This window comes from Papaver somniferum, chromosome 2 (assembly GCF_003573695.1).
Source record: "Papaver somniferum cultivar HN1 chromosome 2, ASM357369v1, whole genome shotgun sequence".
NCBI lineage: Eukaryota > Viridiplantae > Streptophyta > Magnoliopsida > Ranunculales > Papaveraceae > Papaver > Papaver somniferum.
In genome coordinates, this window is record NC_039359.1 from 51,464,897 (window position 1) to 51,531,747 (window position 66,851).

At 37.2% G+C, this 66,851-nt stretch overlaps 2 protein-coding genes and 1 pseudogene across 2 annotated transcripts; 1 reads left to right on the top strand and 2 right to left on the bottom strand.

Annotated features, from left to right (window-relative positions):
* Positions 1-13,205: 13,205 nt before the first annotated feature.
* Positions 13,206-19,017, bottom strand: LOC113350994 (annotated as a pseudogene).
* Positions 19,018-35,290: 16,273 nt separating this feature from the next.
* Positions 35,291-36,171, top strand: LOC113353254 (short-chain dehydrogenase reductase 3b-like). The gene is made up of 2 exons (XM_026596917.1): positions 35,291-35,333; positions 35,486-36,171. Exons 1-2 carry the CDS (start codon positions 35,320-35,322, stop codon positions 36,147-36,149), a joined length of 678 nt encoding a protein of 225 aa, XP_026452702.1. The 5' UTR covers positions 35,291-35,319; the 3' UTR covers positions 36,150-36,171.
* A 26,176-nt stretch (positions 36,172-62,347) lies between these two features.
* LOC113347632 (cheilanthifoline synthase-like) lies at positions 62,348-64,159 on the bottom strand. The gene has a single exon (XM_026591308.1). The coding sequence runs from the start codon at positions 64,025-64,027 to the stop codon at positions 62,543-62,545; it is 1,485 nt and encodes a 494-aa protein (XP_026447093.1). The 5' UTR covers positions 64,028-64,159; the 3' UTR covers positions 62,348-62,542.
* Positions 64,160-66,851: the final 2,692 nt, after the last annotated feature.

Below are 66,851 nucleotides of genomic sequence, written 5' to 3' on the forward strand. Positions count from 1 at the left end.
AACAATTGTTCATCAGGAAAGCTATCCCTTATAGGAAGGGAATCATCAGGGGAACTAACAACTAGCCTAGACAAGTGGTCTGCTACAATATTTTCGGCACCCTTTTTGTCTCTAATGTCTGGAGAAAACTCAACAAAAGGATCCACCTAATTAATCTAGGTTTTTTATCCTTTTTAGACAAAAGATATTTCAAAGCAGCATGATCAGTATATATGATGAACTTAGAACCTAAGAGATAGGGTCTAAACTTGTCTAAGGCAAAAACAATGGCTAACAGTTCCTTCTCGGTAGTGGTATAGTTCAACTGGGCATCATTCAGAGTTTTGCTAGCATAGTAAATCACATGAAGTAATTTGTTTTCTCGCTGACCTAGCACAACACCAATAGCATAATCTGAAGCATCACACATGATCTCAAAGGGTAGGTTCCAGTTGGGTGCCTGGACTATGGGGGTGGTAGTGAGTAAATTCTTAAGCTTCTCAAAAGCCTCTAAACAAGCATCATCAAAGACAAACTTAACATCTTTTGCAAGCAAATTGCAAAGAGGTCTAGAAATTAGGCTAAAATCCTTAATGAATCGACGATAAAAACCTGCATGCCCTAAGAATGACCTAATATCTCTTACGGTTTTTGGGACCTGTAAAGTCTTAATAAGGTCAACTTTGGCTTTATCTACCTCTATACCCTTAGAAGATACGATATGCCCTAAAACAATTCCTGAACGAACCATGAAGTGACATTTCTCCCAATTAAGCACTAAATTTTTTCCTTACACCTAGTCAACACTAGTGACAAATGATGCAAGCACTCATCGAAAGACGAACCAAACACTGAAAAATCATCCATAAAGACCTCTAAGAACCGTTCTACCATGTCAGAAAATATGCTCATCATGCAACGCTGAAAAGTCGCAGGGGCATTACAAAGCCCGAAAGGCATGCGTCTATACGCAAAGGTACCAAAGGGACAGGTAAAAGTGGTTTTTCTGGTCTTCTGGGGCAATAACGATCTGATTATATCCAGAGTAGCCATCTAAAAAGCAGTAGTGACTATGTCCAGCTAATCTCTCTAGCATCTGGTCGATGAAGGGAAGGGGAAAGTGGTCCTTCCTAGTGACCTTGTTCAATTTCCTATAGTCAATACAAACACGCCAACCCGTGGTCACTCGGGTCGGGATTAACTCATTGTTATCATTCTGGACTACAGTAATACCGGATTTCTTGGGAACAACCTGAACGGGGCTGACCCACTTACTGTCTGAAATGGGGTAGATAATGCCTGCATCTAACAACTTAAGGACCTCGTTTCGAACTACCTCTTTCATATTAGGGTTTAGTCGACGTTGCATCTCCCTAGAAGGTTTGGTATCACTCTCTAAATAGATCTGATGCATACAAACAGTGGGACTTATACCCTTAATGTCAGCTATGGTCCACCCTAAAGCTTCCTTGTTGTTTTGAAGGACGGTTACTAGCCTACTTTCCTGGTCACTATCCAAGACGGAAGAAATAATCACAGGTAAAGTCTCAGACGGGCCTAAAAACCTATATTTCAGGGAATCTGGCAATGGTTTTAGGTCCAACTTAGGAGGCTCTAGAAAACTAGGTAGTGTTCGACTTTAGGTTTCCATCCATTACTAGTATCTAACAAAGGGGTTGAATCTAACAAAGCATTCACCTCATTAATCACATTATCATCATCAAAATCAATCCCAAAGTGAGCTAGGCATTTCTCTAATGGATCTTCTAACAAAGTGTTTGGTAATGACTCCTCGACTAATGTTCCTATCATGTTCACCTCTTCTATGTTCGAGTCATCTAGTTCAGAGGGTAGCTTACTAATATTAAAAATGTTCAGCTCAATAGTCATATTACCAAAAGACAATTTCATAATACCATTTCGACAGTTAATGATCGCATTGGATGTAGCTAAAAACGGGCGACCTAAAATTACCGGTATCTGGTTCTCTGGGTCAGGGACAGGTTGGGTATCTAGGATAACAAAATCCACTGGATAAATAAACTTGTCAACCTCTATGAGAACATCCTCGATCACACCACGAGGAATTTTAACGGACCTATCAGCTAACTGAAGTGTCATCTGGGTAGGTTTCATCTCACCAAGTCCTAGCTTAAGGTACACATGATATGGTAGTAAGTTCACACTAGCTCCTAAGTCAAGCAACGCTTTCTCAACACGGTATTTACCTATTGTGCAAGAAATGGTAGGGGACCCTGGGTCTTTATACTTAGGAGTAGTGGTATTCTGAATAATAGAACTCACCTGACTAGCTAGAAAGGCTTTCTTCTGGACATTAAGCTTTCGCTTTCGCGTACACATATCCTTGAGAAACTTGGCATAAGAGGGAATCTGCTTAATTGCATCTAGTAGTGGAAGGTTGATAGTTACCTGCTTAAAAACCTCCAATATATCATTAAAATTGGACTCCCTCTTAGTTGGAACTAGCAGCTGTGGGAATGGGGCTCTAGGGACAAAGCCTCTCAATATGACCCTCATTGGTCTCTTTAGAGACTCTATCAGTCTCCTCAGTTTCTGGTTCAGAAGGGTGAACTACAACATGTTCACTATCAGGCATGGAAACCTTGTTGTCTATCACTCTACCACTCCTAAGGGTTTTAATAGCATTCACATGATCAGATGGTCTTTCACCTATTTCATTAATTCCTCTAGGGTTGGGTTGAGTCTGACTAGGAAACTTACCTCTTTCTCTTAAAGACTCATTTATCTGACTAACCTGGGTTTTCAACTCGGAAATAGCCTGAGAGTTAGCCTGACCTATTCTCTTATTTTCTTCTAAACCTTGAGCAACAGATTGCTGAAACTGCACAGTGTTACGAGTTAACAAAGCAAGAGACTCTTCTAAACTCATAATCTTCTTATCCGAAGGGTTCTGAAACTGTGCCGGAGCTGAAGGATTCTTAGTAGCCAAAACCTGGGGGAACCTGAGCATTACTAGACTGACCTTGATTCTGGCCCTTGGACCAAGAAAGGTTTGGATGGTTTCTCCAGCCAGGGTTATAGGTTTCTGAATATGGGTCAAACTTCTGTCGGTTATCAAACCTAGTGTTGTTATAAAGAGCATTGGCTTGCTCTTCAACACATGGCCTTCCCAAAAAGGCTCATTTCTTCCACTACTACCACTAGAATGACCTAATTCTAAGGCTTCTAACCTTTTGGCTATAGCTGCTATTTTGGCATCTGACTCATAATCCTTCTACCCTATTAACATTTCCTCTACTTAGAAGAATTGTTTTCTGGGGTTCCCTACTATTTTCCCATTGTTGGGTCTTATCGGCGATTTCATTCAAAAATGTCATCGCTTCATCAACAGTTTTATTCTCAAACCCACCTGTGCATAAGGACTCAACCATGGTTGTTGTTGAATAATCTAAACCCTCGTAGAGGATCTGAACTAACCTAACCTTCTCCAAACCATGATGAGGACATTGAGATATCAAGTCATTGAACCTTTCTAAGTACCTATATAAAGATTCTCCCTCTTGTTGGGCAAAAGTACATATTTGTGTCCTAATAGACGATGTTTTATGCCTTGGGAAAAACTTATGTATAAAGGCAGAAGTAAGTTGGTCATAGGTTTCAATTGACTCAGAGTCCAAACTATACAACCAAGATTTGGCTTTATCTTTTAAGGAAAAGGGGAATAACCTAAGTTTCAACGCATCATCACTTAGGTTTTTAATTTTCAGAGTACTACAAACTTCCTCAAATTCCCTAACATGAAAATAGGGGTTCTCATTCTCCTTCCCTAAAAACATTGGGAGCATCTGTAAAGTCCCAGGTTTCAGTTCATAATTTGCCTCGGTTTCAGCTAACTTGATACAAGACGGACGAGAGGTCCTAGTTGGGTTTAGCAAAGCTTTCAAAGTTGCATTTCTGGCACTACCAAAGGACTAGGAGTACTAGGGGTACTTTCCTCACGAAGAGACAGATTCTCAAAACTGAAGTTTCCAAAAACGGGGTCTCAAAAGAAGTCTTCGAGCTCCCCGCCTTCACAAGAAGACTACTACTAGGTTTGTCACTAATCAAACGACCTAGAGTGTTTCTTTTCCAAGCCCGTTTAAAAACTTCGGGCATACACTAGAAAAACAAAATCAAAAAGAAAAGTCCTAAAAAGGAAGGGATGTTCTATGCAAACACAAACAAGGCTGACTCCACCACAGCAAACCTACTGATTTCTAGCAAACAAAAAGCATGATGGCTCCACTTAGATTGTTTCTAGACCAGCTTCTAATCCTTCGAACGGGAATTCGTTACAATTTAAGCAAACCCCTCTGGAATCAATCCGAGTTAAAGTAAGTTGAATAGAGGCGAGGGAAGCTCGGTGGAGCTTTGATACCCAAGGCCTCACCGGTATTACAAGGCGGCGCAGTCACGCATTCAACTTACAGAAACCGTCAAGAACTTCGAAGTATGCTTAAAAGAGTAACCAATATTTTTCGAATGACTTTCCTGTTAAGCTCGTTACCCTATCGGTCTCGTTCTAGTCAAAATTTTAGGCTTAGGTTCGCGTTTGGTGTCGTTTTCCTAAGGCGGGCAAGAAGAGAACGGTGATGAAATCCGAACCCTTATCTTGTATGGCCAGTCCTTGCCCTTTACTAGGAAATTAAAGCAGCCGTTTTCAAGTCCTCAACATATATGCATACGAAGGAAGACAGTAACTCGCTGACAGGGGATTCGCGAGTGTTTCGACAAACTTACCTCCCGTACCAGACGGGGGATGAACCTTTGTAGTCGACTCGGGCCACGACTCCTATGTCATGTACGAACCCGAGGGGCCGAGGTGATATCGTAATCACCGTCCTTCTCTGCAAACAGTTTATATTTAAACTACCCTTCCGTAGGGTTTAAAAAATAATGTCCCAAAATTTAAAGTCCAAAGTCCAAAAATATAAAGTGCAAAAGAAAAAGAAAGTCTAAAAAAAAAAATCTACAAAAATAAAAATGTCTCTTTTTTTTTTTTTTTTTATAAAAAAAATCTTCTTCTTTCTCTCCTTTCGCTTTGCCTTTTACTCCAGTCTTTAAGTATTCATCAAAAGCTTTGGCAAAAATTTTCTTTCACTCCAAATTTTGAAATCTGAAAGGAAAAGACAAAAACCCAAAAACGTAAAGAAGAACAAATTAAATAGACACCTAAAAAAAAATCTAAAAACTCTAGCCTAAGGACAAGTCCGCGTCGGCGGCGCCAAAAATTGATGGTTATTTTCAATGTTGTTGTAGTAATAAGATTCGTTCAAGACTTGTGAAAGCATATTTTAGACTTAATTTTAAATAAAAAATATATGAAACTTAAATAAAAGCGATATGAAAAATATGGAGAAGACTGGGGCTATGGATTCCACTAATTACCAATATCAAAGTGATTTATATTCTCTAATTATAATTATGCAAATCCTTCATTCAAATTGATTCTTAATATTGCAAAAGTTGATTTTTTAGAAATAACAATTGTAAATCGAAAGTATGGGACATCAAAACCCTAGGCTAGCATGCTCCATCAATTGAAATAAAAATTGTTTAACAAAAACCATTTTATCTATTTATTTATCAAGGCAAATAAACATATAATAATTGCATAAATTAAATAAAATAGAGATTACCACATTTCATTGGCGAAATAGCTTCCTCCGTCGCCCCAGAGGATGGGTTTAGCTCATCATTGTGTAAACTTTCTCAAAATATTGATTCATGCTCAAAATATATTTACAAAGATGAAATGGAGAGAAAATAATGAAAATCGGGTGTTTGCAACGTTTATAATTGTTGCAAAACACTGTTACAAAGAACGATAAAATTGAACTGTTGCTGTTGCTGTATCTCTGCGACCCTCGTGTGACTGTTGTTGTCACTGTAGCATGAACGCCTGCCTCTGGTGGTATTTTGTTCTTCGTGTTTTTCAGCAGCAGCAGAAATGGTGTTTCTCTGGTGCGATTTTTTTTCTTCTGTTGTTGCTCTCCGCCTCTCCCAAACTCTCCGTGCTCTCTCTACTGACCCTCAACGACTTATATAGCCTCACTGCACCCAGATCTCGCATCATAACTGCATATAATTCTCTCTTCAATACTCTGCTATCACGAGATTACTTTTTTTCTTTTAAAACCCGTTCACGCGTCTGCAAGTGATTCTCCGTATCTTCTGTTGGTTATACACACTAAAACACGCCACTGAATGTCATTGTTTGGTTCAAACACTCTCAAGACACATGCATAGCAAAAAATTTCACGGGAAATGGTGAGATATTCTCGTGCACACTGTCCATAATTAACCTGATAAATATATCCCAACTTAATCCAAGCAAAAGCCCATACCACGCCTGTTAATGTCTGTCACGTCTTCCTTTGAAGATCCAGCCATTGAGTCTCGCTAAAACTCCTCCAAATGATGAACTATAAATCTGCCAGGGAAGAACCAAACTACCCCGCCATTTTTCTGTTTGAAGGAAGAAGAAAGGTCAGCCCTTATCCAACGTCTTGAGTGCCAAATAACCAGTGGGTGCTATAGACAAAATGGGCTACACATAGGCGTGGGTGCTCCTTAGAAAAATTGGGGGTCCGTATAACAAATGTCCTCCAGGGGTACTCCGAGCAACCTTTTGAGCCAAATTTTCCAACAATATTTATTTCCAAAAAAATACCTACAAACACACAAAACACCATAATAAGTGCGAAATCGAGTACTAAAAATATGGAACATTGAAGAAAAATTAGACACAAAAACGTGTCCATCAACCACCTAGTGGCAGAGCCAAGGGTTGACTAACCTGGCTCTAACCCCTTAAATTTTTAATAACTACATAAATTTTTTAGTTTATTTTATAGATAGTACTTTGTCCATATATATTTATGGTTTAGTCCACCAAAGTTTACATGTTTCTTTAAAAAAAAAAGTAGGCCTCCTCAATGTCAATTTTTGACTCCACCATTACCGACATCACTGCCGCCCACCCGATGTTTTTTATTGGACGCAATTCTAATTTTCAATCACAAATGCCATGTATGAGGTTTAGATTGAACAAAATTTCCTCAATTGATTAGTTTCATTTTTTTCCCGTGTGATTGCAATCAATTTTATTTTGACATTAAAAAATCAATGATTTATACGATATAGTACGAAAGATAACAAGGGTACCATTTGGTTGATCCAACTACGATCATGAAAATATTATCTTGTATGATATCATCCCTGAAATATATGGTACCTTCCTTTATAAAAAATGTAAAAAATAACCAACCACATCTTCCACACTACGATGTTATCGATGTTGTAACGACAACATAAAATTAATATTGTCCATCACTGCTCACCAGCACTCACTTTCACTACTTCTTCCACCACAAACCAGGGGCGTAGCCAGGATTTTTAGGAAAGAGGGAGAAAAAACTCTTGGCAAGTTGGATACATGTGAAAAATGGGCTTTGTATCCCATTTTATGATAAAAGAACAAAAATAAATATAATTATGCTTGGCGCTGCCCTTAACCACCACTAATCTTTCGGCCTCCACCTCTTCTACTAATCATTGTTGCCAAAAATGTCTATTGATATTATTTATCAAAATTACTTATTAATAGAAATAAATATTATAATTAATTAAGAAAACATTTATAATTAAAAAATAATTAGTCATTTATTATGAGCAATTAGTGAAACACTAATTAATAAAACACTTTATAATGAATAGATTATTTATTATGTGCAATTAGTGAAACACTAATTAATAAAGCAATTATGATATTTAAGTTGAACAAACCACCACCATTGATTTATCTTTTCTATTAATTCCAACCAAGGTGGAAAACTGGTTAGAGGCCACTCTTATGACACAATAGGTAATTATTTCGAACCTCCCCGTTATAATTTTTAAAAATTCATATCTTGACTTGAATATTCATTTTTTAGTCATCATATTGGAATTAATTCCACGTGTGCGAGTTGTACGGGGTGGTCAGGAGAACCACATCTCTTGACTTATCTTTGTCTGGACAAATCCTGACCACCACTAACATAGGCTAACTTAGCCTAGCTTTGACCCTTGATTTATCTTTGTCTGGACAAATCCTGACCACCACTAACACAGGATAACTTAGCCTAGATTTGACCACCACCATTGATTTATCTATTCTATTAATTCCAACCAAGGTGGAACACTGGTTAGAGGCCACTCTTATGACACAATAGGTCATGAGTTCGAACCTCCCCGTCATAATTTTTGAAAATCCATATTTTGACTTGAGTATTCATTTTTCATTCATAATATTGGAATTAATGCCATGCGTGCGAGTTGTAGGGGGTGGTCAGGAGAACCACAGCCCTTGATTTATCTTTGTCTGGACAAATCCTGACCACCACTAACACAGGCTAACTTAGCCTAGCTTTGTTTTGTACTAATGATAAACATAGAAGTGCTATGGACAACACTCCAAGCAAACATCTTAAAAATTCCAAAACTATTTATATATTTTCTAAAAACTATATAAATGCCTTAATCTCACGGATATGGATGTCCAACGGATTTTCAAGGTTGTATCCGGGTCCAATCCGTAATCCGTTGGATTCCAAAAATCTCATCTGCGTCCAATCCATTAGCGAACGGTCCGGTCATCCATCCACAAAAATACGGTTGGTCCCGGTTAAATCCACGGATTACGGATAAAATGCTCACCCCTAGATAAAGGTGCAAAATGGACTTTGAAGCCCATTTTATGATAAAATGACCAAAAATAATTACAATGGGGCTTGGCTCTTTCCGTGACCACAAATAATGTTTCCGCCTCCACCATTTTATAAAATTCGCGGCCGCTTCCACCGGCCACTACCGCAACACATGTTTATTGATACTATTTTGATTTTTTCTAAATTATTTTTTATTCTTTTTTTAATAAAAAATTGATAATCATTTATTATGAGAAATTAGTGAAACACTAATTAATATAACACTTTATAATGAGAAAATTAGTAAATCATTTGTTATGAGGAATTAGTAAAACACTAATTAATAATGCACTTATAATATTAAAGTTGAACAAACCATTACCATAGATTTATCTCCCTCCTAGACAAATCTCGTCTACTCTTTATCTAGCCTAACTTAGCCAAACTTTGTTTTGTATTTTAGATGTTACACGTTTTGTGGAGTTACCGAATTAACATGGTACATTATTTCTCACCAATATCCGCCACCAGCACACATGGGTTGAGCCAAGGATTGACTAACCTGGCTATCCCCTTAAAATTCTACTAACTACATAAAAATCTTTAAATTTATCCGATAAATAGTACTCTGCCCATCTATATTTAGGGTTTAGGCCACCAAAGTTTATATGTTTTTTCTTTTTTAAAAGCAACCCCTCAATGTAAATTTCTGACTCCGCCACTGCCACCACCACTTCCGCCAACACCTTGTAGGTTGTTGGATGAAATTCTGATTTTCAATCACAAACATCATGCAGTATGAGGTTTAGATTGAAGAAAAGGTCGTCAATTAATTTGTTTCATTATATACTTTCCGTGTAATAATTCCTTTTATTTTGCAATCAATTTTAATTAACATTAAAAATGATGATTTATGTGATATGGTGCAAGATAGATATCCCTGATTTGGGTGATCGAACAACAATTATGAAAATTTTGTCCCATATGATTTGATATGTTCTCTGAAATATATGATACATTCATTAACCAATCGTGTGAAAAAACAACCAACAACATCTTTTACAATACGATGTTATCCGCGTCGTAGCGACACAAACTAATATTGTCCACCACTACTCACCAGTATTCACCGTATGGGGCAGAGCCAGGATTTTGGGAAAGGGGGAGCAAAAATCCTTGGAAAGTTGTATACAGATGCAAAATAGACTTTGTACCCCATTTTATGATTAATAGACCAAGAATAAATATATTTGGGCTTGGCTCTGCCCCGGACCACCACTAATGTTTCCTCCTTCACTACTTTATATGAACCGTCACTACTTTATATGAACCTCCACCGGTTCCAAAACCAACTACCGCCACACATACCTATTGATATTATTTTTGTTTCTATCGAAATATTTATTAAATTACCATTATTATCATCTATAATAAAAAATGGCGCTAGCAAGGCTTTTATAAAGAAAAAGGAAAACTTTTACACCGAGTTGGAATATTTATAATTATTTATTATGAGAAATTAGTGAAACACTAATCAATAAAATATTTTATAATTAGGAAAAAAGAGTTATTGTTATTCAAAAGGAATTCGGTGTCCATCTTGTCGCTCGGCTACCTATTACTACTGCTTCGTAAATATAATTCTCTATATAATAGTAATAATAATAATAATTATTAGAAAAATTAATAGATAATTTATTATGAATAATTAGTGAACACTAATCAATAAAGCACTTATAAGTTCAAAAAACCACTGCCGTAGATTTATCTCCCTCCTAGATAAATCTCGGCCGCTCTTTATCTAGCCTAACTTAACCAATCTTTGTTTTGTATTCTTGACTAGAAGACAAAGATTAACTCAAATTATACCTACATAAGTTATCATATAATGCATAAAATAATCGTGTTATTCAAGGGTGCCCATAAGCATATTCAATGAAGCCAAATCTAATTCTCACCTTCACCTTATTATATGATATTCCCTATAGAAACTTTCACTTCCCAGAAAAGAGGATTGTTGATAATGGTTTAAACCGGTTTAAGTTTATTTTAAAAGGTTGTGGCAGTGGTAACCAAAACGAACAAAATTACCATGTAATTGGTGTTGTTTAGCACAGACGCACTTGGGCTTGCATCAGACACATCACATACATATGTTTATTGATTTACCGTTTTTCTGTTTGGTAACAACATTTGTTAGTATTATTCAGAATTTACATTCATAATTATACTAGTAGGGAACATTATTGATCTAGTAACCAGACTGTGTCCGCATCCTGTTGTGTTCGTGCCGATACTTCCCGGTTAGTGTCTTGGTGGTGGCTAAACAGATTTACGTCTAGTTCAATTTATATAATGTTTTTTAAAGAAATTTTTAAGTCGCACACTAGTTTCATAACTTAGCGCGGCCTTGCTCATTTACGTCTAGCTAGTTTAATTTAAATAATGTTTCCTAACACTTTTTTTAGGTTATGCACTGCTGATGGGATGTCAGCATGGCGTTGCTAATATTGTAAGGTAAAACTGTCCAAAGTCTTTCCAGGTCAAATTTTTATTTTAAATCGCAGGAGATTGATGCGACGGCCACACAGCGTTGGATAAAATACTTCAAAGACTTGTCAGAACCTGGATAAGAACGACTTTCAGGCTCATCTGGCCCGTCTCAGTGATTCATATTTTTCTTCATTAAAACTGCCTTTTCAGTTTTGTTTCATTTTATACAAGTTTAGGAAACGGAATATAAAATAGTTGTTTAAAATCTACAAGCAAAGATTGGATCTTTCAAATGATTCTGGGGTCTGGACTAAAGAGAAGAGAATTCGTCAGGATAAATTATTCGTCAGCTAATTGATTGAGAGATTCATAGTTTAATGATATATGCATGGGTCAAGACTCAAAGATCCATCTCGTTTGGTTTGTTCATTTTGTATATTTTACAATCTATAGCGACGTACAAAAATGGATTTCATAACCTTTTGAACGGCCCGTCATCATAGCGATAGCATTGTCGAGAAAGTTATTAACAATCAAGAAAAGCCAATGACGACCGTCGTTGGTTAAAATAGTAGAATTAACGGCTGCAGCTTCAATATTTACTATCCGGGAATTCTTCCTCTATCTGATACTCATCTAGTTCGTCATGTTCGTTTGTAATTAAACATCTTATTCCATTATTGAAGTTTTTCAACACACGAAACTGGACTTAAAAAAGGCTATGCACGTTCGTAATTACAGTTCACTTCACACAATGAAAGATCACGAAAAAAATGACGGACAAACCGTCCAACAGATAAATGATTATATTTACCAGGTAATAATGCTTGAGAATATACACATCTAAGCTACCAGGTAATGAACACGTTTTTCTGAGTTCAAGTTCAATTGGTCCTTGTCACTTGATCTTGAGAATGCAGATTTACCTAATCATGTAACTTAAACTGGACAAAGGTAGGCACGTAATGCTTTTAAGAAATTTGAACCCACGTGCCGGACTCTGCAACCGTACAAGACTAACTGTTACAGTTACTGGGATGATATTGAAGAAACCAAATCAAGCCATGGTGATAACTGGAAGTAGAGCCGGCAAAAGTGCTTGCATGACTTCTGCTTAAATTTTTATATATATATATATATTTTAAAAATTTTTATATTTAAAATAATAATTACAGTGAGGTATCTATATTACGAACTTTAGGGAACTTAGAGACAAGTTAAAGTGAATAGAGAAAGAGTTCGCATGAGTTAATTCCAAGGGAAATTTTTAGAGGCCATTCAACGGTTTACTCTCACAGTACCAAATGGCTAATCAATCGATTTGCTACGGTAGAGCAGCCAGAAGTTGATCCATCCACTTATCCAGATGAAATAGTATACACATCCCTCTAAAAATTTCCCTTGGAATAAACTCATGTTTAACTTTATTCACTTTAACTTGTTTTTGAGTTCCCTGAAATTTGTATTATACCTCAGTGCTTACGTTAATTATGAATATTTAATTAGCCAAGTTATCCCGTAATAAAAGAATATCCAAAGAATGGTGCAGAAGACCTCCAAAGAGTCGAGTCGACCACCCAAACTGCATTAGGCATCAATTCTTAGTGGATGCATTAGCCATCCATTAAGTTTTTAAATTATTTCCTTTTAAAAAAGGTTAGCTTTAATTATGGCTTTGTATTACCAGTTCTATAAAAACATCATTGCCCAAGCACTAAGCAGTAATATACAAATGCTATGGATGAACAATATAAAGGAATCACATGTTTCTTGCTTAACAAAAAAAAACTTTAGCAACCAAAACATTTTTCTTAACTCGCAAGTGGAGTTAATGGCACACGACTAAAAACAATCAGCACTCACAAAGAACTTAGAAAAAAAAGTTTGAAAGACAAAATGAAAGTGATTTATTCGGAATTCATGCGAATATTTACTATACGGAGCAAATAAAATGATTTATTCGGAAAGCTGACGTTCTTTGCTTATTTGGTCTTCAATCGTTCACATCAGATCCTGATATTCTTAGGATGCGGTGTAAGACTTGCTTTTGGTCGTTTTGGAGTCACTGGCAGAACCACAAGTCCAAAACTGAAGGTGAGAGGGGGTTATTAATTCATCCTGGCAAAGTACTGTTGATTTGCGTTTACTAAACGGACGTTGTATAAACAACGCAAGCCCAATAATCACGACTACCACTGAAGCTAAAATCAACCAAATGTATCTCTGCTTTCTTTTGCTGCTGAAAAGTTGTGGACAGACAGGAAAATTTAACACCGATGTGTTACCATAAACACATAAACCTGGATAACCTATTAGAGTTTCTGCTAATCCACCTCTAATCAAAGATAAAGGAACAGGACCTGAGAGATTATTGTTTGAAAAATTTACTGAGCTTGGGAGCAATTCACAAATGCTTTCTGGGATGTTTCCGGTTAAATGGTTTCTTGAGAGATCAAGCACTTTAAGAGATTTCAAGGATGAAAGAGATGTTGGAATAGGACCTGAAATGATATTATTACTAAGATTAACCTTAACTAAATTACCAGCTTGAGAGATTTCTGGCGGTAAAGTACCGGCAATCCTGTTGTTCTGAATGAAAAGTTCTTTTAAATCCTTAGCATTTGAAATTGATTTCGGTACTGAACCTTCGAGGTTATTGAAAGATAAATCAATGATATAAACATGGGGAAGAGCAAGTAAACCCGGAGGGATTGAAAATGGTTATGACTAGCTCTAAATCGAACAAGAGATTCGCAATTTGCGTAATTCTCTGGCAATTCAACAGTGAAAAGATTTTCCAATACAAGCAAGTACTTTAACTTACCTCCCTTGCATATGTCTGGTGGCAATTCCCCAGTCAGACGGTTTTCGGACAAGACTAAAACGATTATCTCGGATGATGCACCAAGACTTTCTCTTGGCTTGATGATAACTTCCTTGAGGAGAAGTGTTCTCCCAGGATAGAATATATATTAAAATCATAATAATATCTCTTGTGTTTACAATCAAAGTAAATGCAGATAATCTCCTAAAGTCTATTACACCCCCTTAGCCTGAGCGGGAGAGGAACAAACGCTAAGACTAGAACGAAAACGAACAAATAACTGTCGAGGAAGACCCTTGGTAAAGATGTTAGCATACTGGTTCTCAGAGGGGACGTGTAAGACTTGAATGACACCAATACGAACTCGTTCACGAACAAAATGTATATCAATCTCCACATGTTTGGTGCGTTGATGTTGAACAGGATCTCCAGACATATATATCACACTTACATTGTCACACTAAACAATAGTAGCATGTCGTAGAGGTAGACGAAGCTCTAGAAGAATATTGCGAAGCCATGTTGTTTCAGCAACCGCATTTGCTACTCACCGGTATTCAGCTTCAGCACTGGATCGAGAGACTGTTGCTTGACGCTTGGAGGACCAGGAGATGAGATTGTCACCAAGAATGACACAAAAACCAGATGTCGATCGTCGAGAATCGGGACAACCCTCCCAGTCAGCATCAGAGTATGCAGTTAATCCAGAGATATAGGAGACCGAGAGAAACAGTCCGTGGTTGATGGTGCCCTGAAGATAGCGAAGGATTCGCTTGAGGGCATGCATGTGAGGCTCACGGGGATCATGCATAAATAGACATACCTGCTGAACTGCGTATGCAATATTTGGCCGAGTAAAGGTAAGTTACTGAAGAGCACTCGCTAGGCTTCTGTATAGAAGAGGATCCGAAATTTTCGGGCCAGAGGTAGCACTGTGTTTGGAATCTGTGTCGACCGGAGTAGTCACTGGGTTACATTTTGTCATGGAGGCACCCGCGATGATATCCTGTGCATATAATGACTGAGATAAAAATAATCCTGAGGGTGAACGAGTAACAGTGATGCACAGAAAACGATGTAGTGGACTAAGGTCAGACATAGCAAACTCTCTCTTCATCAACTCAATGAAGCGGCATAGGAGAGCATTAGTAGAGGCAGTCAAAATAATGTCATCAACATATAGAAGTAAGTATGCCTTTTCGGATCCTGATTGATAAACAAAAAGTGAGGGATCACATACAATACCACTGAAACCACAACTTGTGATAAACTTGACAAATCTCTGAAACCACGCCCTGAGAGCCTGCTTGAGGCCATAGAGAGATCTTCGTAATCTACATACGTAATCAGGGTGAGCAGGGTCAACAAATCCTTGAGGTTGATGCATATAGACTGTCTCGGTTAGATCACCATAAAGAAAAGCGTTCTTGACATCTAGTTGATCTATGGGCCAAGATCGTGATGTAGCAATAGTGAAAACAATATGAATAGTAGCAGGTTTAACAACCGGACTAGACGTTTCAAAACTGTCAACTCCAACTTGTTGAGATTTGCCATTGGCAACAAGACGAGCCTTGTGACGCTGTAGGGATCCATCAACATTATATTTATGAAGAAACAACCACATGGAACGAATAACATGAGCATCCGTGGTCATGGAACAAGTTCCCGAGTATTAGTTTTCAACATAGCATTGTACTCATCTTTCATGGAAGCATTCCAGTTTATGTCCCAAAGAGCATACAAGTGAGAACGAGGAAGAGGAGAGATATGTCGTAAGGTTTGGACATGAAGATTAAGACGATTTATATGGCGGAAAATTCCATGAGAGGCACGAGTGATAGGTCGAGTAGGAGCTGTAGGTATGATGGGAGTCAAAGGTGCTGTGGTTGAGGGTGATATTGTACTGGGAGTAGGAGTTGGAGTGGAGGAAGTGGGAAGTTGATCTGTAGTAGGAGTAGGAGGTGGTAACAAAACACTATGCTGTGCTGTGTCGGGAGTGATAGTGGAATCAGGGGACATTGTAGTGGGGAAAGAAGGACGGGGATGGTGTGCTGTAGAGTGGACGGTGGAAGTAAGAGGTGGCAGTAGGTTTATTTGCTGCGAAGTAGTGGGAGCAGAATTCTGTAGAGATCCCGAGGAAGTGGCATGGTTTTTTGTAGAGGGGATAGTGGAAGTAGGAGGTGGCAGTGGATTTTTGGGCTGGAAAGTGGACGGTTCAGTGGAAGAAGGAGTTGGATAAGCTGTCGTGGGAATAGTGGACGGTGCAGTGGGAGAGGAAGTTGGAAAGTTTATAGTGGGGACAGTAGGGGAGGTGTTAAGGCGCCGGTGGGGTGGAGTGTAGAGATGTGGAGTAGGTGAGGAAGTGTTGACTGTAGAATTAGTAGGGGGACAACTGTAGGAAATGTAGTGGGAATTAAAGGGAGAAGAAGAGGAGGAATCATTAACAGACGAGTGTGTTGGAGGATCGGTGAAAGGGAATACTTTCTCGTCAAAAGTTACATGACGGGAAATGATGATTTTGTTTGTGGAAAGATCAAGGAAGCGGTAACCACGGTGGTTGGGAGGAAAACTAAGGAAGACACATTTAGTGGAGCGGGGGGCAAGTTTATGAGGAGTTGTGGAAGAGAGATTTGGATAGCAAAGACAACCAAAAGTACGAATATGGTCATATGTTGGTTGATGTTGATAGAGAATAGATACAGGAGAAGAAAAATTTAGGATTTTTATGGGAAGAATATTATGAAAATAAATAGCCATAAGGAGAGAATAAAGCCAAAATTTTGGTGGAATGGAAGCGTGAGACATAAGGGTGCGGGTGATATCATTGACACGGCGTATCATGCGTTCGGCCTTGCCATTTTGAGAGGAAGTTTGGGGGAAAAGAAGTGAAAAACTAGACCATTAGTACGAGAAAAATTGTGAAAAGAAGAGTTGTCAAATTCACGTCCCATGTCGCATTGAAAACTTTTAATTTTACGTTCAAATTGTGTTTGAACAAGAGATCGAAATTCCAAAAATTTGTCATAGACTTGGGATTTAAATTTTAGAGGATAAACCCAATGATAATTGGTGAAATCATCCAGCAAGATAAGATAATAACGAAAACTGGTATCAACATGTAGTGGAGAGGTCCATAAATCACTGTGAATGATATCAAATGGAGCAAAAGTATTGGAATTTGATTCATAAAAGGGTAATCGAACATGTTTACTAACTTGACGTGAATGAAAAAGTTTAGAATGTTGATTCTTATTACAATGAATAGAATTATTGGTACGAAGAACATCTAAAACAGCCTTGCCGGGGTGACCAAGGCGGCTATGCCAAATATCTGGCGAACAGACAGCAAGAGAGATGTGGGAAGGCTGGGACGATATTTGTGGTGGCACTACAGAGTTGGTGATAGGGTAGAGCTCCCCGGAACTATTGCACCGAAGGATAATCCTCCTCAAACTCAGATCTTTCATAGAAAAACCAGACAGATCAAACTCAACAGACACACGATTATTAGTGGTGAACTTACGAACGAAAACTAAGTTTTTGATAATATCGGGAACAACAAGAGTATTTTTGAGTCCAAGGGTGCGAGAAGGGGGGTTTATGAGCTTGGTACCACTAGCAGTAACTGGAATGCTATTGCCATTGCCAACTAAGGTAGGCCGTACAGTACTAGAATTGAAAACGTTATGTAAAGTACCTGAATCAGCAGTGAGATGCGAGGTAGCACCAGTATCCATGTAGAAAGCATCATCGGGTTGCTGTAGATGCATAGAACTATATGCCTCAGCAATGTCTATGAGCTACAGTAGTTCCGTCGCCATTTATTTTAATGGTTTAGAGAAAATAGGATCGTGGGGGGCTGATACCATCTTGACTTGATGATAACTTCCTTGAGGAGAAGTGTTCTCCCAAGATAGAATATATATTAAAATCATAATAATATCTCTTGTGTTTACAACCAAAGTAAATGGAGATACCTCCCAAAGGTAAATAAGGTAAAAGGATAATATAAAGTCTATTACTTTCCGGCACTTCACCCGTAAGAAAGTTGTCATAGAGTGACAACACAGTTAAAGTTTTTGAGTCTCCGATTGCACTTGGAATTCCTCCACTTACACTATTATTGTAAACCTACAATACATGAAGTTTGGGAAGCTTACATATCGATTCTGGGATCTTTCCAGTCAATTGGTTTACTGAAAGATCCAAATCAATAAGCTCTGTAAGATTTCCAAGCTCTGCAGGTATTTCTCCACTAAGATATTCGTTGTAAAACAGCTCAAGTTGTTGTAATTTGTTCAACTTCCCCAGTTCTGAAGGAATCGTACCGGAAAGGAAATTTCCACTCAATTCGAGATCAACAAGTTCAAGCATGTTACCAATGGATTTTGGTATCGCACCTTGAAGCATACACGCCGTCAAAATCATAACTTGAAGTTTTGATAGTCTAGAAATTTCTTCTGTGAGTTGCCATGGATTGAAATTACCATTTTCATTGAAATTCAATACTTCAAGATCAGTTAAGTTAGTTACAGACGCGGGGAATACACCACTGAAAAGATTATATGACAAGTCAAGTATCCGTAGAAACTTCATAGGTGAAAAATCTGGTAGAGTTCCAGTTAGATACAATGAAGTCATATTAAGTTCTTCTAGTAGAGTGCAGTTGTTGATACCATCTGGAAAACTGCCATTTATATTGGTATGAACGATCCGTAGACTATGTAACTCAGGTAAATACGAGCATACATCACCGGGAAAGTTTCCTGACACGGACCATCCAGAAAAGTCCATGTCTGTAACGTATCCACGACTATCACAACCGATACCAGTGTAATGACAGTAAAAAATTTCTGTTATGTTCCAACTAGAGAAGGGAATACCTGACAGAGATTGTTTCATGAGTGTGAAGAAATGAGATTGGTCGTCAATGTTTGATTGAAAGGATAAGTTGATGTAGAGTGATAGAAATAAGAAGAGAAGGAAAGGAACTGTTTCGGTACCCATTGCAAATGAGTTGCACACCATGAAGTAGATGGCTCGAGGATGAGAAAAGATAAGTACTAAATAGAGATAGAAATGGAGGTCAAGATATATATGAAACTTTTTTTTTTTGATAAAAGAGGGGTGAAATATTATTGAAAAAGGAAAAAAGAAATACAGAGAGAAGGCGCCAAAGCGCATACAAGAGGGCTGTTAAAACAACCCAAACAAGAGGGGAAGCAACAAACAACAACTCAACTAAAGAAAAACAACAAAGTCTAGGCTACAAACCTAAGCTAACAAACCATATAGCAAGTCGAGGATAAACCATTTACTTCTTTTTCTTGGCTGGAGTTCTCTTCCCTCTGCCAAAATCTTCATTGCAAGAGACTCCTGGCCAAAAGATTTTAGCTTGCTCCTTTTCAGATTTAGAAACACCCATACTGTTATAATCTTTTACAATGCCCTTAAGTGTGTGCTTGTACTCTGCAGGTTTGGCTTTAATCATACCGAACTGAGCATTGAAATCCACAAGCTTGTCCAGTTGTTGTTCTTCACTCAAAGGCCTTCTCTGAGATACTTCCTCAATTGATTTTGTCTTGAACTTGCCTTTGACAGCAATAGTCTCATTCACTTTCTCTACTTCCATCTCTTCATCATTTGTTTCATACTCGGATTCCCCACTGGAGTCTGCCTCTTCAGAAGCAAAATCATCTAAATTCTCCACCACATCCAAGTTGGATGGAAGCTCATCCACTTCATTATTTCCATTTCCAATATCTGACTCCAATACACAGAAGGGATTCAAATCACATATTGGAATCTGCTCATTCGGATTAGCTTTCTTACCAGAATTTTTCGACCTCCTTGTATACCATTTTGAAGCAGTTGGGGAGACCATTTCCAAAACTCCAACATCTCCAGCTGTATTCCCATTAGGTATCTGCAATATGTTGCTTTGATGAACATGTACTGTGTTTTGAATAAGCTCTAGAGTATTGTTCTTTTCCATAGCCGTATCACCCTTCTCATACACTCCTTTGTCATTTTCCTTAGTCTTCTCAATTTCATTGGCATCATTGGTCTTTTTAGGTACCCATTTCTTCTTCATAACTTTGTTAGCAGTAGAGCACTTGCCATTTGAGTGACCGAAAGAAACTTATAAGTGGCATCAAATATGAAACTTATAAGTGGCATGATGAAGGAATCAATTAGTGCAGTTGTACTTTAAAGCAGATGCTAGCTTTTAAGTTTGGTTTATACCCGCTATCTTTTGAGGAGGGAATAACATCAAATATTTGTTCTTTTACACATATAGATCGTATGATTTTTACATTCACATGCAGACATTCTCTTCTTAATAGTTAATCTGTATATGTATTGTACGGTTTAAACATGTTTTTTCATATCAAGGTTGGCCATAAATTGGATATTAAAATAGACAATGTAATACACGGCGTACATCACTCGAACCGATCTCTCTATGTGATGAAAGGAATTTGCCACAATACATTGCAAAATTATTAGGGCGTAGTTTGATATGGTCACCAATTACATTAGCTTGCATAATTACGTCCATAATTATGTCCTGGATGTTTGATTTTATTCAACCTATATTTCCTCTCTTAAAATTCACTGGAATTTATAACACCATTTAGGCGTAGTCTTATGGTCCTCCGATCTAGCATCTAGATTGGAAGTCCACATCAGCTAGTGTGAAAATCTCACAAACCCTTTGTTATTGTACTCACTGATGTGTTTAGGCAAAGGCCATTACATGGGTTTATACATTCAACATACTTACATACATACTAGAACGAATGAGAATAACATTACACAAGGAAAGAAAATAATCCTAAGACTTAACTGAAGAATCGTACATACATATACCTACTAAAGATAAAGGAGTTTCCTAGTTAACAAAAATACTATTACTATATAATCTTCCAATATATTGTACGTGAGTATCTTTCAATAGCTAGAATACCTATTCAAGTTTTATGGTCATTCCAATCTAGCATCTAGATGCGGTGAACATTCCACGAAAAGTAGAATTTGGTCACGCCCAATGAAACAGTACAACCATCTCAGTCGTCGAATCAAAAAAATAAAAACAATCTCGCTGAACCATCCTGCGAAAAATAAAATTTTGATTGCGCTATATGAAACACCGCAACTATCTGGCTACTAGTTAACATCAGAGATATATCTGGAGAGAGAAGTAGAAGAGAAGAATAGGCAATGCTTTATGTCTAATCTTGAAACAAAACAAGCACCATAAAACTTAGCCTTAAATCCAATCATATGGGAAGCCGATCGATTAGGCTCGTACAAACCGATCCATAACCTATCTCATACAAGAGCGAGTTGTAAGAGAGCTTAGATCAGTGGTTGTCACTTGTGAAACCGGTGCGTAAAACCATATCAAGTAAACTTGTTTTAAAAATTTGCAGTTCCAACTTCCAACTACCAACTAAATCCATCTTAATAACATCTTATCATCATAGATACTGTTAAACACTTAAACCTAATTCCCTTTGGTAATTCTACACTTGGAGTATTCTTTGGCGACCACTCACTCAAATCTCAATTGGAATACTCTTTGTGAACCAGGCAAGCACTTGCTTTATAAACGCATTTTAGGGGGTGAAGGATGTGCACATTTTGGGCTTTTTATGGGCCACACGGCTTAATGTTTCCCGCTACTACGCTAGGCTAGCTTACTTAATGTTTAACGCATTTGGGTTTCAGTCGTTTGACTGAGTTTAAAGCGTTATTCTCGAACGATTTTTTGGGACCATGGTTTTTTTTGGGACTATGGTTTTATTTTGGGTAAGACATTAAAAGTAAATCTAGGTCATCCCTTATCTAGATATTTATATTAATACCTAAATTATCCTCCTAATTAATTTTAGTTAATGACTAGTTAGTGTTAATAATAGTTAGTGAGATGATTAAGTTAAAGATAATTAGTGAGATTAAAAAATCAGATGATTTTTTTTAAAGAAATAGAATGATTGAGAGAGTAAAGTTAGATAAGATGAAGAAGGAAAACATGAAAAACGATGGATTTTACTAACCACAACCGGAGGAAGGGTATTTGGGTACCCAGGTATGCTTCAAACTTAGATAATGTTGGTTGAATTGCTCCAAATTTTCAAAAAACTATAAATTTTTAGAGTAGATTTGGGCTTGTTCGGTTACCTTATGTGAAGAACAAGTTACCGAACTCATCTAAAAGTGTAGTTCGGTTACTTTTTTCCAAACACGCAGATTACCGAACTCGCTCTTTAATGGAGGTTTTTAGTCGGCCTGTTACCGAACTTTGTTTATCTGATTTACAGAGTAATGTTCAGTTGGTTCGCAAACTTTAACCCAACAATATATCTAACCGAACTCCACATGTACGCAATTAGTGAAGAGTTCGGTTTGTCAAAAAATTTTGCGAACAAACCGAACATAGTGGGACAAGTTCGGTTAAATTGAAACTCAACATAGGAGGCAAAATAGCACAGTTCGGTTACATTAGATTTTTTTTTTCTTTTCTGTAATATGGGTAGAGTTCGGTTATTAGATAGTTTTAGAAATTTTTGCGAACCAACCGAACAGAGTAGGCAAAGTTCGGTTAAATCATAACTCAACATAATGAGAAAAATAACACAGTTCGGTTATATATTTTTTTTTTTTGTATTATGGGTAGAGTTCGGTTACTAACTAGTTTTAGAACTTTTTGGGGACCAACCGAACACAGTATGTTGGTTTTCAATGAGAAGTTCGGTTAAAACTACTTTTTGCGAACCAACCGAACTCGGAGTTCGGTTACGAAAAATTAAATTCGTGATAACTGAAGTGTTCTTCGTGTTCTTGGTTTCAGAATGTTCGGTTACAAAAATAGTTTTTTTTAAAAACTTTCCTAACCGAACATGCCACTTTAACTTCCAGTTAAATCATAATTTGATGATTTCTACTCAATTTTCCCAATCAAAAAACGAATTAAAAAGATTGATGGGTTTTTCAATCAAACGAGGAACGTCAAGGAAAGAGAGAAGAAGAAGAGAATAATTATTTTTTTCCAAAACTAAAAAATTTCGATTCCCCTCCTATTTTTGATTTTGAATTTGATTTTGATTTTGGTTAATAAATTCATTGAGATTAGATGTATATGATTAGATTTATATAGTTATTAAGTTAGTTTTAATTTAAAGTAAAGTAAAGGATAAATGTGTATTTACCTATCTTTAGGACACCCCTTATAAATATAGGGAGGTTGGCCTAATAAGACCATGATCCAAAAAAAAACCGTATTCTTTGTCATCAACGAACGTTGTGATGACAAAAAGCTTCTGGGAAGTTAGCATGAGGCCCACCCGTGGACATTGGTTATCCATAAAACTGCTGCAGAGGGGAACTTTTTAGGTTCATTCCAAGAACCGAAAACTTCAAAAAACATAAATGCCACAAACCGGGATGATTGAATGTTCTCTCTCTCAGACAAAATGCGCTAGTATATAGCCGATCAAAGAATAGTAGCTAGGTATCTTAAGAATAGCTCACCTGGTTGCCAACCGGAGAACCATTCCAACTAATATACACACCACAAATCACTTAGTTTGAATTGGCACACTGGGATGAGCTACCTTCCAATTACAATTTATGAGGAAAGCCAAAAAAGAATCTGAATTACAATCTATAGTCCGCTGCACTCGTCAAGTTTTAGATTTTTCCAATGCTTGCAAAGAGGACTCAGAAGAACACTGGAAAACTTTCCCCTGCAAAATTTTAAAGAAAAAAAGAAAAGAAAAAAAGATTTAAAAAAAAAAGAAAGGAAAACTCAGAATCATTTAATTTCTCTCCAATAGCGGATAATGAATCTGAAATTTCTTTAAGTTTTTGTAAGTACTCTGTAACTGAATATGACCCTCGCTTCATGTTATACAATTGATTACCGAGCATAGATATCCTAGCAACAAACTGATTAGAAAAGGATTTGGCTACGTAGTTCCAAACCCGTTGAGATGTAGTCTTTCGAAGAACTAGATTTTGTACCCGTGTTACGCATCGGGCGGACTCGAAACATCTACTATCATATTTTAACCATTTTTTTTGGTTTGGTGTGACGTCGCTTTGCCACGCCCTGTCGTGCACTTTTTATTGGGGTCGCGGGGATTCGCCATGGCCCGATGTATTTTTTATTCGGTATGGTTTGGCTCCACATCACCCCGTCCTATGTATGCTTAGGATTTTTGATTTAGTATGGTTCGATTTCCCCGTCCCATCCCAATACATTTTTTATTTGGTACCCCGCTTCGTCCGTCCTGATGCATTTTTTACTTGATGACGCGCAACTCCTCGTCACATTAATATTAATGAGGTTCCAAATAATTATGTTATACAGATTACAGACCTCTACATTAAAATTATTAGTGAAAGCATAATTTTATATTTTATTTGTAGAAAGTCACTTTGCGTGCACGACACCCCTTAAGAATTTCAAAAATAAGCATACTAAAAGTAAGTTAGCATGTGCGGACATACATCAGAAAAAATTAGAAAAAAAAACAGGAATCGGAATTAGAATTAGAATCGCATTTGGAGGTCATAAGTACATAATGTATACAAATGATGTTATCAAAATGAAAACAATTTTCCGCAACTAAGTTGAAAATTCTTAAATTATTATACATATCGAGAGCATGGAAGATATATGTACAAAGCAAGTGAAGAAATGGATCCCTGATCAAAAGAAAAGAATTCCATCTTAACATCTCATCACAAATCTCTTTCTCCACGACACCCAGACACAAAGAAAACAAATTAATAAAGATAAAATGTAGTCTACACAACACAGCAACACATCAAAATACACACACAAATGAACCTCATAGATAGAGTTAAATTATTACTATGAGTGACAGGAAATATGAAGAAGCAGCCAGCATATTAAACTGTTAGGGACAGATTTTGCAAGAAATATTTACCTTGCACCCACTAATGAATATCTACCTTCAAAAGAACTCCGAGCAGCCAAGAAATAAGTTCAAATCACTATAAAAGGCTCTCACTAATGTTACTTTCTATGCAAAGTTTTTTTTTTTTTGCCGACAGGGTGGTGCTCAACTCTATGTGTCTTCTGACATACAGCTGATCGGAAACTTTTCTGGCAAGAACCATATATACAAAGTCTTATAGAAATTCACCATTAACATAATGAGCTCGATCATTCTTATTTGTGACTACAACCACAGGTTAGTGTGAGAGATAAATACCCATGAAGGTCCTAGATGAGCCGTATAATACAACCAACCATTTATAAATCATTAAAAGAATATTTTTTGCGAGTACCTGTAGTGTATTGTGCTGATCATAGAAGCATGTTCTTTAATCTTTAAGGGAGAGACTCGTCTTTCCAACAACCAGCATCTTCCAAATCTAGCCTTGTAATATCGAATTCTCTTAAATCTTTAAGCCACGAAAAGTGCTCTTGTTTAGCTCCAATGCTGTAACAGAGCGCAAATAATAACTAGTGTCGACATTCAAATCACAATTAGTATGTAACATTAACTGGAGCAAAAATCAAGTCTGGAAATCCAAAGCTCTCGATTAAGGTTAATAGTAAGGATATAAGATTAAGGTGGGAATAAAATGATTTGGATTCCCCGCAAGATTCCCAATCCTGCATCTATGTGGTGACTTGCTTACGTTTTTTAGAGTGGCAATTGAAGAATCAACTTCATGAAGGATCCAGAAGGCCATATGAACTTTTTTGTTTTTCCGAAGAGAAGGCCATATGAACTTATTCATGTGCAGCATATAAGAATTAACAATTAACAATCTACATTAGAATGTGACTCTGTTATGTTCACTACTATTTAATTCATGTCACGACTTCTCGCATTGGTTCCTTCCACAAACTTATTCACTACTCTGTTATGTTATTTGCTGAAGCTACAAACGTGGTGTTTTAGCTTTAGCGAAGTATCAAGGACTAAATATATGGACAAAAAAACAGGGTTTATGCAAGGGTGAAACAACGGCAGTACCCAAAACAAACTTCATGCAAGAGAAATATACCCTTTATCTTTTCACTCAACCAACACATGTCCCATTATCAGAATCACCCTAAATCCTTCCATGGATGCCACTAAAGATCATGCTACATTTTCGTATTATCGGCAACTTTCTCACACCTTTGAATAACATTCGACATGGAACATTTTTCCGAATGGTTTAAATTTTGAATCAAACAGTTGATATAGATAGAGATCATATCTAGTTTAAAGAAACTGCAATTCTATTGACAAATTGAAATCGATATACACACCTAAGATTGACGGTTGCTTGACAATGTATGGTTTTTGTGAACAAATTATTGATTAAACATTTACAGAAAATACTTTTCCTTGAAGTTCCCATGGGTTTCTTCCTAAAAATATATATGAAAATTAAATCAATAAAGAATAAGCAGATGCACTCATGGTTTTAGGTTTAAAAGTTTTGCATCTAATTACTCGCACTATCTCCCGTCTTTGATCACTCTCTCAACCTCTTCGAACAGAGTCAACAAATCCTAAGAAGAATAAACAGAGAAGAGGGAAAAATAAATCCGCCGAAAGTTTTTTTTGTTTAATCAAAACACATACTAAATAATGATCAAAATACTAACCATGGTAATACGTCAAATGGATTATCATCATCCAGGATTGCGTCACCAACACCTTTGCTGCTTGAGTTTGTCGACATGATAAAGAAAATAGGATTATATGCAGAAGTAGGCCTGGTCTGGACCCTCACTTTTATTTCTAGGCCACTTTTTTTATTTCTTACAAAACTAGGAAAGTTAAACGGATTCCATCCACTTTAACCATCTCGGTCAATTTATCACGTTGACTTGTCAATATCTCGTCAAAATATCATATAGGGAGATCTCATACATGTGGTAAGATTACTGAAATGTCCTTCACACGTGTGTGTCACTCACGTGTTCGATCTCATTCATTCTTCTTCTTCTTATCTTCTTCTTTGTTTTCTTCTCCTTCCGTTTTCTTTCTTCTGCTCAAATTAGTGAAGAGAGGATTTGGAATTAAATTAGGGTTTCACTGAAAAGATTTGTAGGAAGAAAGTGATGGTTTCGATAATTGAAGACTAGGGTTGAATTCGAACTGAAATTGGGTTCTTGGTGCTGGTTTTGAATGATTCTGCTGGTGTTGATTGTTCGAATTGGAGATGGATTGATGGTGTTTGGAAGTGATGGTTTCGATAATTGAAGACTAGGGTTGATTCGAACTGAAATTGGGTTCTTGGTGCTGGTTTTGAATGATTCTGCTGGCGTTGATTGTTCGAATTTGAGATGAATTGATGATGTTTGGCAGTGATGGTTTCGATAATTGAAGAGGGTTGAATTCGAACTGAAATTGGGTTCTTGGTGCTGGTTTTGAATGATTCTGCTGGTGTTGATTGTTCGAATTGGAGATGGATTGACAGAATATGAAGTTAGGGTTTGGATTGAGAAGCTGAGCAGTAAATGAAGAACTGAGTACTGTTGATTTGGTGGATACCGTTGGGATTGAATGGAAGAAATTGAAGTTCTGTGTGTGTGATTCAATGTCAGGTCAATCGAAGAAGGAGAAGATACTGTTAATGTGGATTAAGAGGAATCTGATGCTGCTACTCATTGCAGTGTGACATGAACTGAAGTGTAGAAATTTGCAGGTGGTGATTTCAGTTGAGGTTAATGGTTTGGTTGCAGCTGCAGTTGAGTGCCAGATGGTTTGTTGGTGGTATATGAATTGCGAGAAAGGTGTCACTGTTGTTGGAAATGAGTTGAGATGCTGGTGATGGATGTTGTAGTGGTCATGTGTTGAGTTGCAATGAAGCTGAGAAAAGAGCATTTGGGTTGTTGTGCTCCAAGGATTGGTGGTGCTGATGTTTCCAAGGGTGAACTCAGAGAAGGTTTAGGCGATGCCTGAGGTTGCAGTTGAGCTAGGAGATGCAGGGATTTGAGTTTGGCAGCAAGGGGATAGTGTTGGTTGGCCTGGAGAGGAGCAAAAAAGTAGAATTGGAGCAGTAAGGTGTTGTGTTTGGTACACAAGAAGGTGGTTGATATTTTTGGTTCTGTGATTTTCTCAAAAGAAGATGGGTTTGCAGTGCTCTTGAGGTGTTGATGCTTCTGGCAGTCGATTGAGCTGGTGGATTTGAAGATATGGTGGTGGCAGTCCTGGTGGTTATCAAGTTACTCAAGGGAGGTGAATTTGTGACAGTGCGTTAAGATGTCTGGAGTTGCAGTGCAGGTGTATGCTGAGAATAATTAGAACCTGAGAACAAGATGGAAGAAGTGAAGTGCAGGCAGTTGCAGTTGCTGCTACAGAAGGTTGTGTATGAACTGTTGCAAGTGGATGGAGCTAAGTAGATGCATTACAGAGAAGGATGGAGTTGTTATAAAGTATTGGTTGTGGCAGTGATGGTTGAAACTCTTACAAGAGGAGTTGTGATTGCAACCTGGTGGTGCTCAAGTGGATTGATAGTGGCTCGAGGTGAAGCTGAGTGCTTGGTGTGGTGTTGACAGCCCTGGTGGTACAAGAAGAAGCTGTCTGAGCTACGGCTGAAGTTGCGGGTGCATATACAGTTGGAGTTAACTGGCACTGATGAATGGATTTGTGAATGCTTGTACTTCCTGGGAATGTGATGAAATTGCAGTGCAGCTGAGAATTACAAGATCAGCAGGTGGAATAAGAGATGAAGCTACAAAATGGCAGTGGTAGCTGCAAGATAGAAGAAATGTTGAGCAGTATGGGTTCAAGAAGCTACTGCAATGAAAAGAAGGGATTAGTGGTGTTGTTGTGAATGAGGTGTCTTGAGCTAATAATGGAAGTTATGGCTTTGAGGCAGTGAGAATGAGCTCAGGTTGCAAAGAATGTGTGCAGTGTTATGAAATGGAGGTGTTGAACAGAAAATGCAGTGGCTGCAAGAATGAGTGTGGCGATGTTTAATGTGGTAGTACAGATGAAGCTGATTTAGGTGGAATGAAATGTGCAGCACTGGTTAGGCCTTGGCCTAACTTAGCTGACAAGCTCTCTGACTCAACCTGACTTGGCTGGCTTAACTCACATGGCATATTCGAACCCACGTGTACAGTTTTCATGTTGATTTAACTGAGTTAAATCAATGATATAACATTAAATCAGTGATACAAACTTTTAGGTCTTTTTAGTTACACCTAACGGTGCTAACTTTCCATCCATCACTTTTGGTCAAAACTTGCCTAGTCTAGCAATAAATAAGAAAAGTGGCCTAGAAATGAAAAGCACCAAAAAAACGGGTCTATTTTTGTGAAAAGCCCAAGAAAACATTCAGAAGAAGAAATTAGAGCAAGGTTATGAGATCAAAAAACCAATATAAAACATGAGTCGGATCAGAGACGCAAGGTTTTGAGATGAAATAATAAGAGAGAATAAAGAGCTGCCGTATGTAAAAAATTTCTTGTTCTAGGGTTTTTGATTTCCTGTATTTTTCTCTTTGTTTCATAACAAAAGTCCCAAAATCCCTAACTGACACCTCGTTTATATATTGCAAATCCACATCTTTATGCTTAAACATGAAAGTATAACCATCAGTTAAATTTTTAAAGTCTAAAACACCTTTGCATTAACAAAATAGGAAGAACTGACAGAACACAAAATAAAGAACAGAAGAGAGAAACCTTGGTCCTGGAACTTCGCAACAGAGAGCCTTCTGAGAGCCTTAAACAATCTGATACATCTTTTGCAGCAGTCCTAAGAGCTAATCTGATACCAACCGTAATAAGAACAATTAAATTCAGTGAAGAAGGATCGAGCAAAACACACAGAAAAATGAAATATCTTTTTAGGGTTAACAGAAATTGAGAGAGTTCATAAACATTAATACCTAATTGCTTTTAACCCTGTTGAAGCTTAATGAATTTAAAAAAAATAAGCAAAAACATGACATGAATGTGCTCCAGCATCGTAAATCTCTTCTGTTTTTTGTGTCAAGCAAGATATCGATATTAATGTGCCAGTTCAAAGTAATTCAATCGCAATGTCAAGCCGTACCAATCAATCATCAATACTAATCTCGGAGCGGGATAAGGAACAAACCTCAGTAATGAGAAAGGTTTTGAAAAAAAGGCTGCCATGATTTATGCGAAAACTAATTGAATGATTTTACGTTTATGAATTGCGTATAAAAACAAAATCTTAATCACACTATTTCCTTTCTAGTTCGATTTCCATACGAACACATTCCTAAAATATGTATTTAACACGATTGAGACTACAGTATACCAATTTCCTTTTTAGCCCGATTTCCTTAATTAAATGGATTTCCTTAATTAATTTGTAACACGATTTACTTATTGAATGGATTTCCTTAATTAAATGGGAATTAAAGAGTTTAACGTTTTTTTTTCTTTTTCTTTGACGATTTTAATGCAAGTGTGGTCCACCTTTGACGGTGTTAGTAATGTACAGTTAAGTTTTGGGGTAAACATGGTGTAACAAAAATATTTAAGCTCAAATTCTAATATGAGTATTGTCCACCTATTTTTTTGTCTATACCGTTACTAACTAACAGTTAAGTATTTGATGTATCCAAATTTTAATTATTACAACCAATAGAGTTATACCAAGCTTCCTCACCATAGCTTCTGCATTAGAGAAGACCCATTTCGGCCAATAGGAATTGAGGATTTCATCAACGTTTAACGTGAGAGTTTTATTTGTTAAGGCCTTTAAGGGGGAAGAATATCCTTAGAAACAGAGGAACTGAAGAAAACATTAAGACAACTGATGACAAACCTATCCCATTTACACCGGAGGGAAAAATTTGGATTTGATTGCTGAACATCATCAACAATATAGTTGCATGAGGTAAAGGAATAGATCCATCAACAAACCCATACATATCTGTACTCATGAGGATGGATTCCATCTGAAATTTCCACAGTAAGTAATTTGTATCATAAAGTGTAGAAGAAACATAGTTCGAAACATTGGAAAGGGGGATAAAAGTAGGAAAATTGGATTTGTAAGTAGTCAGACATGATTGGTATTGATTATGTTCTTTTAGGAGAAGAAATTGCAGATTGGTGTTGAAGATAAGGGATAGTATTGAAGACAACAATTATGGGTGGCGTCTCAAGGGAGGAAACCCAGATCCTGATATAATAAAAGAAAGAAGCTAGTATCTAATGTGTTTTCTTAACTCTTACAAATAGAAGCCTGGCATTTATAAGGGATGCACATATTACACTTAACAGAACCCTAACAACAGTAGGACAGTACAACTAATAGTAACAAGGTTCAAACAAAAGAAAGAGGACTCACTAACATTCTGTTTATTTACACTAAATATAAAAACGAGTTATACTCTCCAATAATTATGACGATACTATTAATTCTCCTCATACTCTAAAATCATTTCTCTCTCTAAGTTTACCGTTTTCTTCATAAGCTTACTCTGCTTTTTTTCTCCATCTTAAACTTATATTACTGCCCCTGTTATGAAGTATCTTTTAATTTCAAAAAACCAGTGTCAAACCTTGCTTTGAATATGGTTACATTCAATAACTTAGGTTTTGCTAAAATAGATGCATAACGACATAAATTCAACAGATTATAAAGAGAAGAAGTGATGAGGTTTTTTCTCAAACAGTTGGTGTGCCGTTTTGGTTGGGTAAAGATGGGTTGGATTGTGGATGTTTGGATCATTTTTTATAGCTTGGTCTTCCCCTGCAAATTTGAATTGAAATAATGGCCAAAGAACCTAATATTACCAGGACTTCAAAACATGTATTAATCTTCACCATTCAACAATAGTAAACGACGGTGACATAAATTTCAGTTCCATCTTCTCACTGGTTCTTTACTAAATCCGGCCAAATCCAAATACAAATTCTTCCAATAGATCTTGTAGTGTTCCTTGCTTATCTTAATCTCCAAATCCCCCTCTCTTAAATTCTATACAATCCACAAAACTCACAACATGAACATACTTTTTTTCTTTACAACTCAAAAATTATAAACTGATTTTAGGATTTAAGCTTAACTATTATCAGAGGAACAACTCAAAATAATTAATTCATATCCACTTTAGAGAATTCCATGTAAGTTACTGTGGTTCAAAGCTCTTAGAATTTTGAACGGGAAGGAGAAGATCAACTAGATGATGAACAAAGCGCAGAATGTCTTATATTATTATATACCCGTTTAAGGGGCAATCACTGTTCGTCAATTCAGTAACGTGGAACACTATCAGCCGTTTTATTCAAATCCATAAAGGTTCTAATAGGAGGGGAAAATTTCGTAAATGCTACGACTAACCGTCTTTAACTATTATAACAGCTGGACAAACACCGTTGATTGACTTCGTTTAACTAACGGGTCAACTACCCAAACACTCTAAGGGACAAACTTACGACCCAGACACTAATTTACTCATTTTGTTCGGAGACTAAGATTAGGAGTGAAGCCGGGCCAATCCTGCAAATAATTTTTCTCGAAGTGAACAAATACTTTTTCCCCTACATAGTGACATCCCGGTGATTTTCTTGTGTATGGCTAAAATGTCACTATTTTTTTTATCGATAAATAGAATTGAAATAATCTTTTTGCAGTGGAAGAGGTTCCAAATATGGATGCTTTGACTGATCTTATGGGTTGTGCTAGTGCTACTTTCCCTACTACTTACCTAGGCCTTCCTGTAGGTGCTAAGTCCAGAGCAGGTAGCAAGTGGGATCGATAAAGTCATCGAAATATGCAAGGCTAGACTTCCAAGTTGGAAGAGAGGAATTTTGAAAAAAGGGGGTAATTTGACGTTAATTAAATCAGTTTTACTTAGCTTACCTGTGTATCAATTCTCTTTGTTTCTAGCTCCTCAAAATGTTATAGATCAGATTGAGAGAATAATCTGCAATTTCCTTTGGGATAGTGCAAATGGTGGAAAAAAACACCATTGGGTTGGTCGGAAATCTATTTGTAAACCCATATCAAAAGGGGGCCTTAGGATAAGACGATTGAAACCTCTTAATAATGCCCTTCTTATGAAATGGTGGTGGAGATTGGGCAACGAGAAAAATGCTTTGTGGGCTAAGATTGTTCATGAAAAGTATGGGGATCCGAATTCGATTTGGAGGACTAAAGTTCCTAAGGATTCTTATGGGGTTAGCATATGGCGTCATATAAATTCAGTGGCTGATACGTTCTTTGGTTCTATACAATTCAAAATTGGCAGTGGTAACTCAATACGTCTTTGGGAAGATAAATGGTGTAGCGGTGGTATTCTGGCATCTTTGTGCCCCAATCTGCATGCGATTACTACATTTAAAAATATTAAAATTGCACAAGCTTTCTCGGTTAATGAAGCAGGTACTTCTAGTTGGGATTTGGGTCTTTCTAATAGAAGGAGAGTTTATGATGTCGAAATTCAAGAACTTACTGTTCTCTTCACCATCCTTGATACGATTCAAATCAAACCTGCTGAGGATGATGAAATAGTGTGGATAGGACACAAGACTGGTACTTTCTCAGTCAAGTCTGCTTATAATCTGGAAATTCAACAGATTGGTGGTGATCCTTATTTTCCTTCTAGAAGAATTTGGTCTCGCAACTGGCCTATGAATCATGGTTTCTTTCTCTGGCAAGCAGTTCTTAATCGTCTTCCAACTCTTACAAATTTACAGAGAAGAGGGTCGGCAATCATCTCAACCAGTGGCACTCCAATTGCTAATGTTTGTATCTTTTGTCGGCAGTGTGCAGAGGATAGCAATCATCTTTTCTTGCATTGCAGGTTTGCCTCCAAGATCTGGTCTTATTTTAGGAACTGTGCTCACAAATTGGAAGCAGCTCCTTCAACTGTCTTGAGTTAGGTTTTTCTTGGAATTGCTCTGGTTTGTCTAATATGGGAAAAGAAATTTGGAAGAGATTGCCAACCAGTATTATGTGGAACATATGGCTGGAAAGAAATAATAGGTCCTTCAATGGTCTGTTGCGAAAAAGAAAAAGTTCCGCCTTAATAGACGACATTAAAATTCAATCTTTTTACTGGGCGTCTACAAAACCAGGCTTCTCTTCGATACATCCTCATGATGTTGTGGTCAAGTGGGAAAACATCTTTTTTGAAATACATTGAGTGGTTTGTCCTCTTAGGGGGCTAGTTGTAGTCCATTTGTTGTGGTTTAGTTGGGAACTTTTCCTTTGGTTAAGCTTTTTGCTGTGTTTGCGGGTTGGGTGCCTGTCAGCTTGTGCTGTATTGGCTTTTGAGTAACGTCTTGTTTTTTTTTTCTAAAATGTCGCTAATATGTGAGGTGCCGAAGGCTGTGGAGAATTTTTTTGAACGAATAGCACATGTAGTTTGTAATTTTGATTTGCAAATAGAATACTACTACAAAAATAGACAATTAAAAGTTAAAATACAAGAACCAATAATAAAAAGTGACCATAATGAAAAATTATAGTTTCTGGAATAAAAATGGAAAATAATTAAAGTGGAAAAAAAATTCTTTTTATTTTAAATAAAATGAAAAACTACTTTAAATAGTTTATTGGTGATGGTTACCAGTAGACTAACATATGATGATCCGCGATAGGGAAGGAAAAGGAGGAAGCAGGACCAGGGAAGAGAATGAAAGAGAGGGAGAATGAAAGAGAGGGAGAACGAAACTAAAAATGTTTCTATTATTAGCCCTTCAAATTTATGTAAGTGATAATCTAGTCCATCTTCTTTTTTTTATGTAATGATATCCCCATCAGGAAAGAGTTTTTTGTTGACCACGGGCCTTTGTAGCCTGTAAGTGGGGCTTACCCTGCTTTCCTATCAGACCCAACCTTGTGTGAAAAGAAAAAAATCAAGAGATTTAGGGCTCGGAGATTCGCCTTTGCATTTGAGAAATGAGTAATCATCAACCTATGTCTTTGGTCTGTCTCCAAAATGTGGTAAATAGAAATGAAATCCATGATTCCTATTGAAATTTTTGTCTCAACTTTCAACCATAGGTCAGGTCCTCAGATTATATATACAAATGTTGAACCCTCTTGAGAATGCAACTATTCAATGTAAGTGCCCTTTCAGTTAATATTTTTCAGTGGCAAAATCTTTAAGGAAGGGGACTTATTTTCGTATTACAAGAAGAAAGAACAATTGTCGGTAAACCGGTTGTTTGGACCGTTCGTTTTCATTTTTTCTTTTTTCATTTTGAAGCATTTTTGGACCGTTTGGTGATGCAATTCCTATTCCAAATAAAGAAATAACTTCGTTTAAGATTTATGATTAAACAAAATGTTGCAAATAATATGCAATTCTAATCAAATCTAGATGCTTAAGCTGAGGTACTAATTTGTCTTTTCCATAGCAAATCGCAGAGTTGTTCGAGTTGTATTAGAGTAGTTAGGGATTCGTCAAATTCTTCTCTTACTTTTCACATTTTTTTCCTCATATTGATCAGTTGTGTGTGTGTTCTTTTAACTATGAATGGACATAGGCTAGAGGGTAGAGTGGCTATAATAACCGGTGCAGCTGGAGGAATTGGTGAGGCAGCAGCGAGATTATTCGTTGAAAATGGTGCTTTTGTTGTGATTGCTGATGTTCAAGATGAATTAGGTGATCGAGTTGTAGCATCAATTGGACCAGAGAGATGCAGTTACAAACACTGTGATGTTACTGATGAAAAGCAAGTGGAAGAGACTGTGGCTTATACATTGGTAAAGTATGGTACTCTTGATATCGTGTATAGCAATGCCGGTATCTTAGGATCATTGGCCGGTGTTCTTGATTTAGACATGAAAGCATTGGAGAAAATTATTGATGTCAATGTCTGTGGTGGTGTAGCCATGATAAAGCATGCAGGTCGAGCTATGGTGGCACAGAATATTCGCGGATCAATCATATGTAAAGTAAGTGTAGGAGGAACTCGGGGTGGGATAGGACCACCAGGTTACACAGCATCAAAACACGCACTTCTGGGTGTGGTTCGATCAGCTTCCCGCGAGTTCGGGATATATGGAATTAGAGTTAACTGTGTGTCTCCCTATGGAGTTGTTACACCAATGACATGTACTATCCCTGGATTGCGGACACGGTTAGATCCGGAGTTTATTCAAGAGCAAATGTCTTCAATTTCGAATCTAAAGAATATGTGTTTGTAATAATTATATTTTGCCATATTTATAGGACCCAGAATATTTTCATTGAATAATAATAATAATAATAATATATATTGTCCCTTCTCCCTCAAGGAAGGGGGCGACAGTTTTACCATAATCTAAGATGGTATCACGATCCTAACATCGATCCTTCTTCTTCTTCTTCTCTATAACACTAGACATCCATGGCAGGTGATAAAAAATCTCTGCACCCAGCCTTTGTTGTCACCAACATAAAAACCCTAATCCCTATTCTTCTTGACATCAAAAAGGATGAATACTCTTCATGGGTTTTCCTCTTTGAACTACATCTTCAAGCTCACGGTCTCCTATTCCTCATCAAAGGATCTGCACCTCCAACGGAGATTGACAACAACACCTTGACGCAGCTCGACGCCTTGTGCCGTCAATGGATGTTTTCTACAATGGCCAAGGACCTGATGCTCACGGTTCTGAAATCCGGTAAAACCGCTAAAGAACTTTGGGATCATCTACAAAATCTTTTTCAAGATAACAAAGGTAATCGTGGTGCAACCCTTGAAAGTAAATTTGTCAATCTAAAGTTTGTTGATTGTGCTAGTATCGATGACTACTGTGACAAACTTAAGTCATTGTCGGATCGTTTGACTGATCTCGACTTTCCCATGAATGACAAACGGTTGGTTATCCAACTTGTCAATGGTCTTCCGGAGGAATACAACACTGTTGCATCCTTCATACAACAGTATATGCCAACTTTTGATGCTGCTCGTTCCCAGTTGCGCACCGAAGAGATTCGACGTGCCCAGCAAACCACCACGACGTCTTCAACTGCACTGGCAGCCACCGCCTCCTCCACCAACAGCTCCGGCCAGCGTAATCACCGTTCTGGATCTGGCAGGCTAAATCAGCGCCAAGAACAGAACTCTACAGACCCACCTCTCCTGCCGACACCGGACCATTTCCGCCAGCCCAGCAACCATCGAGCTCCAGCAACCCACGACCCACACCCAACTCCCTGGATGTCCTATTGGGATCCACCTCCCTGCCCATACCCAACAGTCCCCCACTGGCAGCCCAACCTGCCTCTCCGTTGGCTATCTCCTGGTCGTGCACGCCAGGCCCAGCAGCGCCAATACTCTCCCGCTCTTGGTCAATCCCAAGCGTATGATGTCCCTTCGACTGAAATGTTGCAACCATCGGACTTCGCTCAGGCCTACAGCTCAATGAGTCTGCAGTCGCCGGACGACATGTTCTATATGGACACTGGTGCGACCTCACATATTAATGCGAATCCAGGTACGTTACACACTGTTTTCAACACTAGCAATGTTAAATCCATCTTAGTTGGAAACGACAATTCTATCCCAGTTACGGCCAGTGGTACCCATTCTATAAATCTCTCTTCTCGAACACTCCACCTCAAAGATACTCTTGTTCTTCCTGATATAATCAAAAATCTTATTTTTGTTCGTAAATTCACCACTGATAATCATGTGTCTGTTGAATTTGATCCATATGGTTTTTCTGTGAAGGATTTGAATTCGAGGACGATCCTTCTTCGATGTGATAGCACTGGGGATCTTTATCCTCTCAGATCTTCTGCCGTGCCATCTTCACATTCATCCTCATCTCCTGCACTGTCTCTTACCGTGTGCCCGGTTGACGTCTGGCACAGCCGCCTCGGCCATCCTGGACAGGCTATTTTAGATAATTTACGTTCCAACTCTTTAATTCAATGTAATAAGAAACAGTCTACCAAACTTTGTCAGTCTTGTCAAGTTAGTAAACATGTTCTTCTTCATTTTCATGATTCAAATTCTATAACTTTCGCTCCTTTTGATATTATTCATAGTGATTTATGGACTTTTCCTTCACATGTTGAGACCGGTTTTCGCTATTATCTCATCCTGTTGGATGATTTTTCTAATTACCTATGGGTGTATCCTTTGAGACTCAAATCTCAAGTCTATTCCAAATTTTTAGAATTTCATTCCTTTGTCAAAACCCAATTTGAGCGAGAAATAAAATGTTTTCAGTCAGACATGGGTCGTGAATTTGATAATTCCTGTTTTCACAATTTCTCTCAAACTTCGGGTTTAGTCTTTCGTTTCTCTTTCCCTCACACTTCGTCTCAAAATGGCAAGGCGGAGCGTATGATTCGTCGTATCAATGACATCACTAGCACCCTCATGTCTCATGCTTCCATTCCATATAAGTATTGGGCCGACTCTCTTCATATGGCCGTCTATCTACATAACATTCTTCCCTCCACTTTCCTCAATTTCACCTCTCTGTGTCAATTCTTTACCAACGTCAACCAACCTATGATCACCTACGTACGTTTGGTTGTCTATGCTACCCTAATCTTTCCGCTACCACCCCACACAAACTTTCCCCTCGCTCCACTAAATGTGTCTTTCTTGGTTTTCCCCCTCATCATCGTGGCTATCGTTGTCTCGACCTAGCCACTAACAAAATCATTTTATCTCGCCATGTAACGTTTGATGAAAACGTTTTCCACTTCCATATCCCTTCCCATAGTGACTCTCCCAATCAAGACCACTCCAACCAATCCATTTCTCCCCTGTTTCAAATCCCTCTAGCCTACCCATCCACTAATACTTCACCACCTGCATCTCCTGTTTCCCATCAACCATATACCGCACCTCATCGTCATTATTGGATTCCTCTTTCCGCTGCATCTCCTCTCCCCTTCCGTCTCCATTCACCTGCTCTCGGTTCACCCAGTCCTGTCACGAACGTCAACTCCCTACCCCTCTCCACTGACCGGAATTCACCAGCACATTCTTCCTCCAATTGCCGAGCCTCCCACAACGTCATCATCCTATCCACCTTCTACAACTGTCCCCCTACAGTCTATAGCCCCTACCACTGTCCCTCCACAGTCTGTCGCTCCTTCTCCTCCCGGCAGCTTCACTGCCATTGCTTCCCGCCCGGCAACTCGGGATTCCCACAGAATTTTCCGTCCATCTCACCGGTTGAACCTTCATGTTCAAACCCAACACAAAATCTCCCGTCTTCCCAAGTCTCATCTATATGCCCTTCGGGACCCAAACTGGAAGAAAGCCATGCTAGATGAATACATTGCAATGTTGAAAACTAACACTTGGGATCTAGTGCCAAGACCTCCTGGTGCTCATGTTATTCGCTCCATGTGGATTTTTCGACACAAGTTTCATGCAGATGGATCATTACAACGTCACAATGCCCGTCTTGTCGCTAACGGTAAATCACAACAAATTGGAGTTGATTGCTTTGAGACGTTCAGTCCGGTCGCCAAGCCCGCCACTATTCGCACAGTTCTCACCATTGCCACCTCCAGATCTTGTCCCATTCACCAATTGGACGTCAAGAATGCTTTTCTCCATGGGGACTTAGCTGAGACAGTTTATATGCATCAACCTCCGGGATTTGCTGATCCTACCCGTCCAGATCATGTATGTCGACTACGTAGATCTCTATATGGTCTCAAACAGGCGCCTCGGGCGTGGTTTCAACGGTTTGCGACTTTCATCATCAGTTGTGGTTTCCAGGGTAGTGTATGTGATCCATCTTTATTTATATATCGGTCAGGACAGGACACTGCCTACTTATTATTGTATGTTGATGATATCATACTCACTTCCTCCACTGATGTTCTTCTCACCCGTTTTATTGACATGATGAAACGAGAGTTCTGTATGACTGATCTTGGCTCATTACATCATTTTTTGGGCATTACTGCTACTCGGTCATCTTCCGGGCTGTTTTTATCTCAGTCACTTTATACGAAGGACATCATTTCTCATGTTTCCATGACTGCCTGCAACCCAGTAGCCACTCCGGTCGACACCAACTCCAAGCTTAGCGCTACCTCTGGACCAGCTCTTAAGGATCCTACCTTATACCGAAGTTTGGCCGGGGCATTACAGTATCTTACTTTTACTCGACCGGATATATCTTACGCGGTTCAACAGGTATGTTTATTCATGCACGACCCTAGAGAACCTCACATGCAGGCGCTTCAGCGTATACTTTGGTACCTCCAGGGCACTATCAATCATGGGTTGTTTTTATCTGTATCCACCATTTCTGGCATCCATGCATGCTCCGATGCTGATTGGGCGGGCTGTCCTGATTCACGGCGATCAACTTCTGGTTTCTGCATCTTTCTGGGTGACAACCTTGTTTCTTGCTCTTCCAAACGTCAGACAACTGTCTCTCGCTCTAGTGCTGAAGCTGAATATCGTGGCATGGCCAATGCTGTGGCCGAGACAACTTGGCTCCGGAATTTACTTCTTGAGCTACATATACCACTACGACGTGCTACTATCGTGTATTGTGACAACGTGAGTGTTGTCTACATGTCTGGTGATCCTGTTCAACATCAACGCACAAAACATGTGGAAATTGACATTCATTTTGTTCGTGAATACGTACGCATTGGAGACATTCGAGTGCTGCACATTCCATCTGAAAATCAGTATGCTGATATTTTTACAAAGGGTCTTCCTAGACAATTATTTATTCGTTTTCGTACTAGTCTAAGCGTTTGTTCCTCTCCCGCTAAGACTAAGGGGGTGTAATAGATTATATTTTGCCATATTTATAGGACCCAGAATATTCTCATTGAATAATAATAATAATAATATATATTGCCCCTTCTCCCTCAAGGAAGGGGGCGACAGTTTTACCATAATCTAAGAGTTTGAAGGGTAAAGATATCGCAGAGGCTGCTCTTTTCCTTGCTTCGGACGAGTCCGCTAGCATCAGCGGACATAATCTTGTCGTGGACGGAGCATTTCCTGATGAAATCAACACTTTCCCTGTTAATATTCCTAAGATTGCGGTAGATTTAGTACGATGGTGGGTCCAGATCGTCTGTGCCACTGCTTGGGTGTGCCCTATGTGCCACACCAATAGAATGACGCCACATATTTCCTCCCATTAACGATAACTAACTAACTAACTAGATTTTCTATATATAACATCAGTCATTTAGGAAAGATAATCAATTATGGACTAAAAAAGAGATTACCAGTTAATGAGAGGAATGATGTGGCGTCATTCTATTGGTGTGGCACATAGGGCACACACAAGCAGTGGCACAGACGATCTCGACCCTACGATGGTACGTTAGCAAGGTGAGACTTTCTTTCGTTCTCTCCACATTTGTGCTGTACCTACTATATCTATGGTTTTCTTGACCAAATATAGATAAAAGTAGACGTTAGGTAGGTAGTTCTATTTTTCTGGAATGCCTAGAGAAAACTGTTGCGGCTTTTAAAAAAAAGCTATTAATTTGTTAGTTTTCTTTTGTGAATCAGTGTGCTTATGTTATTAATAAATGCTAAGGCAAATTTCTTTTGTGTAATTGTATCACCATATACAGTACATCTGATGTTACAATATCTATTCTCTACGTATACAGATACCGTAGAGTTATGATATCATGTCAAGCTTTGATATTTTGTTTGATTGCCAGGACATATGGAATGCACATGGCCATTAATTTGTACATTTATCTTTGTCATTTTACTTCTTTTGTTTTGCCCTGATTAATTTTTCGTTTACGTTGCCAATGAGGCAGATTTTTTAAATCCCATATTCTGAATCGGTAGACGTGAATATCCTAAGAGATCATGATGTTCCCTTTGATTCAACGTAGCAATCTTCAACTTGCTAAAGATGCTGAGTGAAAATATAGCAAGTGCATTTCTTTTTTTCTTTTTTTTTTCTCGATAATGACTAAATGGTACATAGAGAAAATTCACTAATTTACAACCCAAGACTCCAAGGACATAGAGAGAAAATCAAACAAAGAGATTCTTCCAACAATTCAAAACGAAAAACTACTAAAACTCATGGAGGATCAAAATGTCTATGTTGGGAATTGGAAATAAACTCATCTACTGTTACCCCCTTACATGGATGAGTAGAAGCCCAATGCAGAGAAAGAATATTTATCTCGTCGATGAGAGTCTCTCCAGACTTTTACTTCCCTTCAAAAATACGAGAGTTTCCCTTGTTCCATAAGCTCCACATAATACTTACAGGAATTCGGACCAAAAATTCTTTACCTTGAGGGGAGAGATTGACCCCTTTCCATTTTTTCATAACTTCCAAGACTGAAGAGTCAAGAGTGCCACTGTAATTTGCAGTTTTGCACTAAAAAGTACCGCGATACACTAACTGCAAAAGAATAAGTGATGAGCAAATAAGTTGTGTCTTCGGGAGAGACGTTACAAAGCACAAGAGAAGAGTAAGTAAATAAGTAGTTTCAACACGTAGTCGGTTGTGGGTATCCTGAACTGGTTATTAAAGCAGTACCCCTCCTTTGCAAATTATCTATTGCAGGTAGTCGTCCTAGGAACGTCTGCCAGAAAAAGCACCCTTAAACCTCCAAATCAAACTCATATCAACCAGCGAAGAACTCACAGAATGAAATAAGATCAAATTCGGCCACCTTTCCAGATTGATTAAAAATTAAGTTGACCGCGAAAATCAAAGCAGCCCAACATCACTGTGTCGTGCAAACTGGTAATGAACTAAAAATTGGATTCAAAATGAAAAGCAACTCCGAATTGAACATCTAAATTGACTTTATTGCCACACAACATACTGGCAGCAGAGATCCAGAATCCAATGGCTTTAATCTGGAGACCGCAACAAAGTTTTTTCATACAAAGGATACAATTCATAGAATTAATTTGTAACAGCATACAACAACTCAAGGATCATCACAGATGAGGAAGAAATTATCAAGCTCATGATTGAGCATTTCATAGATCAATATAGAACACCAAATACATTAATTGACGAAAGCATGTTTGAAGCAGTATCACCAATGTTAACCCCTCAACAATGTAATATGCTAACATCCGAGATGACCCCTGAGGAGATCAAAGAGGCGCTTTTCTCCATAGGATCGGAGCGGGCCCCAGAACCGGATGGATACACCAAAACGTTTTTCAAAATTTTCAGGGAAACAACCCAACCGCAGATGATTGATATGGTTCGAAGTTTCTTTAACTCCCTTAGCATCCACCCTCTCATGAACCACACTAACCTAACGTTAATCCCAAAGATTGATCACCCCTCAAAACCATCCAAATTTAGGCCGATAAGGCTATGTAATTTCACTTATAAAATCATTTGAAAAATATTGGTCAATCGCATAAGACTTCTACTCCCATTTTTGATAATCCCATATCAGAGTGCCTTTGTGCCACAAAGATCCTTTCACGACAACTTAGCTATCGCTGCCAAACTTTTTCACTACATCAAAACCTCAAACCGCACTAAAGTCCCTAAAATATCCCTAAATCTTGACATTCAAAAAGCCTATGACTCCTTGGACTGCGGTTTCATCAGACAATCTTTCGCCACCTTAAGCTTCCCTTAAACCATCGTGGATTATATTATGATGTGCATATTAACAGTTACCTACTCTATTAATATCAATGTAACTCCACATGAGTACATCACCCCAACTAGGAGAATAAGGCAAGGAGGTACTCTCTCATTCTATATATTTATTATATGCGCGGAAATACTATCCACAAATTTGGAAATTGTTGAAAGCTAGAAAAAGATAACATCTCATGTACGCGGATGACTTAATGATTACATATAAAGCAACTCCAAAAGGCACCAATCACCTCAAACATCTGCTACAAGCTTATGTAAATTCGCGAGTAAACACATCAAAATCGATAATAATCCATCCCCGAAACTAGAAAGCACCAACTGGATGAACTAAAACAAGCCTTCAGTATGCCAACAACATCAACCCCACCCACCCCACTCCACCTACCTAGGAGTGAAATTTAAACATGAAAGGTATTCCAACCATATCTTTTCCTCAATGCTTCAGCGCCTAACTCGCAAGGAAAAAGGTTGGATGACTAAATTCCTAAACAAAAATTGAAGATTGGCACTGATATAATCGTCCCTTACCCCTACAACCAATTACCTCATGCAGACACAAACCCTTCCTACACACATCCACACAAAAATAGATCGTATTACAACAAATTTCTTATGGGGACATGACTCCTCCATCAAGAAGCTCCACCCACTATGAAGGGACAAGCTATAAAAACCGAAAGATCAAGGAGGACTAGGCATCATAAGCAACAAAGAGCACAACAAAGAACTTCTCATGAAACAAATCTGGAACATTCATTAAAAAGCTACCTCTGTACTATCTACATTATATAACGCAAGATACCTCAAACAGACACCCACTTTCGAAAACATCCCTCCCCTCCCATCATCTCTCATCCCACAATGGAGATAACTGGGATCACTCATACCAACCTTCAAAAAACATTTATTCCATCAAATTGGAAACGAATTAAACACCCATATCCAATCAAACTGGATTCCACAATTCAATAACAACATTAACCCAGCCCTATCCATACAACCGGTTGCTGACATCATCTACCTGTCAACAAGGAATTGGTATCATGATAGGCTGAATGTACTTCCCCATCCCATAGTTCAATGAATCGTCAGCATTCCCATTCCACAGAACAACCACCCAGAAAAGATCATTTGTCCTTTTACCAAAAGCGTAAACTATAAGATGTTATCATGATATAACTGCCTCATCAATGACTCTGCCCAAACCCATCAAAATCCTCTCCCACCAACTACTTTCCTTTGGACACTCCCGTGTCCACCAAAAGTACAACTTTTCTTGTGGAAATCAATTAATGACGGTCTACCAACCCTCAACATTCTCAATCGAATCCAACTCACCAACTTCATATGTCCTCAATGTAGTTCCTTTCCTGAAACTTCCACTCGCATTATGCTTTATTATCAAACATCCATTGATTCCTAGAAACTCCTACTACCTCATCTCTCAAACAACCAAAACCCTACTTATAGCATACCTACCTCACCATCCCATCAGACGACAGTCTCCCTACTCCTAAAAAAAAAAGCTTCTGCCACCAGTTACCACATCTTTTTGCTTCATTTTTTGGTCCTTATGGATAGCTAGGAACGACGCAGTCTATCGCCGGCAACTACCAAATCCGACAAATATAATGCAGATGGCCATCAAACTCCAGCAGGAATATACCTGGGCTCAAAATCACCCATCGCCGATACTACCTGGGATGCAACATTGTCTAAACCCAGCGCAAACAACACTAGCAAAAACAACCATCTTCGTGGGATGGATCATAAACCACTTAGAATGTATCAAAATTAACACGGACGGAGATGCAAGAGGATATCCCGGAATAGCGGGAACATGTATTGTATGCTAAAACGAGGGGGCCTGCACAGTCTTAGCAATAGCACAACCGCTGGGTATCATCACTGCACTCTCAGCGGAGACTTGGGTCATGCTCATCTCTTCAATAACGGCAACGGAATGAGTACGCCAAAAGATCAATTTGAAACAGACTCAGAGAACTTAACATTCTCACGTGTAATCTCAATTTAACTTATAAATTGCATGCTTCAAAAAATAAAATAAATAAATAAATATCAATTTCTATTATGAATTTGTTAAGAAAAATAATTAGTTCGAAGATATAATAAGATGGTACGGTCAACTATAAATTTTCATCTCCATTTTGTTGAAACAAAACAAACATGGTTAGACGACATAACAAAATTGTACGATAACTATCATTTTTCTTTATCATTTTATTAGGTGTCAATGGTAACTGTGAAATGTTTAGAAAAATCACCTATGCCCCATCACCAAATTATTAATATATGGAGTTATACCAAAAAAAAAAAAAAAAATTTTTTTTTGCTAATTCAAAATCTGTAAATGATATTGGATAATGTGTATACATATTTGCAGTATCAATACACAAATACATATATCTATGTATGAACTTATAAGACCCTTAATAATTTATCGATACTTTTCTATCCAATTCAATGTATATAAAACATATTTTGAAACAAATTGAAGAGCATGTTTTAGGAACATCAAAGATATTCGTTCTTAATGGAATTGTAAATGAAGTTGTTTTAACCGAACAATAAATCATCGATGTAATTAGATAAGAAGTGGAGGGAGATAATCCTAATAAACATAGTACGGAGATACTAAAAGCTTCACGCCAAAAAGCTTTAAACATGCTCAAAAAGTTGGAAATGTTTTGGCTTCAACAAGAAGGTGTCAATAGTAATGAGATCTTACACATCCTCAAATTAAAAGATGCGATGACAATTCAACAAGTTACATCCTTGTCTAAAATAGCTATACATAGGTATTTTATTTTACCTTATATTTTGATGTAACAAGATCTATAAGTTTCTAATATAATGCCAGTTATATTAATACATGGAGGTAAATTCCCTATAGCGGGTCTAAAAAAATCTATTGATATTAAAATGTGGAGGTTATTACTATTTATAACTAGCCCAGGTTGGGACTATGATTTTTTATTAATATATAGAGTTTATTAATATATGGAGTTTTTACTGTATTTCTTATCACATCCACCATCTAGCCGGTCACCTAGTTAGAGAGATGAGATAATCTTAGTACTCACTTCACTTAGAAATTTATTTGATGGAGGAATTAAAGAATTGCAACTACTTTTATATTTATCGACAAAAATGAAAAAGCGGGGGTCTAACAACACCACCCAATATTTCTCTTACCAATCTGTATGGACAAACTCGAATATACTTTTAAGAGAATCAACAAGACTCAATCAATTAAAAGTATATCATGGAGTTTATATCTCTCTCTCTTGGTTTGATTTCCTCAAACAGAAACTGCGAGTACTAATCAAATACAAGGAATAACTTGGATGGTACCAAAGACCAATAACCAAGGATCAATCAACAACCAAAGGTTGTATTACTCTAATTGATGATCTAACACACAACCTGTATTATTTCAATTATAAAGATAAAACAATATAATGCGGAAATTAAAATAACACAAACACCAGAAATTTCGTTAACGAGGAAACCGAAAATGCAGAAAAACCCTGGGACCTAGTCCAGATTGAACACACACTGTATTAAGACGCTACAGACACTAGCCTACTCCAAGCTAACTTCGTACTGGACTGTAGTTAAACCCCAATCAGTCTCCCACTGATCCAAGGTACAGTTGTACTCCCTACTCCTCTGATCCCAGCAGGATACTGTGCACTTGATTCCCTTAGCTGATCTCACCCAAAACTAAGAGTTTCTACGACCCAACATCGCAGGCTTTGACAATAAACAAATTTGTCTCACACAGACAAGTCTATCAAAGGATCAATCTGTCTCCCACAGAAAAACCCTAAATTTTTTGTTCCGTCTTTTGATATTAATCAAGGGGAACAGGAACCAATTGATAATCCAGTCTTATATTCCCGAAGAACATCCTAGATAAATCAATCACCTCACAACAATCTTAATCGTATGGTAGCGAAACAAGATGTTGCGGAATCACAAACAATGAGACGAAGATGTTTGTGATTACTTTTTATATCTTGCCTATCGGAGATATTAATCTCAAGCCAATCAATCTGATTGTACTCGTGCGATAGAATATGCAAGATCAGATCACACAACTATGATAAAAGTAGTATCGATCTGGCTTCACAATCCCAATGAAGTATTTAAGTCGTTAACCTGGTTTTAGAAGAATAAAACCAAAGGTTAAAGGGGAACGACTCTAGCACGCAAACTAGTATCACCGTGAGGTGTGAGGATTAGTTTTGCAGATTTGCTAGATGTCCCCTTATATAGTCTTTCAAATCAGGGTTTCGCCTTGGTCACAAAGCAAACAATATCCACCGTTAGATGAAAACCTGATTTGGATTCAAGCTAATATTTCTCAACCGTTAGATCGAAAACTTAGCTTGTTATACACACATAAAATGCACGCTTCTGGGTTTGTTAACCGTTCCCAAACTTTTTCATTGTTGGCTCCACAATAGTTAACCAAAACGTTAGCCATATGAGCATTTCATACCAACCATATTCTTCTTCACCATAACTAGTTCAAATGACTCAAATGGACTAGTTAGAGATTTGTTCAATTGCAAGGAAATATTATGTACTACACAAGGCACAATTGAAGCAAAGATGATTTGATTCACTTGATTCGGTTCATGAACTTTATAGCAACGGTTTGCAATTTGCATTCCTTAGGATTTATAAGTTTAATTTCAGAAATCATCTTCAGATATATAACCTTCTTAAGTTCGCACACTAGGTTCGCGACTTTAGCAACCAGGCAGAGCTTACAAACTCCAGCACAAAATCTCGGCAAAGACTTTCCGCTAGTTCGCGGACTGGTACTCACGCAACTAGTTTGTCAACTCCAGCAGAATTTCTCGGTATGAGAAGTTCGAAAGTTCGCGGACTTGGAAAGAAGCCATTCTTCCGGTTTCTCTTGATCAACAAAGTTCGCAAACTTTGGTTCAAGGGATAGGACTTATGCACATATGTATTTCCACAACAATACTTATGTCCATCATTGGTTATGTAATCTAAACACTCATTCCAACCATTGAAACATTCTTAGAGGACGTTATATAGTTGTTACACCATTTCTCGTCAAAGCAATTTTCAAAGTGATTGAAACATATCATGACTTTCGTCACTAAGTAAAGATAAACATGGTCGAAGAGAAACACTTACCAACACATATTTCGAGATATAAATAGGCGAGGTATACTTGGATCGAAATACCATATGTGTATAATCTAAGTTTATATATAGCATACGACTATTTGCCTCAAAAAGTAGGAGATAGAGTATATAGACTTTTGAGTGACAGATAAGTTCAAGTTTTCACATACCTTTTTGTCGAGAAGTTCCACCGGTTCCTTGAGTAGTTTTTATTCTTGTATGATGAATATCCATGAAGTTCTTGAGCTCAACTACACTTTCTATCCTAGTCCGAGACTTAGCTATAGTAGACTAGAAATCAATACTTATAGTGTTGATCACTAACATTGACAAACATGCTTGAGATAGCAACGCATGCGAGTTCGACCGAGCAATGCTCTAACAATCTCCCGTTTTGTCAATTTTAGTGACAAAACTATCAATACATATGGAATACAAAAAAGATAAAGAAACTTTAGTAGCTCCTATTCCACATGTCTAATCTTCAACATTCCTCGAAACCTTCGTCACTTCCAAGTACTCCAATGATCCCAAAGGTTGTAAGTTTAGCATCACCGTTGTTGAAGATCCGTAGCTATAACAATGAGAAAGCATCGGTCTCGATCATTGTTATACAGTGTCATAGTATTATTACACAGTGTCAAAGTCCAATTGTATCACAACTTCAACAATAATACTATGGTGATATGTATCACTCCCCCTTAGTCAATACTCCATCTCACATGGAAACCACTCCCCCTTACACAATGATCCGAAAACCATATGTATTTGTAGTGTCAACTACATATTAATTCTCCCCCTTATTGTCAATAAATTGGCAAAGGTACAAGAACTGGATCATAATGAAATTTTCGTAAGAGACATTTCATGACTAAAAGAAAAAAATACATAGCATCTAATTTAGATGCAATCATATAGCCGAAGATAAAGCATTTATCAAGGAGTTTAAAGATACAAGATAACCCCTTTAAAATTCCACAGCCGCACACCCCTCAAGATATGACCATTAAGCACAAGTTCAAAAAAACTCTCCCCCATTTCATGTCATTCCCAAGGGAACAATAAGAGCGACCTTAATTTCAAAAGAAAAGAAGGATTTTTATTGGACACCAAAAACCATGAGAATGATTTTCTATATCCAAAAACTCAATCAAATTAATCACAAGTAAAACCATGATTAATTTAATCGGAATGCGCAATCAAATTAAACACAAAAGCGATCAACTTAATTGATTATGCTCGACATAAGAGAACTTACGAAGCATATGACTAAGATACCCATTAGAAAATGAATAGGATAGTCGTTCATATACTCAACATAAGAGGAATCTTACGGAGTAAGAAAATACTCAACTAGATTAATTACAAGAGAACCCACAATTAATCTAATTGGAATGCACAACCAAACTAATTACAAAAGTGATCAATTTAATTGTCATTTGTTTTGCTCGACATAAAAAGACTTATGGAGCAATAACTAAATAACCAAACAAGATGATTAATTTAGTTCAAAAATGCTCAACATAAAGTACCTTACGGAACAACCAACAAAGCTAATCAAAAATTAGTCAACTTGGTTGTATGATGCTCAACATAAGACACATTACGGAGCCTCACAGTATTACATAAAATATGGATCAGTGAAGATCAATACTATGGAGTACACAAGGATTCATTCTATCTTCCATCACTATTTGCATAACGATTTTTAATAGACATAATCCTTGAACACAAAAGATTTTAACCTATCTTCCATCAAAAAATTGACAATATAGGCTTAATTTTTGTATAAGTCAAAAGTCTATTCATCCTTAAATCAATACATGAATACCGATCATGAACGACTTTACTTTTGACAAAATATGGGACAACATAGTTCACGGACGTAAACACCAATATCCCATAACAAATTGCAATATAACAAATCATAAAGATTAAATACTACAAACCATCATCCTCCAAATATTTTTAGAATTTAATACCAATAAACCTAAGAAAAAACACAAGAAGATGAAAACAATAGCTATGTGTAGTCACAATCATTGCTATTCAAAGCACTAGTTATTCTTCCAACCAACCAAAAAGAAGACATACTAGGAAACAATAAGAACACGAATTACTCATCTTCTTTCTCATCAGAGATACTCCAAGATGCTTGAATTGCGTTCAAATCTTCCTTGAGCTCGGGAAACTTTGTTGCAACCAAGGACAATTGTTCTTGAACACACTTTACTCTTAAATCAAACTTACACACACCTTTATGAATTTTTTGAAGAAGACTTATGGTAGTAGGGTCACTAAAATCAAGAGAAGCAATTCTTTGTCGCTTGCAAGCATTTTCCCTTATGCGCCTAAAGGTACACGGCGAACCGGTTTGGGGACCCCAAGAGAGTTTCCGATTGAATCACACCCACGATCACGGGAAATTTGACTAATCAAGCAAGGGTAACCCAACATTTTGACGGGTGAAGTCATCGAAATCATTTGAAATATAATGAAACCACAAATATCGAGACTTGAAAAACCCGAATCAAGGAAATAGACCAATTCCGCAAACTCGTGACTCCATCAAGAATTTTCAATTGTGGAGGGACAAAGATTGGGGATACCAAGTTTTCCAAAAGCCATCAAAGCAATAGTAAGATCATTAATAGGGAACTTTCCTTGACTCCAAACGACCTTCTTGCCACAAATCCCAACCGAGATATCATCACAAGATAAACATTCATCACATGGTCTAGGGAGCCGTACGTTCCCCAACGGGATTTTGGTAATCCTTGAAATTAATTCTCTATCAACAAGGAACCTTTCTCTACCAATCATGGATTTGAATCCCATCTTGTTGTAATCAACATTATGAATATTGGCATAGAAAATCCTTGTAAGAGAATCAAATCCTTGACCGACACCATCAAAGATATTTCCAAGCTTGAATTTTTTAAACCATACCAAATCCTCTTAATGCCCACTAAAGAAATACAACCTATTTTATAGAATGAAACGTTTTGAAGAAATCTTATCAAATATTCTAGCACAAGAATCATACACAAACATAATTCTAAGAGAGTTTTGGTCACAAGGAGGATTCAAGCTAGAGGATTTTGAGTTTTTAGAACTCCTTTTTGTGCCCTTAGAATTCATCATAGATATAAGAAATTGAAAGGAGCAAGAGGATTTTACTTACTTGGAGTGAGATTTGAAAACCCTTTCTTTCAATTTCTCCAAGGAGGCTTTAATGGAGGAAATACACAAAACCCTAGGTTCACGTACGCGGACGGGTAAAGAAGAAGACTAGGGTGCGCGAACTTCTTCTTTATAAGACCACACATGGGCTTGGACCCGTTTATGAACCAAGACCCACATAAGAAAGATGGGATTTTCTTAGCCATTTGCACATTAAAGGTTATGCATTCTGCGACAACACACATGTGAACGACAACGGATGCAATAGAAATCTAAACTGATATTCAAAAAACGAATAACAAAACTGTACACAACTCAAACCATTTCTTGCCCCATTCCAAGATATATACAAATAGGGAAATGCCATCCTTGTTACCAAGAGGCATAATGCGCAGAGAAATTCTCATGCGACATTTCTGGTTGATATGTGTGAACAGTCCCTGTAGTATAATCAAAGTAATGATGATAGTCAGGGCAGTTAGAGCTTTCTATCCTTCGTTTGTTCTGGCTAGAAGAAGCATACCTCCGATTTATGAGTTGCATAGTATTAAGAGATTTAACACATACAGAACCCTTTTCGGAATGATTCTTAGACTTAACAGATTTAAGTTTTTCTAAGAATTTAAAAACGCCTTCGAACGCTTTGAACAGATCTTTATCAATTGATCCATTACGATAGTATTCCTCGAAGAGATCAAGATTTAATCTAGTGAGGTTCCATATCCTTGAGCGTATTGAGTTTTTTCTCAATCTTTCCTTCTTTTTATTTTTTCCTTCTGATTGATTCTTAACATCTAAATCTCCCCTTTTAGATGAAGTAAGATTATCATGAGAAACCAGAGGTTTTATCCATAAAAATCTTTGAACAATCTTTAAGGATTTATGGCGTGCGTTATAGATTCCAAGAGCAAGTTTTCCAAAGAAATTTCCCATAGGACAATTTATAAGGAACGAACAAACACAAACTTATTAGGTTTACGGTGTTTGTCTGCTATGATACCAATTGAAAAAGCGGGGGTCTAACAACACCACCCAATATTTCCGCTTAGAAATCTGTATGGACAAACTGGAATATACTTTTAATAGAATCAACATGACTCAATCAATTAAAAGTATATCAACGAGTTTATATCTCTCTCTCTTGATTTGATTTCCTCAAACAGAAACTGCAAGTACTAATCAAATACAAGGAATAACTTGGATGGTACCAAAGATCAATATCCAAGGATCAATCAATGACAATCAACAACCAAAGGTTGGATTACTCTAATTGATGATCTAACGCACAACCTGTATTATTTCAATTATAAAGATAAAACAATATAATGCGAAAATTGAAATAACACAGATACCATAAATTTCGTTAACGAGGAAACCGAAAATGCAGAAAAACCTCGGGACCTAGTCCATATTGAACACACGATGTATTAAGCCTCTACAGACACTAGCCTACTCCAAGCTAACTTCGGACTGGACTGTAGTTGAACCCTAATCAGTCTCCCACTGATCCAAGGTACATTTGTACTCCCTATACCTCTGATCCCATCAGGATACTGCGCACTTGATTCCCTTAGATGATCTCACCCACAACTAAGAGTTTCTACGACCCAAAATCACAAGCTTTGACAATAAACAAATCTATATCATACTGACAAATCTATCAAAGGATCAATTTGTCTCCCACGGAAAAACCCTAAAGTTTTGTTCTGTCTTTTGATAATAATCAAGGTGAACAGGAACCAATTGATAATCCGGTCTTATATTCCCGAAGAAAAGCCTAGATAAATAAATCACCTCACAACAATCTTAATCGTATGGTAGCGAAACAAGATGTTGCGGAATCACAAACAATGAGACGAAGAAGTTTGTGATTACTTTTCATATCTTGCCTATCAGATATATTAATCTCAAGCCACTAAACATGATTGTACTCGTACGATAGAAAATGCAAGATCAGATCACACAACTACGATAAAAGTAGTATCGGTCTGGCTTCACAATCCCAATGAAGTCTTTAAATCATTAACCTGGTTTTAGAAGTAGAAAACCAAAGGTTAAAGGAGAAACTACTCTAGCACACAAACTAGTATCACACGTGAGGTATGGGGATTAGTTTTGATTAGTTTCTAGATGTCCCCTTATATAGTGTTTCAAATCAGGGTTTTGCCTTGGTCACAAAGCAAACAATATCCATTGTTAGATGAAAACCTGATTTAGATTCAAGCTAGTATTTCTCAACCGTTAGATCGAAAACTTAGCTTGTTATACACAAATGAAATGCACGCTTCTAGGTTTGTTAACCGTACCCAAACGTATTCATTGTCGGTTCAACAATAGTTAACCGAAATGTTATCCATATGAGCATTTCATACAAAACATATTCTTCTATACCATAACTAGTTCAAATGACTCAAATGAACTAGTTAGAGAGTTGTTCAATTGCAAGGAAATCTTATGTACTACACAAGACACAATTGAAGCAAAGATGATTTGATTCACTTGAACCGGTTCATGAATTTTTAGCCACGGTTTTCAATTTGCATTCCTTAGTATATATATGTTTAAGTTCAGAAATCGCCTTCAGATATATAACCTTCTGAAGTTCGCACACTAGGTTCGCGGAATTAAGCAACCGGGAAGAGCTTACAAACTCCAACAGAAAATCTCGGCAAAGACTTTCCGCCGGTTCGCGGACTGGTTTCGCGGACTGGTACTCACGCAACTAGCTTGTCAACTCCAGCAGAATTTCTCAGGATGAGAAGTTCGGCAGTTCGCGGGATTGGAAACAAGCCATTCTTCCGGTTTATTTTGATCAACAAAGTTCGAAAACTTTGGTTCAAGGGATAAGACTTGTGCACATATGTGGTTCCACAACAATACTTATGTCCATCATTGGTTATGTAATATAAACTCTCATTCCAACCATTGAAACATTCTTAGAGGACGTTATATAGTTGTGACACCATTTCTCGTCAAAGCAATTTTCAAAGTGATTGAAACATATCATGACTTTCGTCACTAGGTAAAGATAAACATGGTCGAAGTGAAACGCTTACCAACACATATTTCGAGATATAGATAGGCGAGGTATACTCGGCTCTAAATACCAAATGTGTATAATCTAAGTCTATATATAGAATACGACTTTTTGTCACAAGAAGTAGGAGATAGAGTAAATAGACTTTTGAGTGACAGATAAGTTCAAGTCTTCACATACCTTTTTGTCGAGAAGTTCCACCAGTTCCTTGAGTAGTTCTTCTCCTTGATAAATCGCCATGAAGTCCTTGAGCTCAACTACACTTCTATCCTAGTCCGAGACTTAGATATAGTAGCCTAGAAATCAAGACTTTTAGTTTTGATCACTAACATTGACAAACATGCTTTTGATAGCAGTGCATGCGAGTTCGACCGAGCAATGTTCTAAAAAAACAAAACAAATAACATTGCACATCAAAGTTTGTTGGGAGAATAGAAGAACAGCCAGAAATGGTAGATGTACTGATTGGGGAGTCTCGACAGCAATCCCGACTGAGGTAAATAGCGGGCCTATTTTGTCGACACAAATTCAGATATTAGCAGCGTTGCCCTCCTACCCGTTAAATGTCCAGTCGGGATTTCCTCTGAAAGACCACTCATTCAGCCTAGGATTCCTCAATAACAACAAGACACTAATAAAGATTTACTAGGATACATGAAATAAACATTTTACATATAAAATGATACTAATTGAAGACGCTGCGTCTGCAAAGCCCAAGTAACTTTGGTAAAGAAAATATGACTGAACCCAAAACTTCTTGGTATTAAAAGAACTTAAACTTGGTTAATCTGTCAAAAGATCAATATGATTAATCAACTTGGGGAACAATTCTTGCTCAAAATGGGTTTGTTATTAAGAGAATTAAACTAAGATCTTCAGCAACATTAGGCAATTTTTCATCCCAAAAACAATCCCATTTGAACTCATTAACCAAAATCGCAATACCAAAAGATATATTATGTTTAGCTATATCCATGACGGCAATGCTCATACCAGTAACAAATGCTAAATATGAATGTTCCATTGTTTTTATATCGCCCAAACTTGCATCACTGTTAACATCCTTCAAGAATCTCTTTGGCATGAACTTATATGGTTCCGGAAAAACTTCAGAGTTGTGTTGAATAACGTAAATATAATTCCACAGTTATATAAACTATTAAATTTGGGAGAAACAACTTGTATTCATATTATGCCTGATTGTAAATCCTTCGATACTTATGATATTGGTAGTTTCCACGATCATGGTGTGGATAGCGCTATTATTAGAAGATGGAGTTATTATGCTGTCGTTTTCTCCAATTAGTTTGTTGAGGTCTGAGTGATTTATTTTTTGTTATTCTAGTTTCACTTATGTGGATCATTTTTTGGTGGTCTTACAAATATTTTTAATATGGTACACATTATTTGAGGAGGTGTGTTAGAGTAACTTTTCTTACATGAATATGATATTTGCTTTGTTATGATAAGTGATGGGTGTAAAAGGTGTTTATCTCTTTTTTTCTTATATTTTAATATGTTATCTTTAGAAATATAATACATGTTAGAGAGTTATTTTTTTCCACTAAGCACCCCTTTTTGAGATGATGTGCTCACTCGTTTTCACTTCAGTTTCAGTTATGAGAAGAAATTTCGCACTTGAAGATATCCATTTTAGTATCTTAAATCTTTGATCGAACTTAGAAAAGTTGCACATCTTTTATTTATATATTCTTTATTTTTCTGTAAAAAACACATTATTATATGCATATTACTCGAGAACTTTCATTTATATTATATCAGAGATTTTGGGTTTATTTTAGTTTACTTTATGCAACAATTATGATTCTTAAAATCGATAATCTATCTTAATGCTTTCTAACTTCTAATTTTACTAATTGGATATAAAGTAGTTCATAGTTGACAGTAGACCTGATAACCTATTGAGTACAGTAAGCAACACTATGACAATAACAGACTTCTACATCATACATTCTTTGAGGTATGCCTATGTATTCTGTTCAAGTTAAGTTTAAAATTTAAATATAAGATTTCGTCGGGGTTTGAGTTTGTTTGTTTATAGGTGCGGAGATCATCGTTTGTTTATAAACTAAATCAAGTTCTTCCTAATGGGATTTGTCACATTGAAGATTTGGGATCCTACATGTGAAGATGTTGATCACCCTCGACAGTTCTGAGGTTTGATATATTTGAAAGGATAACCTATTCTATACTCCACTGTCTTTAGGAGTTTCATAAATTCCCAACGTTAAGAGAGTATGTTTATAACCAAAAAAAATCTTTTTTTATGTTGATCTTTTAGGTTACAGTCTAAACCTTTGATTTTCCAACTTAATAATAACCTATAGAGAGCACAAAGAATGTTTAGAGTTTCGGGTGTTACCCGGAAGATTACTTCTTAAGGTATGTTAAATGACATTTTATGAGCTCAGTCAGATTCCAAATGAGGTATATGTGTGAATCTTGTTGAATGAGATATTTGATAGACAATGAAACATCACTTCTCAGATTCTTCGAGAACAAGCCATAATTCTCTTCTCTCTTTTTTTCTTTGGCATTTTCACTTTCTTTAAACATATCTATGTAATATTCTTTTTTGGGTGCTCTGTTTAATATCACATTGTATATCCAATGTGTTATTTGGGTGTTACTGGTAACAAGATTATTGATTGATTATAAGCTGATAAAAATTCTAAATCCTTTTAGAAATGACATCACAAAAATGAAAACTTCTCATCAAACTCGGTGTGTAGTACAGGTTACATGCCAGTTTTGTTAAAAGTTCGCACCGCCATACCAAATAAAAAATTCTTTTCATAATAGTTCGCGGCAAATATCACATGTCAGTTTTGCTAAAAGAAGGAAACCGCTATGGGAAGTTAAGTATGCCAGGTGCGTATAACATGCACTATTTTTATTATATTTATGTTAGAATATGGTGAAAAGGTGAGGGTACCCAAATATACCTCAAGCTAAAACTTTTCCTACCTATAAGTTCTTTCTCTGAAAGTGATTGTCTATGGACTGAGTCGAGACAATACAACTAATCGGTTCACACTTCGTGTGATCGTCTATGGATACGAGATTGAGACAATACAACGACAAAGTATGTTTACTTGATATAAAGGTTCGGACTTAACCAAACACAATAGGATTGCTTATCAAGTAAATAGGAATTAACGTTTGTGTAATTTACTTTAATTATAATAAAACAATTATAATGCGTAAAATAAAAGTAAATGACATAGCAATATTTTGTTAACGAGGAAACCGCAAATGCAGAAAAACCCCGGGACCTAGTCCAGCATTGAATACTCTCAGGATTAATCCGCTACACAAAATTACACTTAACTTTGTATAGTTGAGACCAAGTAACTCACCCTATAGTTCACCTAGTTCCGTCTGTATTCCCACACCTCCGACTTATGAATAAGTCACGTACTTGGACCAATCCCTTTGGTTCGTATTCCAAACAGTAAAGGAGCAAGAAATATGTTTGGTATCAACTTTATTCAACCAAGTGATATGATTCGGACAAAGACTCTTCCGTTTACCTTAACATAAACTCCTTCGTCGGGTCTAGATCTATCTTATGTTCAATCACCTAAAGGTAATCGATTAAGATTAAGCCAACAAGACCTTTATCCGAAGAACCGTGTTGATGTCGATCTACTTAATTAATCAATCCAATCTACCACAAGGATAAACCAATTATTAATTGGATCCTCTTTTACCAAAACAAATATTGTGCACAACAAAGATTATAAAACCCAAGTCATATCTTCAGTATCTTATTTGTCTTTAAATCGTCTTAAATCTTCAATAAAAACCTGCACACAATCACTTTGAATCTCTTGTGATCAATCACGCACAGAACGGAGTCCGTTAATAATGGATTATCACAAGATCGTCTTTAGAACTCAACAGTCTAAAGATCCATGTCGAAACTCTGAACTAGTTTAAGTGAATCTTATATCAGAAGAGAAGATTCTCAAAAATAAACAAACTAGGTGCAATCAAATTTCAACCACCGTTAGTCAATCAAATCAATCGAAAATAAAGATAAACCGCAATTATCTAGTTTCCCACCAACGAGTCGTGCTAGAGATTTTCAATCTCAAAGTAGACTTTAAAACGAGCGGCCGTAAGAGATTTCACCTAATTAGATTACTCTCCTCTCCGATAGGCGGCTACACCATTAACAAAGACAAAAGAGAAAGTTTGTTGTTACAAACGATTAGTTTGCTAGAAAGGAAAGATTCGTGTATTTATAGACAAGGAAGTTTGGACACCAAGGAATTTCCAAAACCGAAAATATTCTCAAGATATTCATTAAAGCACAAATTCGGTTTCCATAATTCCTGGAAATGCTCTGTCCGAAAATAACAATCGAAATATCTCGGAAAATCTAATCAGTAAATGCACATTACTAATTCTGTAATTTCCCTACCAAGTGAAATTAATATCCTTAATTAAACTATTTTTAACTTACTTATGTTTCGATCCTGGGATTCTCTTCTCTTAGCCGTTAAGGAATATCTTTGAACAATTATAGAAATAAACATTCACATCACGTGTTCAAAGTTTGTCGACATCTTTACTTTGTAAGTTCTCTTTCACACTTACAACCTTGAAACCGGTTTTCCACACTTCCAAACAAGTTTAGAATTGGTTCATCTGACTTTTAAGAACTATGTGATTGATCAAACCAACACTCAATCAGAATCATGGGTTTACGGTTCTACCAAAACAAGTTTCGGTTCTACCACCATGTGAGTACTACGCATAATCACACTAGCTTCCCAAAGATTCGGTTGACTAGGTACTAGGATCGGTTCCCCACACATATATGGTATCTAACTTATATGTGTTGCACATGTTCATAGGATCGGTTCCCCTTTCTGCTATAAACCTTGCTGCACCCCATACAAGGATCGTTTCCCCTTGATGTATGCGCCCCTTACAAGGATCGATTCCCTTTCCCTTACTAGGATCGGTTCCCTTTTCCTTACAAGGATCGGTTTCCTTTCCCTTACTAGGATCGATTCCCTTTCCCCAAGGCATACATAATCCGATCATACCACAGGTGATTACTTAAGATTGGTTTTACTAATAAAATTAGTACCAATACAAAAGTCAAGACTTTGTGAATATTTCTACCAAGAACACAACAAGTTGTGAGCGGTTATACTTTATCACACATGTTGGTTGTTCATAATATATGCAATGAATAACAAAACCAATAAGTCCTGGCAATTTCCTTTTCGGTTCACAAACAAGTTTATGAACTTACTTCCTTAGAATACATGTAAAAAATGTTCCCTAGGATGAAATCCTCACCTCATACCCATACAAAATCACAATAGCATTCAAATGATTATGGCGATGTCTTATCTACAAAGTTTAATGGTTAAGCAATAAACCTTGTATTGTATTCCTTAATACTATGTCTATCTAGAGTTCATATATGTTTCGCAGTTATGTTTTCAATATGCACAACTTGAAAGATACGCTAGGGAATGAAACAGTTCAAGTCAAATATCACTAACCTCAGGTGGAAGGATGATTGTTGTCGTTGTAGCTCCTTACTTCTTCACATCTTCAAGACTTCAAAGTACTTGTAATGTCTCATATCCTAATGCTTTCAAGCTAACCTACACGAAGTTTAACTCTAGTACATAATCAAGCGACTCTTAACATGAGTTTTGATTCACTAAAATATGACAACCAAACTTGACATACCAACGCTTGGTGGGTTCAACCGAGCAATGCTCTAACATATGGACATCCAACTCAAGACCAATTGGCAATTAATTGAGAGGCCTTGAGGATTATAAACTACGGGATCATACATAACCCAAATAATGTAGGACTTATAAACCACGAGATCTTACTTAACCCATAAAATGTGGGACTAAATGTGGGAATAATGATCTGAACATGCCCCCTCACCTATAGCTTCGTTGGGTCTAACATGGAGCAAAGGGGCGATCAAATTAGACTAAATGTGGGACCAATGATCTAAACACGCCTGCTCACCTATAGCTTCGTTGGGTCTAACACGGAGCAAAGGTGCGGTCAAAATTACTCGACACAAATAGTCTGCTCTGATACCATGTTATAATACGGGAATCCAACTTAAAAAAACCAATATGCAATAAATGGAGAGCACTTAAGGATTATCAACAACAGGATCTTAGATAATCCAGACAATGTGGGACTAATAATATCAACAATTTACCTCCTAGTCTCTCACCTAGTAAGATAATTGAGATTATCTTAGCACTCCCTCCGATTCAACTTTTCCTTATCTTTTTTTTGACGCAAGAATTGAAATATTGCATATATTTCTATAATTTTTGACTAAAAAGCAAAAACATTGTGCATCAAAGTTTTATGAATATCAAGATAGGACCAAATCTATCAACTCTTTAAAGTCATTAAGGAAATATCAATATCAAATCGAAAATGCTATTCAATTCCCCTTTTTCCACCTCCCTATTCACCTTCTTTCAATCTAAACCGTACATTTGGATTTAAATTCACCTTTAAGTCCCGATGAGGTTCATAATTTCTCATATGCGGAGTTTAGATTGGAGGGAGGTGAATAGGGAGGTGGAAAAAAGGCAATTGAATAGCACTGCCGGAATCAAATCAACAATTTTGATATATGAATATTAAATTGGACCATTGGATTAAAGATTGGTAACATTATTGGAGAAGAAAACCCGTTAATTCTTGCAAATTATTAAATTTAATTCTCAACGTCTATATATTTTTTCTAATTTTGGTATACTTTTGGAGTCTTCCAACCAAAAGTTACGTATTTTGGCAACAAATCCATTGTTATGATATGTACAAGATAACAAAACCTGACAACAAATCTATTGTTATGATACGTACAAGATAACAAAACCGTTGGTATTTTGATGAAAACATATAACAAGTCCCACGACACGTGTCAATGGGCACTTATAAACGAAGCACTTGACTTGATACTTCATCCATAGCTAATTCAAATAAGTGATGCTGTCTTGTTGACTGGTTTGGAAAGTCCTGAGCTACCGATCATGGTGTGTAAGCGTCCTATTATGTTTCGATCCTATTATGTTCTTAAACGAATATACCCGCAAATACTTTTTGTTTCACAACCTAAACATGGCCTATGAAATAGGGGCGGAGGGAGCTGGTGTACAACATGAGTGTGCAACCAAGTTGGCTGTCAAGCCCAAAGTTATCCAAAAATTAAGTTTTAAAGTCTTTTTCTTCTTAGCTTAGTCACATCACCGAGGAAATGTTGTTTCCCATATAAATGTTCTTAGCTTAGCTTTGACTAAAAAGCAAAAACATTGTGCATCAAAGTTTTATGAAGAGAATGGAAGTACAACACGATACCAATAAAGATTTATTACCAGAATACTTGAAATAAACATCTTACATAGAAAATAATAATTGAAGATGCTTGTTGACAGCAAAGTCCACGTAACTTTGGTAAAGAAAATAGAACTGAACCCAAAACTTATTGGTACTAGAAGTACGTAAACTTGGCTAATCTATCAAAACATCAATATGATTAATCAACTCGGGGAGTAATTCTCGCTTCAAGTGGGTTTTTTATTAAGAGAATCAAACTAAGATCTTCAGCAACATCAGGCAATTTTCCATCCGAAACACAATCCCATTTGAACTCATTAACCAAACTCGCAATACCAAATGATATGCTAAGTTTGGCTATATCCATACCTGCACAAACTCTCATACCAGCACCAAATGCTAAATATGAACGTTCCATTGTTTCTATATCACCCAAACTTCCATCACTGTTCAGAGCATTTAAGAATCTCTCTGGTAAGAACTTGTATGGTTCCGGAAAAACTTCAGAGTTGTGTTGAATAGCGTAAATATTAACCATCACTGGTGTACCCTTATCGATTTTCCTCCCCATCAATGAAGTGTTTTTCGTTGCTTTATGAGCAATTGCCATTGGTCCAAGGGGTTTCATTCTTATCGTTTCCTTCATCACTGCTTTCAAATACAGCATTTTGTTCACATCTGCAATTTTTACAGGTCTAGTCCCACCAGTAACGTCCTTGATTTCGCGGTAAAGCTTTTCTTGAATTTTTTGTTCCCGTACCAAAAATGTGAGTGCCCAAACTATTGTTGATGCAATACTATCTGTTGCGAAACCATAAACTTCAAGTATAAGAGAGACTATAACATCTTCACTAAAATCTTGAGATTTGAGAAAATGTAAGTAACTGTTCGTAGGAGGTTTAGCTGCGATATGTGGAAGAATCAATTTTGCAGCCTGTTCACCTACATTATTAAGCCCGCGAATATATCTTCTATGCCTTGGTACGTATTCGCCAATTTTGAATGCATCAGCTAGATTTGCAAACCCACCTATGCTTATTAAGTGATGGACAGTATGGTGGATACCAACAATAAAATCTTCATCGTTGGAGAAATCTTGACCGAAGATAGTTCGATTTAGTAATCGAATAGCCTCTTTCTTAACATAATCAAGAGGTCTTAATATCCCATTTTCCCGTAAAGCATTTTCTTGCATGGATTTGATAAGATTTTGCATGTCTCTTTCTTGTAAATGAGACTGAGACGTAACATTGAGAGGATTTAATGCACCACTAGTAAGACCTTTCCTTAAATTATGCCAAAATGGACCGCAATCAGAACCATTAATACTGTCATTACCTTCCGAAAGGACTGTCAGATAATCAGGATAATTTCTAGCTGAATAATCAGAAGATTTAGTAAGAAGAACTTCTCGAGCACTGTTGACGTCGCTTACGATGATTACTGGATTCCAACTTCCCAACCATATTGTAAAAACACCTCCATGAACTTTTGCTAAGTTTGCCAAAACAACATGAAAGAGATCTCCCCATAATTGGTGAAGGTTCCCAATTAGAGGTAGCGTTTTTGGACCTGCCGGCCATTCCGTTCCAGTAGGATATGATTTTCTTAAAGCTAAAATTTTTGCAATTGCTAGTACTATTATGACAGTACCAGCTATAATGATCAAAGAATTCTCATCCATTTTTGAACAGCTTTAAACAGCAAAATGTTAATTTGAGGTTAGAAGAGGAGTGAGGGTAAAGGGAGAGAAAAAGTTTTAAGATTGCTTGTGTTTTATTTTTCCAGACACCGAAATTTATAATAGGATTATGTTCCGTAAAAAAGTAGACAGATAGGACCAAATCTATCAACTCTTTACAGTCATTAAGGAAATATCAATATCAAATCGAAAATGCTATTCAATTCCCTTTTCTCCACCTCCCTAATCTCTATTCACCTTCTTTCAATCTAAACTGCACATTTGGATTTAAATTCACCTTTAGGTCCCGATGAGGTTCATCATTTCTCATATGTGGAGTTTAGATTCGAGGAAGGTGAATAGAAAGGTGGAGAAAAGGCAATTAAATAGCACTGCCGGAATCAAATCAACAATTTTGGTATGTGAATATTAAATTGGACCATTGGATTAAAGATTGGTAATATTATAGGAGAAGAAAACCCGTCAATTCTTGCAAATTAGTAAATCTAATTCTCAACGTCTATATATTTTTGCTAATTTTTGTGTACTTTTAGATTCTTCCGGCCAAAAGTTACGTATTTTGACAACAAATTCATTGTTATGATATGTACAAGATAACAAAACCTGACAACAAATTCATTGTTATGATACGTAAAAGATAACAAAACCCTTGGTATTTTGATGAAGACATATAACAAATCCCACGACACGTGTCAATGGGCACTTATAAACGAAGCACTTGACTTGATACTTCATCCGCAGCTAATTCAAATAAGTGATGCTGTCTTGTTGACTGGTTTGGAAAGTCCTGAGCTACCGATCATGGTGTGTAAGCGTCCTATTATGTTTCGATCCTATTATGTTCTTAAACGAATATACCCGCAAATACTTTTTGTTTCACAACCTAAACATGGCCTATGAAATAGGGGCGGAGGGAGCTGGTGTGCAACATAAATGTGCAACCAAGTTGGCTGTCAAGCCTAAAGTTATCCAAAAATTAAGTTTTTAAGTCTTTTCTTAGCTTAGTCACATCACCGAGGAAATGTTGTTTCCCATGTAAAAAAAAAATCTGCCCCTCACCCTCCCCCACCCTGCTATTATTAAAGGGCACTGTTTTTATTTTGTTTTTATAAGAAAATTTAGAATTATATTTACATGAATGCAAATAATCCATGATTTCTTTGGGATTCTAATTCTATTTTGTCTAGAAGTTGAAAAATAGAACCAGGAAATCTCCTTGATAGTTGCATGTTGAATAAATGTATTTATTGGTTTTGTTAGTCAAAACATATCGCCACCTGGTTTGCTTTCTTAAGAGTACTATGAATAAAAGAAGAAAGTCATACTAGGATGATGGATGAGAAAAAAGACTACGTGACCTGGTGAATTGTACCATATGAGGGAATGCAACACAATTAGTGACTCGAATTTTAAGAACAAGACAGGATTGGATTACGCCAAAAAAAGACCTGACAGAAAAGTATAACAGGTGTCGCGCAAAGCAAAGAAATTGCTACTTTTTCCGGGGCTGCGCACTTAAGTGGATTATTGGTCTTCATCTTTTTTTTCTCAAGTACGTCTGCTGTGTACAGGTACACCTTTTGTTCATCTTACCCAAAGAACTTGACTTGATGCTTCAACTGTCGGCCACATGAAATATCTGTAGATATCAATTCAAACAAGTAATGAGCATGAACGTCAGTTGCTCACAGTCACACAAACTTTTCTTGATTTCGACACTTCATCGGTATGGGCCGCATCAATTATTTGTAGCTTTGAAGTATCAAAAAAAAAAAAAAAAACCTATTTGTAGCTTTGATTCAAACGAGTAGTGCTTGACTGAAAATAAGAACTGTGCACTTACCGATTTTAGTCTGAGTGATAATGACAAAGACTGGATGAGTTTCGAGGCACTCTAGAATCTACACGGACATCTCGTGGGTTGTTTTATTCATTCCTCATTCATTAGGTTTACACGTTTGATTTTATTAGATGATGGAAGAAAGAAACTCTTTAACGTCCGAGAGGTAACAAAATTTGGTTTTGAGATCTTGATGTTAAAATTCAAACACTTTGAAACCAGAGTTGATATCTTGATGTTAAAATTCAAACACTTTGAAACCAGAGTTGAGATCTTGATGTTAAAATTCAAACACTTTGAAACCAGAAAACAGCAAAACTTTTGTCTGTTTGGCAACCGAAGACTACTCCAAGATTTAGAGTTTTCCTTCGCGTGGACTACGGCTATTTGTTCAGATCACCGTTCACAAAATGGTGGCAGTCTGACAGACATCAACAAATAACAACACACAAAAGCCATGAATTTTTAGGGGCCCTAGAGGTTTAAAACGTGCCAGCCCCTCATCCCAACCCAGCCTAGAAAATCACATGTTAGGTGTTTTGCGTACATGCTATGCTGTGCTAGGAACTCAGGTGTGATGTGATCTGGTGGTGATCTGTTGCTACTTTAGTTACCAATTAGCAACAGTTTAAATGACGTTGCAACACTTTTCCCGCAATTCGTTGCTAATCCCCAAAAATGGTGTTGTGATTAGTACCCGAATCAGTCTAATTTCTGGAGTTACCAATTAGATTAATTTCTCTAAATTGTGTGGTCCCATTGTTAATGGGGTTACCAATTAGTTTGAGATCTACAAGAATCCCCGAACATTGTCTAGGGTGTACCAATTCCTACTTATTAGAAAAAGAAAATCTTGCCAAATCTTTATGCCTACTATGACATTGTACACAGCCAAAATCATTGTTTATTTTTTTCTATTAGGCATCGTCGCAGCCAATAAATGATGGACAGTTTTATTTTCATTCG

What these genes read in the sequence shown, in the direction of transcription:
- LOC113347632 (XM_026591308.1), bottom strand. Translation starts at nt 64,027, where the DNA reads ATGGATGAGAATTCTTTGATCATTATAGCTGGTACTGTCATAATAGTA.